Raw genomic sequence first — 72,089 nt, forward strand, 5'->3', positions numbered from 1 at the left:
ATTGAGTTTATTATTTAGGTTGGACGATGTGCTGGTAAAATATGATGTTCAACTTTGCATTTGTAAGAAAAGGGAAGCAAAATATTATACATACATTCACATCCTTCTACTCCTTGCATTTGTAAGGTAGTCCTCAATTTTCTTTGCACCTTCTGTGGCGAAATATGTAAGGAATTCAGGAATACAACAAACCAAACCTTACAGAACAATATCATAATATATGTAATAAAACTTGAGCTACACCACCATAAGTGTAACTAATGCAGTAGGAATGCATCAATTATCATTGCAAGGAAAAAAACCGATACTCACCAAAGATTGTAAAATATATTCCTCGTTGAGTTTAACGATTTTGGATTTTACGTGAGGATTATTCGTAGACAAGATCGAAATAGTGTTTAGTTACATCAAAGATTCATGTAGTGTTTAGTACCCCTATGTCATACCGAATTGCTAAAAAAAACTCTTCGTGCTCCGAATATTAGCAAAAAAAAAAGGTAAAAGATAAAAAGTAATGGCCTATGATGCTTTAAATGGTACGACTTTTGGGGAGTAGTTTTGCTAATAATATTGTGTAGAATGTCCTGTATGATTTTTCCAGTCATACATCTTGTTCATTGCTCTTGGAAAAGCGTCGCAACCAGAAAAAATAAATACCATCGCTCCTCCCTTCGAAATAACATATACCGTTAATATAGGGGTCGTCCTTGAAATGGGATGTAAATGCATCAAAAGATACTTCCACATTATGCCATGAAAGATGACAAAAGTATAAAGTATTTTGATGAGTAATATTCTCGCAAACTTTTCAATTAAAAATCATAATTTGGATCAAAGTAGTAAGTTTCTTACTGGTTATCTTAGATGAGTAATGCAATTTCATTATGGGTGGCATCTTATTGACCACGTGAACCACGTATTGCTTAGAAAGAAGGCAAAATCGTATGTGTTGTTTAAAAAAAGGGAAAATAGCATTTGACCGCCTGTGGTTACAAGCTTTTGCAGATGGCCCCCGTGCGCTCGTAGCACATAACCCCGCTGTGGTTGATGACTCCCTTGTTCCTACACTTTTCCTTTAGTTTTTGCAAATGACCCCCTTGAAGTTCCCTTACAATGGAAATAAAAAGTCAGAGACTCCCTAACTTTTCTAATTACAAAATGGCCCAAGATGGGCGAAAAAAGGAAAGCCTAGAACTAGCAACCCAATATCTAACTAATTTAGGGAAATTAACTAAAGGTCCCCGAATTGGGGTACTAATGCAAAAAACCAGAATGCTTCCACTTGGATCCCACTCTTGAATGAATCTGTTGATAATCAAATAAACCACGCTTACCTGGCAAGTTACCTCTCTTAAACACCATCTTCATTTAAACTTCGAAACTTTACGGAAACGAGGCATTCCGACACGGTCTAGGATTATGCAAGTTCGAATCTGACGAGGGAATTCACTTGCTAAATACCGTTTCATCTCCTTGTGCTCATATGCCAGTTTAGCTAATTCGTCGGCAACACCATTCGCCCCTCTATAAACATGGTGACCAACCCAAAAGTCTTGAAGTACGAATGGCAGATATATTGCAATGAAACTCACATGCAACTGTAAGCCTTGGCAAATATCATATCTACACAAGCTTTGAGTCCGTTTCTAAGATCACTTCCTCGACTCCCAACTCCTGACATATTATCAGCCCATCTAGGATAGCCTGCCTGAGCTTATGCAAAAAGAAGCGATCATTTGCCGTAAAAGTGAGAAAACCCTTGAACCACTTCACCATTAGAGTTGCGAATCAAACACTGGAATAAAACTCTCTATTCGGGTCCCGGGTCGGGTCCCACGAGTAGGCCCGACGGGGTCCTGAAAAGGGGCCCCGAAACCGACCCATACATTGGCAGGTCCGGTTCCGGGTCAACGGGGGCAGGTCGGTGAGTCTAGTCACAACCGCACTGAAAGGTCTACAAAACCGACCCATACATTGGTAGGTCATGTTCCGGGTCAACGGGGGCGGGTCAGTGTATGTAGTCACAACCCCCCAGTGAAAGGTTTACAAGAGAAATGTTCACTTCTACACCTCATGTTTCACATGAAGATGCGATGAGGTTGGTCCTTCCATATTTCCTTCTTAATTCACTAATCACATTTCTTGTGGATACACCACTAAACTCTGTACCAGTCTGCTATGAACATGTACTCAGGGAGTGAATTCTTAACTCTCAATTGAGGATACTTACATGGTAACGAGTATCCACATATGCATTTTAATGTTTCTCCCATTCCTATCACCTCCCATCACCTCAAGATCATTCTACCAAGAACTATGTTGCCGACACTATTGAAGAAGATATTTGATATTTGTGCATTTGACTTCTATGTAATCTTACATTAGTGAGATTTTTTTATTATTATTACTGAATTTAAATTTAAAATCTCCAATTAAGAAAAAATAAAAAATTTAATAAAACGAAAAGAAATAAAATCAGATTTAAGAAAAATAATAATGAGTTTGACATGTTTTGTAGTATTTGACATTTGTGTATTTGACTTCTATGTATTCTTACATTTGTGTGACTTTTTTTATTTATTATTAAATTTTTAATTTTTAAATCTTCAATTTATAAAAAAATAAAAGTAGTTAAAGAAATTAAAATTGGATTTTTTATTATTAACTTTAAAAACTAACACAAATCACCTTTTGGAGTGGCGATTTTTGACTCCAACTAAAATCGCAGAGGCAATTCTAGGTGTCGGATAAAGGCAGAAATCGTCGCTACAAGGTGCGATTTACACCGTTTGTGTTTAAAAAAGAAAAAGAAAGAAAGAAAGAACCAACATTCTTGTAAAACAATGCCAATATTTCACCATATATATATATATATATATATATATATATATATATATATATATATATATATATATATATATATATATATATATATATATATATATATATATATATATATATATATATATATATATATATATATATATAACCCTCAATATTTTGGAATACGATATGGAATAAAATATTACATTCAATTTATGGCCACGCCTGCACTATAACCATATCGTCTGTTGGTGTTTCATCATAACCACGAAAGGCACCGTGTTTGTTCACTGCATAAGTATATGTGTGATGATATCCATCTGCCCATCCATCATCGTACACATCGAAAGCAATTGTCTTTTGGCCCCACGAAAATCGACAAAAGAAAAGAGTATTTCTCCAAAAGCTGTTTTTGAACGACCAATTGAAATCCTGATTGGTATAAAGAAGACGATATCCAAGATCGTCATTTTTAGACGCACAATGAACTGTTATTGCCGGGGTACCTTCTGGCATACGATTAAAAATTTTAATTAGATGCCTCCTCACAGCCGCTTCACCCTCATGACAAAAGTTCAATGATAAAATAATTAAGAAAAATATAGTGATGCTTCGAGGAGACATGATTGAACTAGTGATTTGTAATTGTGTGTGGTTATATTTTTTTTGCCCCCCACCATTTTATAGCCATATATTTGCATGAAATTAGTAAGACAATAAATTAAATATTCTTGATTTCACTTGACTACGATTGTCATTCAACACTATAATTAACAACATAATTTATAGAATCTAATTAACTTAATTTTATATGATACAGACTTTAACAAACTTTAATGGCATTATGATTACAAATACTCAAAATAAGGATGGTTCCTTGAACATGTTTTTTTAATTGAGATTAAATAATTAAATCAATAATATCATGAATTGATAATACTACAGTAGTAATAAGTATAATATTGCTAAATAATATTTAGACCAATACAAAAGATTAGGGTTTTAAAGTATAACTGTATAAAATTAATATTTAAGTTTAATCAATATATTATTTCTAGATATACTAGTAAGTGACACACGTGCATTGCACGTGGTTTATGATTTTTGTTAATTATTTATATATTCATTATTAATTTACTTCATTAAAATTGACTTATATTATAAATGAATATTTAATAAATTAGTGATATGATTTAGTACTATGTTATTGTTGATATCCGATCATATTGATTTTGCTTCATCTTGATGTAGCACAGTGCATAACAAAATCGTCATATTGATTACTAAAAAACTTTTAAAGAGTGTAACAATTATTGTAACAATTATCATTATTCTTCTTTCATCTCCACTTGAGAGGGGGGGGGAGAATTGCTGGGATTTGGGGCAGCGCCCCCGATTTTTTTTTTTTAATTCTTCAAAAAACAAAAAAACTTTGAAAGTCTAGCTAATCTAATATAAGCATATACGACCATTGAAACTCCTTAAATTAAAATAAAATTATGCATTATAAATGGGTATTTTTATTTTTTAGGGGGCAAATGGACTAAAATATATAAATATAAATAAAAAACTAATAAAAAAACTTCAATTTATTTACTTTTCTGGAGGGGCAGCTACCCCATTGGGATGCCTTAGTTACACCATGCTTTCATCTACCATAAACAATAAAAGAATTACCTTTAAATTCCATATTTTAATTTAATAAATAAATTTATTGAGGACAAATTTCACTTTCTCACTTCGTCCTCTGACTTCAAATCACTTTATCCCCTCGTACTCTCAATTGCATCGATTTACCCCGTGGACTTGTACAATTGTCCCAATGTAACCATCTCCGCCAATTTTCACGATTTGACTTTGAATCCGTTAGTCAAGGTCTGAAAATTACAGGAATGGTAAATTATTTGTTCAAGTTCTTTTGTTTTCAGTCTCAATTCAAAACTTTTTGCCTTCAGTTCCTCATTTGCACGTGAAAAGTGTTCAACCATTTGCTGAAGCTCTTCGTTTTTTCTTAAGCTCTAACATCCTTATGTTAATAATACAACCACAACCTCGAGCTTATTCAAACAATGGAGGATTGACCCATTTGAAAAATCACATTAATTCACTCGATAATTGCAGGATAATTGCAAGACGTGCATATTCTCTGTGAAAGCATATTGAACCTTAAAAAACTTCCCATAGCAATTGACTCTAGTTTCACTAAAATTAGAGTATGAGTTTCCGCTACTCCAACTTCTTCTCATGTTACTTGAGCCAATACTTTCTGAGTGTGGTGAACTATTTCTAGCCATACCATTGTTGTGGAAGAAAACAACAAAAAATCGCGAAGAAAGCTACTGGTTTTTTTTCCTAGGGAAAGTCATTCGGGAATTTGGTGGAAGAGGAGAGTGGAAAAACAATGCAAACAATCTAACCAAAGTGAGTGGGGGTTTCTTTAATTTTCAAACCTTGTCAAAACGGCCTCAATGTCAAAATCATGAAAATTGACGGAGAAGGTTGCCTTGGGGCAATTGTACAAGTGTCGAGGGGTGAGGGGTAAATCGACGCAATTAAGAATATGAGGGGGTAAAGTGATTCGAAGTTAGAGTTATGGCGGAAATGAAATTTACCTATTTATATATATTTTATCCTCAGTTAGAAGATATAATGATATTAATAAAATTAAAAATATTTCACAAATTAATTACATTCAATCTAAACTATAGCATTACATGTATCACATCCTCCAAAGTCTTATCAAAATCAAATTAGAAAGCTAAACAAATCTATTTAATTTTAAAATATATAGTATTTAAATATTGAAAGTATTATATAGATACGTATGATAGTGAGTATTAATAAGAAATTATAATATAAAAAATTGCTTTAATTCACCTAAAATAAATGTTAATTAAATTATTTGGTGACAATTATATAAATGTGAAAACATATGTTATTCCTCTAAAAAAAACATATATTATTTATTTACAGAAAAAAGAAAATCTCCAAAAGTTTGTTTCAATAAGAAAAAATATAATTTAAAGTTTAGAGTAGCTTAAGAATTTTGTAAGATACCAAAAAATATATCAAAAATAATTTGTAATATCAAAAATTGTATACCATTTAACTTAACCTTATATGTTTGTTCATACTTATATAGTTATATTTAACACCTCAAATTTTAGGATTGGTTTTTTTATCTAATATAATAAGTTGTGGAATTACAAATTATAGGATTTTGATTATATCTAATATAATAAGTTGTGGAATTAGTTTTTCAATTTTATCTATTTATATTTATGTGAATTATTTTTTTCTTTATTCTCTTCAAATTGAAATTAGATTGAATATTGACAAATTAAACCATATAATAAATACATTATTTGAGTTTGAGCTAAATCATGACTAAAATATAGTCAATAATATCTTATTAGAAAACTCTCTGAATGTACTTTAATATGAATAAATTATGTTTTCAAACTTTAAATTATTTTAGAAGTTATAATAGAAATAAAATATTAAAAAAACACTTTGAATATGAAAAGTAATTAACCTTTAAATGAAATATTAACTAAATTACGTCATTGTCCTTTGATTTCTATAAATTCTAAAATATATGTAGGGATAATTTTGTCCCTATATAAAATGGAAGAAACTTTCCTCACATTCATCCTTTTATATTTAGTATAGATGTATTCTAGCTATTATAATTCAACAACTGAGTACATATATAACTATGTAAATTGGATTAAATAAATTGCTTCAATCATATCATCCATACTCATAAATTAAATAGTTAACTTGATGAGAGAAATTTGTGACGCAAAATCTTGAAATAATTAATATGTGAATCGAAAGAAAATCATATACTATTAATTTCAAAATGTGAGATTATGATTTATCCAAAGAAAATCACATATTGGGCAATTTTGCTATGGATCATCTATATATATATATATATATATATATATATATATATATATATATATATATATATATATATATATATATATATATTCTTGGGCGAATGGTAAAAAAACCCATCACATGAAACTTAAATGTACATTAGTCTATAAAAAAAACATTCTCTCAATTAAATCCATCTCCATGTCTACACTCCATAATATAATTCTTATTAATTCCATCCATTATGCTCTAACTTCTTTAATATTACACATTGACCCCAAATTTAAACAAATATATCACATTAACCCCCAATTTTTTTTTTAGAAAATAATTGTTTTTCTGAAAAAAAAAAAAAAAATCTGGCCAGATTCCGGCGTTGACTCTTTTTTTTTTCCTTTGGAAAAAATATTTTAATTAATATTACCGTCTTAGCTACTAAATTACTGTCTCAGACAATAATATTACTGTTTGGGACAGTAATATTATGAATATTATTTTTCCGAACAGTAATATCATTAATATTATTGTCTAAGACAGTTAAATTACTGTTGGAGACAGTTATTTAGCAGCCAAGGCAGTAATATTAATTAAAATAATTTTTTTAAGAAAACAAATTTCAAAAAAAAAAGTCAATTAACAGTTAGATTTCTGTCTTCGGCACTTAAATAACTGTTGGAGACAGCAATTTAGCGACGAATATCGTAATATTAATTAAAAATATTTTTCTTATGAATAAAAAAGTCAATTAACAGTTCAATCACTGTCTCCGACAGTTAAATAACTGCTGGAGACAGTAATTTAGCAACGAATACAGTATTATTAATTAAAATATATTCAAAAAAACAATTAACAGTTACATTACTGTCTCCGACAGTTAAATAACTGCAGGAGACAGTAATTTAGCAGCAAAGACAGTAATATTAATTAAAATATTTTTGAAGAAAAAAAAAAGGTGAATTAGCAGTTAAATTACTGTCTCCGACAGTTAAATAACTACTGGAGACAGTAATTTAGAAGCCAAGACAATAATATTAATTAAAATATTTTTTTTAAGAAAAAACAAAATTAAAAAAAAAAAAAAAAAAGTCAACGCCGGAGATCCGGCGGTCGACGGCAGTTGACCGGCCGGAAATAATTTCAGGAAAAAAAAATTTCCAAAAAAAAAAAGTCAACGCTGGAGACCGGCTGTCAACGGCGGCGACCGGCGGTCTCCGGTGGTGGCGGTTCAAAATTGGGGTCAAAATTGAAATTATGGTTAAAATTGGTTAATTGATGAAATTGGGCTAAATTGGAGTGTAAATCATGAAATTTGAGTTGAATTGGGTTTCAATGAATTGGGGTAATTTTGGTATATATAAAAGTATTTTCCTTATTTACAAATAAGTTTGAATGAGCTGGATTTATTTGAAAGATAAAAACGATGGATGTCCCTCTTTTAATTAAGTGTCATTTTCATGGGTCTTTTTGTAATTAACCGTTTAATTAGTGAGTATGGATGATTGAAGCAATTTATTTAATTCAATTTACATAGTTATATATGTAGTAAGTTGTTGAATTTTTTTTTCCGATATGTAGTAAGTTGTTGAATTAGAATAGCTAGAATACATGTATCTAGAAATAGTTTATTGATTAAACTTAAATATTAATTTTATACAATTATACTTTAAAACCCTTATCTTTTGTATTGGTCTAAATATTCTTTAGTAATATTATACTTATTAGTTATTACTACTGTAGTATTATCAATTCATGATATTATTGATTTAATTATTTCATCTCAATTAAAAAAACATCTTCAAGGAACCATCCTTATTTTGAGTATTTGTAATCATAATGTCATTAAAATTTGTTAAAATATGTATTATATAAAATTAAGTTAATTAGATTCCATAAATTATGTTGTTAATTATATATAGTGTTGAATGACAATCGTAATCAAGGGAAATCAAGACTCTTAAAATTAGTATTTAATTTATTATCCTACTAATTTCATGCAAATATATGGCTATAAAATGGTGGGGCAAAAAAATATAACCACCCAAAATTAAAAATCACTTGTTCAATCATGTCTCCTCGAAGCATCACTATAATTTTCTTAATTATTTTATCATTGAACTTTTGTCATGAGAGTGAAGCGGCTATGAGGAGGCATCTAATTAAAATTTTTAATCGTATGCCAGAAGGTACCCCGGCATTATCAGTTCATTGTGCGTCTAAAAATGACGATTTTGGATATCGTCTTCTTTATACTGGTCAGGATTTTAATTGGTCGTTTAGAAACAATTTTTGGAGAAATACTCTTTTCTTTTGTCGATTTTGGTGGGGCCAACAGACGATTGCTTTCGATGTGTACAATGATGGATGGGCAGATGGATATCATCACACATATACTTATGCAGTGAACAAACACGGTGTCTTTCGTAATTATGATGAAACACCAACAGACGATATGGTTATAGTGCGGGCGTGGCCATATTGAACGTAATTTTTTATTCCATATATATATGGTGAAATATTGGCATTGTTTTACGAGAATGGTGTGGTTCTTTCTTTCTTTTTCTTTTTTTTATTTAACACAAATGGTGTAAATCGCACCGTGTAGTGATGATTTCTACCTTTATCCGACACCTAGAATTGAAGATTTAAAAACTAAAATTATTAATAATAAATGACAAAATCGACAGAAACTTGTCCAAAAAAAAACTGCGTCAGAAACAAACTAAAATTCGACGAATTCAAACAAAATCATAGCCACCCACCAACAAATATCAACAATTCAATGCTCAACATCAAAAGTTATCTAAACTACATTTTCCACATTCGGCCACTTTGTATGGAATTTCAAAATAATAATAAAAAAATACTTACTTGTACGAGGGATGTGAGTGTTTTGTGCAGGGATGGTGCACAAGATATTTGTCGCGGCGGTTCCAGGCGGTGAGCGGCGTCGACAGTCGTGCTTGCCCATCGGGAGGAGAGGGGTTTTATTTTTATTTTTTTCTTTTCTTTAATAATTTGGTTTTGAACAAAGGAAAATGAGGAGAAAGATTTTTTCTTTTTTTCTTTTTTTTCTTTTTTTCTTGTATAAGTTGCATATTTCAATAGAGGGTATTTTTCTAGTTTTGATACTAGTAAGTACCACGTGCTACACACGTGATTCACGATTTTACACAAAAGATAAAATAAAGGGCGAACGACAAATAAACCCATGACAATGGACTTGAATGCACATATATACAGATAAAAAACAATCTTGCAAATAAACTCATACTCATGTTTTTTGTATAAATTACCCTACATAATATAATTTTGGGTAAATAGCACTTAACCCCTTGTGGTATGGACATTTTACACATGACCCCCTTATGGTGTGAAATTAGATACATAACCTCCTTGTGGTTTTGACATTTCACACATGACCCCCTTATGGTATGAAATTATGCATATAACCCCCTTGAATAGAAAACTGTAAAAGATTAAATTATCCTCGAATCCCTGTCCCCTGTTCAATACTAAAATACCCAAATTCGGCCCGTTTACCTACATAAAGGGACGGTGGACTTTTCATAAGACCGGACAACCTCCAAAAGTTTTTGAATTGACGAAGCCGCTCCAATAGTGATAATCAAGATATCGTCCGCTTACAGCAGGTGTGACAAAGCCAATTCATTCTTGCCGACTTTGTATGATTGAATATCAGAATTACGAACTTTTAGGTTGACGTTAAACGACAAAATTTGTTGTGCCAAAATAAACAAAAGAAGGGATAACGGATCCCCTTGCCGCACTCCACAAGAGGATTTGAAATGGCCCACCAACTCGCCATTTATACAGAATGAATACCACACACTACATACGCATTGATAAAGCAAATCACATGCCGTTTCTACTCTTTATCCAAGTCCTAAATCTTATTTTTTAAGAATTGCGTTACAAAATAAAGAGAAATGATACTTCGAATATTAAAAAGTCTGTGACAACTAAATAAATGAAATCGTTTAAAAGTAATGTATTACTGATTATGTTGGCACCAGATTCTCATGATTGAATATCTCGAAGAATCCGATTGCTTGGTGTTGAAGTTTGTCATTAATTGAATTCCATGTTTTTAATAAGGAAATTATTTAGTTCATATATCCCCGAGATTTTACTGTGTAGGGCTTTATTTATTTCCTTATTATTTGTTTTAGATTAGGAAATATTATAAAAAGATTTATCCTAATCTATGTTAGGTTGTAAAGAATCTTGAAACATTCTATTTCCTTATGATTGATTTCTTGAGGTTCAAGCTAGGTTTAGGAGACTTATTTTCGTGCCTATATAAGTCAGAAGAACCCAACAAAGAGCTTGAAGCTTTAATAAATAAAGTTTGCTGCTTGAAGGCTTTGAAGGGTTCAACTTGTGTTGCAACCCTGTCTGCATGTCAGGTGTTGCAACAGTGCATGTTTCTTCTACCAGGTCATAAAGAAGATTGGCCTTTCGGGAGAAGTGCTTAAAATATCTCGGGAAAGGTTGATTTGTTGTCTAAGGGGGTTTAGCATTGGAGGGAGTTCAAAAGTGCAGATGGAGGAACTGCTGTGAGAACAATAAGTTTGACTTGTGGGCAAGTACGATATATAACATAAAGAGGGAGTGTTTGGTTTTTTTTATTAAGTGCAATTATTGTACACATAATTCTGAAATAATGAAATATTGTTTGCAAGTCCTCTTGGATGTAGGGTACATTTGTGTCTAAACCATATTAAATTCTTATTCTTTATTCAGCTTTTAGTAGTTTCATTATGTATCCACACAAGAATTATGATGCAACATCAAATGTCCTAACAATTATCAGTCTCAATAGAATAAGTAGATTTCTGTAGGCATATAATTAACAATTGACATCAGAGCTGGTCACTAGATATACATAATATCTGATTTTGGGAATCTAAGACCCATGTACGCAAGGAAGGTTGAGAAAGAAGTTTGCCGGAGTCGGTCACCACATTCACCCAATTTCCGCTGCTTTGTTCATGCCCCTAAGATGCGACACTTTGATAGAAGACAAAGATGGTTGAAGAAAAATGACAGTAACTGCTTTTCTATAGTAACTTTTCTCAAGGTTTGTGTTACTAACTTGTGCTAATTGGTTAATGTTGAACATATTTTATGTGATAATATGAGTGCTATGAACTTTTTGGGAAGACATGTTCTATATGTTATGTGTTTTACGCCTGAGTTCAGTGAACTAGTTGAGCAAAAGGTTGTGTGCATAGATTCTATGTCCTGGTCACACATGAAAGTTTGATAGGACATGCTTAGTTGCTACACATCTCAATAATTATGTTATGATCTTTACTGAGGTGGCAACGTACAAGTTGGAGTATACAATACGGGGCAATGTGCTATTTACCATAATTTACTAGACATTTTGGCAATTCGTTAATATAGAGAAAATAGACACTTAATATTTTTCATTAGGAGTTGGGGGTTTATTTATAAGATATTTTCTCGAAATTTTTAAGGGTTAATGACTTTTTAAGGGTTAATGACGTAGACCCCGTAGTTGGAAGAGTGTTTGTGGCTGTTGGCGGAAGAGACGGTGGTTGGTTTCTTCTAGCAAAGGAGTGAAGTGTTCTCAAAATAGAAAATATGATGATAGTTTAGGTATGAGAAATTTGAAGGAGTTTGACCGATTAAAAATAATGTGGGATGTTTTGTTCTATCGTCGCCCTCAATCCTCGCTTCCCTTGCAAAAAAAGCCCTATCATCGCTAGTGAAGGAGAAAACCAACGACGAAAGACGGACGAGAAATTTGTACGCAAGAGGATTTTTACAAAACCAAAACCAGGAATTAGAATCGTCCAAGATCACTTTCCAAAGAAAGATCTCGACAAGAGGAATTCAATAGTGTTTGAATCGTTGAATTCCGATCACCGGATCTACAATTACACCTCCGAGAAGCAAAATCACAGCAACACGCACACATTTTCAGTATTAACCGTGAATTTGGTAGTCAACTATATTGTTCGCAAAGTCAACTATGAAAAATAGGTAGTCAACTATAATATTTTCGATGTCAACTATAAAAAAATTGGTAGTCAGTTACAATTTCTTCATCAGTTAATTATATTATTTCCAGTTCAAGATCGAGATTATAATGTTCCCAAAAGAAATCCCGACAACAAAAACCTCGTCTCCGACGAATAATCATCACATATGGTATTCATATAGTAGAATAAAACTAATGATTCCAACAAAGAGAAAATGAGATGAAGAAAAAAAGAAATAAGCATGGGGAAGGAAGAGAAGAAAGAGATACGTCGAACAACATTGCTAATTTACCTATATATTTTCTTCTTCCAATTATTGGTGCAAGCGTAACAATCTCATTCGGGCACGCACTATATACAACGATTCAAGCAATATAGAAGTAGAGATTTACTCGTATACTAACACGGAAGAATCCCATAGTTCATAAAACAACAACATTGCACCATGCACAAAGAACCGATTGTTCCATGTCGGTCCTACGCACTTACGAGCAACGGTTCACTTGTGCCGCTGTCATCTCCATAAGCCCTCACCTTCCAAATCCTCTCCACTTGTTCAAAGCTCAAGCCTTTTGTCTCGGGCACAAAAACCGCCACGAAAATAAAAGCCAAAACAGCCACCGCAGCAAGTATCAAGAAAGTGGGGCCCGTCCCCACGGCCCCGGCCAATGAGAGAAAACTCTGCGCCACAATCAGATTCGATATCCAATTCACAGTAGCCGACATCCCTCCACAAACTCCTCTATAAGCTTCCGGATAAATCTCCGAATTCACCGTCCAAGGAACGGGCCCCATTCCGGGGGCAAAAAAGGAAATGTAAAGACCCAAACCAATTACTGCGATCCAACCGTATAAAAGCCCGTTTGTTGAATTCGACGGGTCCAGCATAAATGCGACCGCGAGGACTATTAGGGAAATAGTGACACCGAATAAACTACTCAGCGCTAGTTTTTTGCGACCGAAATTATCGATGAGGTATATTCCGAGTATTGTGCCGAGCGCATTCATGAAAGCGACTATTAGTGATAAGAGGAGTGCCAATCTATTGGAATTAAATCCGGCCATTTGGACTATGGTCGGGCTGTAGTACATCACTGTGTTGATTCCTGTGAATTGTTGGAACGCCTGCCAAAATCGGAAAATGAAACATTAAATCGATTGACTCGGTTTTTACAATTGGAGTTCTTAACAAATATTGGTTCATTGTGAAAGGCCATGTAAACATTCTCAGTCGCGTAGTTCTCCTAAATGTTTCTCCCTCCTTCCGATATTAGTTGTCACTTTTGCTTTTTTGCACACAAATTAAGATACTCGATTAATATGCATGCATTGTAACCAAAAAAAAAAAGAAACCCTAGAAAATCGCTAAATTACCCATGTAATTAATTTTCAATTAAAAAACCCATATGTCATCAATTAATTATCGACGTGGATGTTCTTATTCTTGGAAATTATGAAATTTTCAGAAATTTTCCGCTAAGTTTTTGAAATTTTAAAACTTATGTGATTTCCAAAAAAAGTCCGGAATTTTCGAACCTTTTGGAATTGGACTGAATTTTTAGATTCCGAAAATTTTGGAATTGGAATTGATTTTGTACTTCTGATTTTTTTTGGAAATTTTTCGGAAAGGCTAATTCCGATCTGATCCATTCGACTTTCACCCCTAGAAAGGATTTAAAATAAAATGGAGTGTTGATTTAACCTGAATTCCAGCTCCAGCGAAAAAGGCAAGCCGGAGCTCTTTAGACGTAAAGACATCCCAGAAACTAATACGAATCTTTCTTTGGGCCTCTTCCTCAAGAGCAGTAGCAAGCTGATCAATCTCCTCTTCTAACCGACATGGCTCGTAAATCTTTGAAAGCACGACAATGGCTTCTGATTTACGATTCTGTGATAATTTTTAATGAGATATTAAATAAAATATATATAAAAAAAATAATAAAAAAAAAGATAATCAATCCACTAGAAACAAAAAGAATATGAACCTTCATATAAAGCCAACGTGGAGACTCGGGCAAAAAAATCATAAGCACAAATTGAACTATAGCCGGCACCCCGGATACCCCAAGCATCCACCGCCATGTACCCGGAACCTACTTAACCATAAAACATCAAAATCAACATTTAATAACTACAATAGTAATAAGGGCAAATTACGGCCACCCCTGGGTTATGGTCAAATTACGAAAAAACCCCTCCTGTTGTTTGTTTGGGCAATTACAGCTACCCCTCAACTATGTATTATCTTACGAAAAGACCCTCCATAGGACCAGAGGTAAATTTAGGGATGTTAATTTGTTAAAACCGAACCGAAATTTCGGTAGGCCAACATTTCATACCGTTTACCGAACTAAATATACGATTTGGTTCGATAAATAACCAAATTACATAAATTTTATGTAAAAATATTTAAAAGGGGGAGGGGTGGCTGTAATTACCCTAACAAGAGGGGTTTTTTCGTAATTTGGCGATACCTCAGAGGTGGCCGTAATTTGCCCTAAATATAAATAAATAAAAAAGAGAAATAATCTGACCTCAGTAAAAGCAAGGTTGACGAGGTAAGAAACAAATTGACCACCGGTAATCATAAGAACATTAGTGCTGACTAGGCCACCCCTAATTTCCGAAGGGGAAGCCTCGGCAATATACACGGGAGCAGTGACAGATGCTACACCGACACCTAACCCAACTAACAGCCGTCCGAATATAAGAATGTAAGGATTCGGAGCGGCTGCCATAACAATCGATCCGAGCACGAAAACAACATCGGCAGAAAGAGTGGCTTTCTTACGCCCGAAACTGTCATTTATCCAACCCCCTAATGCTGCTCCGATTATCGCACCCACCAAAGCCATGCTCACTATTGTTTCCTGATTAAAAAAAATCCCGAGTCAGAAACGATAATTAAAACGAAAGAATATTATGATCTTGTAAGTGAAGAATTAAAGAATGCAGAATATCCGATTTTGAAACATCTCGAGTTTTCGAGCATTGGTTTAATTTTGTGTACCTGTAGAAAGCTACTTTGATCGACTTCCTCAAAGTCATCCCGGATATAAAGAAGGGCTCCAGATATAACTCCTGTGAACGAATACGAGACTTGAGAACATATCAAAGGCATTTATTGAAAATAAAAATAAATTATTCTTACAAGGGATATCGGTAAACCATAAAAAAGAGTATAATAAACTACACTTCTAACATGTTACGATGACCAAAAAAATAAAAAATTTATTACAGTCATAGGAACATCATAAGCTAATGAAACCTTATTTTGCTAACGATGATCTCGCACGAGGGTAGTACTAGGTTGAGGGTTCTATCGGTTGTCGAGAAATTTATAAGGACAACTTAAAGAAATAAAAATAAAAGCTTTACTCTTATTAAGCTACAATTATTCCAGAAGTGCTTCAAAGAACTGTTTTATTTTACGCGTGTGTTTATTTGGTATAGATTACAAGGTAAAAGAAACAGATAGATGTTTTATCATGCAAGCTGATTTCGTTGCATAATCGAGCAAGCAAAACTCTATTCAATATACTAAAAATCATAATCTCATTAGATGTATATATATATATATATATATATATATATATATATATATATATATATATATATATATATAAGAGACCTATATTTTATTTATCAGTTGCTAGTTTTCGCTATTTCGAGATAACACAGGGGTAGTATTTGCAGTTTACTCAAACAAAAAAACATTTAAAAAAAAAATTATTTATATACATCAGTATTATATTGTCCTCACGGTAGCCGGAATTTGTTTTTTTTTTTCCAGAAATGTGCAAAAGCATCATGTTAACCAAATAAGTAAAAATTAAAATTAAAACCAAGATAACATAGACAGGATATATACAAAATTCTATATGTATATATTCAAATTCCGACACGCCAATTTCACAATAAAAATGAAACATTGCTAATTCTACACGGAAAATATATATTTTCAGCAAATATGAAGAACAAACCAAAAAAATATATATATTGAATATATTCAATGTACGACAAATCAATCATAATTAAACCATAAAGAACATAGCAATTGTTGAAACCGTAAATTATCAATCATGTCCGCACACAATTCAAAAAGATGAAGATGATGTAATAACAAAAACATTGCAGGAATATTTAAGGTTGCAAATATGTAATAAAGGAAAAATAATAATAATTAAAAAAAAAAAAAGAAAAAAAGAATTACCAGTATCATAGCCGAAGAGAAGACCACCAATACCAGCAACAACAGTCAATCCCAACACATAAGAATTGCTGAAATAAGTAATCCTCTTCTCTCCATTACTATTGTAATTACCATTATGCCCTCCCGAATTCCCTGATCTCCTCTCCTCAATCGTCATCTCCTCCCTACTTCTTTAAATCAATTCTCAATTGCCCCCTTTCTTTTTTATTTATGCAGATATTTTACATAAATTCAAACTCAGCCGCAGATACATAAATACATATACATACATATATATACATATAATTAGGTTTTGAGTTTAAATTTACAATATATTTACAAAGGGAGAAAGGAAATGAAAGAAGATGATTGTTTTCTGAGGAGGGCCCAGAAGTTGGGGGTTTTCGGACAAGGAGAAGAATGGGAAAATGGTCAAAAGGACAAAAGGTTTCTCATTTTGGATAAGCCCCTCACTTAATTAATATTTAATTAATTAATTAATTTTTTTTAATTCAAACCTTTCACATACATCCAAAACTAACTTATTTTTTCTGAACCCCTAATTTAAAAACTTCGCCCATTTGTTAAATATTGAATTCATTGTTGATTTATTAAAAAAAAATGAACTTATTATATATAAAAAAGTAGTAGGTCATCATAATTCATACCAACTAGGTATCAAATATAAACTAAGGGGAAATTAGGGCCACCCCTGAGTTATTGCCGAACTACGAAAACCCTCATTTTGTTTGGGTAATTATAACTACCCTGCAACTAATGATTTTATGAAAAGATCCCTCTCGAGGTAAATTTAGGGATGTTAATTCGGTAAAACCGAACCGAAAATTCAATACGCCAAAAATCCATACCGTTTACCGAACTGAATATACGATTTGGTTCGGTAAATAACTGAATTATATAAATTTTATGTAAAAATATTTAAAAGGAGGAGGTGACTATAATTACCAAACAAGAGGAGTTTTTTTCCGTAATTTGGTCATATCTCAACGGTAGCCGTAATTTGCCCTGTAAACTAAATAAATTATCCACTTGTAAAAGTAAATTAATTAACTTTTCTCAAAAAAAATAAAAAAAAAAGTAAAAGAATTAAGAGCATGTTTGGCTAAGCTTATAAGCTCCTAAAAACATCTTATAAGATGTTTAAGAGCTTATAAACTGTTAAAAAAGTGTTTGGTAAAAAAATTAGAAAAGATCTTATTTTTTTCAAACATAAGCTGTTAGGGAGCTTATAAGATATTTTTAAAAAAGTACCTCACCCCACTTTTTTTCTGTAAGATCTTATTTGCTTCTTTACTAAAACACTCAAAATACAAAATTACCCTCAAATACTTGCACCTACTACCCTCAAATACTTTATTATATTACATGAATACTAATAACATTTATATTTTATCAAAACAACATATTCTTGTAATCAATATTAATAATTAGTTAAAATATAATTACCATAATAATTGTAAAAAAAAAATTATTCTCTATTTATATTTTATATGTATAAAAATACATATAAAATAAAATAAATTTGAAAATAAATTAAAATGAAATTATATAAAATAAATTTGGAATTTCCGATTTTCGATCCGATTTGATTTCCGAAATTAATTCCGAAAAATTCCAATTTTTTTCCGAAAATACACCTATAAATAATAAATATTATATAATATTTATTTTGCTAAAAATACACCTATAATTTTTTTTTTAGGATTTTGACATAATGAATTGTTGTTAGAAATTTTATTAGATATTATGTTGTGTTTATTTTTATTTATTTTTTGAACTGAAATTTAGTAGTTATTAGTTTTACTTTTATGACGTGGATGTTCTTATTTTTGAAAAATTATGAACATTTTAGAAAATTTTCGCTAAGTTTTGAAATTTTTAAGCTTATGTGATTTCCGATTTTTTTCCGAAATTCCGAAATTTCCGACCTTTTGGAATTGGAATGAATTTTTAGATTCCGGAAATTTTGGAATTGCAATTGGAATTGATTTTTTACTTCAGAAACTTTTTGGAAATTTTCCGAAAAGGCTAATTCATATCTGATCCATCTGACCTGCACCCCTACCAATGAGTTATGAAATAGGTATTTAAACATTTAACCATCATTTATACACTTAAAAATAATATTTTTTTAACCCCAATGAAGTTATCAATTTAGGGTTCTATTTTGATAATTCACATTATGAGATGTAAATATACTTGCAGGAAATTGAGTTATCAAAAATGTAATTATCTAAATATCCAATTATAAGTTAACATATGATAATTACAAATAAAACCACTTATAAACTTCTAATTGATAATTAATTTTATAACCATTTAGATCAATATTATAATAATATCTCAAATATTAAATAAGTATATAATAACTCAATGTTTAAATTAGTCTAAAGACAAATCTCCTTAAGGGGCAGCTGGCTAAACAAATTGGAATATAAGACGGTCATTGTTAATTTTTTAACACGAGATTTTTTCGACAGTTAGAGATTACACAGTAGCTCTGATAAGTCTTTAAACCGACACAACACGTGATTAAATTTCTATGATATCTTTCTTAATGTATGTGTGGATATGAATGAAGTTGATCTTTTTACCTAATTATTGATTAAAACCTTAATTATTGATTTAAGTTAGATATTTTTTAACAACCAATGGTTGCTGAATGCTGATACTCTATGGAATGAATATTAAAAATTTAAAATGAATGAGATGTGGTCCCCCATATATTTACATTTCTTAAGTCTCAACAATGTTTGATTCTAAATTTCACATTCTACACTATTCGTCCACTTCTAATTTCTAAACAATTTAAACAAAAAAAGAAAAACAAAATTAATGTATAATTTCTTAATTTAATTTTGTTCCAATTTTCAGAATTACGACTTCCGATGCTTTTGAATCGGAATTCGAATTGAATATAAAAGTTTCGAATTTTTTATTTTTGTTGTGAAAATAATTTGGAAATTTCCAAATGTATTTCTTAAAAACTCCTAAAACTTTTGAAATATAAATAATATTAATATATTTTTTTAGTTAAAAAAATAAAATCACTTGCCTATGAAATACTAGTTTCATACACTTCATCAAATAAAATAAAATCAGTAGCCCATTAAATATTAGACTCAGTTTATCAAAAAAAAAAAAAATTTGCCCATAAGAAAATAAAATGCATTTTGACTTTGTTGTTTGATTTCAATTCTAGTCTTCCACACAACCAGATCTGTAGTTCGAGCAATTTTCTAATTTTTCAGTATAATAAGGGCTAACTCCAGTGGAGTAAAAATCTGTTTTAAAGATCAAATATAGAGAATTGTAGAATCTGGAATAAAAAAATTTGATTCCATCGTAAAGGCAACTCCAATGTAAGCAAATCTCGGTCCTCAAATTTTGTTTTGGAGACCCATATGGAGACTCAGTAGAATTTTAGAGTCTTTAAAAAAAAAAATCCACAATGGAGGCCTCTGTAATTTTAAGTCTCTAAATCATATTACAAATTATTTTATATAGTAATTTAATTAGGGCTCAAATTTTATTCATTTACGAGGTTGTAGACAATTAAATTTTATTTGAACAATCTTAATTATTTTTAATAAACATTTCGATCCAAAACATGAAAAATTCTGAAAAGATGTAAAATGTTGAGCTACAACCGTTGGACATGATTTCAATTTATCTCATCCATTAAATTTTTATCTAATCGTCTTATCTAGATCTTTATCATCTTATCTAGATCTTAGTCATATCATATCTCAACGTTACTTCACTAGAGGACCAGCTGTATCGTGATCTGTCCCTAAGTTCCACCGAGGACCGCCCCAAAGGCTAGTGTTCGTGCAGTCCGAAATCTAGTGGGAGGTTTGTGCATTGTAGTAGGGGATTCGATCGCTAGAATAGTCTTGGATGTTCTGTATGTTCTCATAGTTTGTAATCATTAAGTCTTTGGCCAGATCTGACTAAGTGATGATTAGGGAATTCGATTCTCTAAGTCATGCACGTACAGATTACAACACTTAGAACGATCGCACAGTTATTGAACTACTAAGGAGGTCTTGATGAACCAATGCCTCTAGTTTAATCGCCATATGAATCGAAGGGATCGTACTGTACGTTAACTATATCAAAAGGTTCTTGCAGGCACTTCATTTGTATCTAGGGAATCATGACGCGTAGTAGCTAGACGCCAATCTTGATTCGTTGGGTGATTAAGTTGAAAAGAGCTTCATCTTAATTCTAACTCTAGGGACGAGTTTAAACCACAAAGAGTTATGGACCCACGGCTAGCTTACACCTGAACCATTGAGGGTCACACTGCTCGTGCACTCGAGTTCTTTGAATAAACGGTCAAAGATAAAAATGTTTAATCTTTGCATAATTGGAAGTCAATATGATTGAGTCCAACATTCGTAATTTGGAATTATTAATGAGAATAAGAGAAGGAAAAGAACTAGGTGAACATCTTAGTGAACTTTCTAAATTGGGAAGTTTCGAAATTTAGAAGGTCCACTGAATTAGAGTTTCCACTTTTAGAAATTGGAAATCGAGAATTGACATTCGTAATGACGAGGACGTTTCAATGATTCCGAAAATATAATCGTTATAATTTTCCAATCATTGAGTTGTGAGAAACGAGCGAATAAAGACTAACGAACTTAATTTGTTGGGCCCGGTCCAACTTAAGCCCGTTAGGGCTTTTATACAAGACACTATAAATACAATATTTATAGGTCTTGCACAATTACAACACTCACCACAAACCCTAGCCTCTCGTTCCTCACGTCCACGGCCATTCTCCACCGCCGCAGTCGCCGTCGCTGCCGTCCCATCGCCGATTATCTTCGGTAGTTCAATTCGTTTTGATTTATTCTTCCGTTAATTCTAACTTTTGCGTGTCTAGTGCCACGTATTTAGTAGAACTTGGTATACGAGGTGAAATCCGAGAGGAGAAAGACAAATGAGTCAATCTGCCGAATAGCCGCCACGAATCACCGACGCACGCGCCCTCATGCGCTGCCCAAAGACAGCGCGTGAACCTCATGCGCCGCTGTTGATCCGCGCATCGTCCGCCGCTGCTCCTCCCGACTGCACATATTGGTTTCCGTGGCAGTTTGCTTGAATCGGAGAGTTCGCCTCACGCTTCAAGAGGTAACTTTTCGGATCCGTTAAGTATTAGGTTTTAATTTAATTATATTAAATTAAACACTGTATGTTTTCATGAAATTGTTTATGTATGTTTTTGCTTGAACGTTTTCGTGAAATTATTTGTATGAATATTATGATTTATTGCGAGCATGCTATATGTTTTAATTATCGAATTAAATATGCATGTCGTAATTTAAATTTCGCTGGAAGCGTTAAGGTACATAATTAATTGCTTATATCGAGTACGTGTTTATATGAATGAAATCGTTTTTCATATAAAAATTTTATTTTTCGCTGCGTACACGTGCCCGATTCCCAACAAGATTGATATCTGCTTGTGACACTCACATCATATGCAATATCGGGTTTAGTACATAGCATGTCATACATTATGCTTCCTATGGCAGAAGCATATGGTGTCCTTTTCATGTTCTCAATTTCACTAGGTGTCTAGGGACACATGGATTTCGAGAGACGAACCCCATGGGACATTGGCAAGAATCCCTTCTTGGATTTTTCCATACTAAATCGTTTCATAACGATGTCTATGTACAGGGTTTGAGATAAGCCAAGCATCTTTCTTGCTCTATCTCTATAAATACATATTCCCAATACGTAAGATGCTTCTCCCAAATCCTTCATTGAGAAACGTGTGGACAGCCAAGCTTTAGCCTGTTCCAACATTCCTACGTCATTCCCAATGAGTAGAATGTCATCGACATAAAGCACCAAAAATATCACTGCCCTCCCACTAACCTTCTTGTATACACAAGGTTCCTCCGGGTTCTTCTTAAAATCAAACTCTTTCATGTTTGAGTCGAACCTTATGTTCCAACTACGGGATGCTGTTTTCAATCCATAAATGGATCCCTGGAGTTTGCAAACCTTTTGCTCACTTCCAGAAGATATGAAGCCTCCCGGCTGCGCCACGTAAATTTCTTTCTCAATGTCTCCATTAAGGAAAGCGTGCGTCACATCCATTTTCCATATCGTAGTCGTACCACGCAGCTATGGCCAGCAAAATCCTAATGGACTTCAGCATCGCAACCGGTGAAAAGGTTTTCTCATAGTCAACACCTTGCCTTTGAGTATATCCTTTTGCTACCAGTCTAGCTTTATAGGTCGATACCTTTCCATCCACTCCAATTTTCTTATGGGAACTATTCCCTTGGGTAGAACTACCAAGGTCCATACCTTGTTGGAGTACATGGAGTCCATTTCGGAGTTCATGGCATTTGGCCAATGTCCTATGTATGCATCCGATACGGCCTCATTGTATGTTCTTGGATCTCGTCCAAGTTCAATATGACCTTCATCATTTTCGAGGAGGAATAACCTATCAGGTATTTTTCGAACTCTTTCGGGTCTGCGTACTGAAGGTTGAGGAGGTATAGTAGTGCATTGTTGTATTGGCTCTATTACTGGTTCTTGTGCTTGAACTTCACTTTGTTGTTCTTGAACTAGTTCAAGCTCTATCATGTTGCCTTTTCTATCTGATAGAAACACTCTTTCTAGAAAAGGGGAATTTCTCGAAACAAACTTTTTTGCTTCCTTGACATAATAGAATTCGTATCCCATTGAGTCCTCGGGATACCGCACAAAGTAGCATAAGTCGGATCTACTATCCAACTTGTCTCCCATTAGTCGCTTCACATAAGCGGGACAACCCCGTATCTTAATGTGTTTGATGTTGGGTTTCCAGGAATGCCAAAGTTCGTATGGTGTGGATTTAACTGCTTTGGTATTAACTCTATTCAGCAAAGCAGTGCGAAGTGTGTGACCCCACAAGTGTGCCGGTAAGTTGGTGAACCCCATCATAGATCGAACCATGTCTAATAAGGTTCTATTCCGACGTTCGGAAACTCCATTTAGTTGAGGAGTTCCAGGTGGAGTCCATTGAGATTGTATTCCATTCTCTTTTAGATAGTCAATGAACTCGATGCTCAAGTATTCTCCACCACGATCGGATCGTAGTTTCTTAATACTTCGTCTGATTTGTTTCTCTACTTCGTGTCTAAAATCTTTGAACTTTTCAAATGTTTCGGACTTGTACTTCATCAAGTACATGTACCCATACCTAGAGTAATCATCGGTAAAGGTAGCGAAGTAGTTGTAACCACCCTTCGCACTAACACTTAGTGGACCACATACGTCTGTCTGTATGGATCAAATCCAAAAGACCTTCGGCCCGCTCCATTTTCCCTTTGTAGGGTGACTTGGTCATTTTCCCTTTAAGTCATGATTCACAAGTTTGTATTGATTTCACGTCGTCCAAAGTGAACAATCCTTCACTAACAAAATCGTTCATCCTTTCTTAAAGATACATGAACAAATCTAGCGTGCCAAAGTTGCGCGGGGTTTTGATCTATCTCCTTACGTTTTGCTTATATATAACATTAATAGGTATTTCACTTGAATTTAGTTCATATAAGTTGTTTAATAGTCGTCCCTTGCAAATCACATTTTCATTCTTTTGTATAATGCAAATCGAATTTCCAAAAAACAAAAGTAAAACCTTCAATATCCAAAACATGAATAGAAATAAGGTTTCTAATGAGAGACGAAACAAATAAACAATCGTTCAGCACAATAGGAAAACTGGAATCCAAAACATTTAAGTAAATAGTCCCAATGGCTTCAGCAACAACTCTTGTTCCATTCCCCATCCTTAGGTAGGTCTCACCCGCTCTAAGCTTTCTACTTCTTTTCATTAGCTGCAAATCATTACATAGATGTGTTAGAGTAGGTGACCAACAAGCCAACTTGTGGCTGTGGTCTTTCTCTTTTCCTTGTAATAAAACAATCGTTTTTCGTTCGTAATAATAAAATATCTTATTTGGCATTCTATATCTGTTATCCCATGCAAGCAGCATAGATATAGTCCTAACGAGTTACTCTATTACTGTGAGTTGATCTAGTAGAATCGTGAGATAACTCAGCAATGTAACGTAACTGTTAAACCTTGTTCCTAGTCGATGGGTTACGCCAATAATGAGGATACCGGCCTTTCCCTTTTGAGACTAGCACTTAGTGTATGTGTACTGCGTCTCATCAGTCCTCGGTGTTGTGACATCGGCATACTTGAGTGGGTGCTCATACTGGATGAGTTCACTGAACTCCCTCGCCCTAGAAATCTATAAGTGGTTCTCATTCATCGAGTAATAGGTTTCTAAGATATAGTTGTACACCATTAGTCCTTAAGACCCAGACATCACCGTGACTTCACTAGAGGACCGATTGTATCGTGACCTGTCCCTGAGTCCCACCGTGGACCGCTCCAAGGGCCAACGTTCGTGCAATCCGAAATCTAGTGTGAAGTCTGTGCATTGTAGTAGGGGATTCGAGCGCTTGAGTAGTCATGGATGTCCTGTGTGTTCTGACGGTTTATAATCCATGGAATCTCTGGCCAGAGTTGATAGTGGGGTGATTAGGGAAATGTGTTTCCCTAAGTCGCACACGAACGGATTTATAATACCTAGAACGTTCGCACGATTATTGAACTTTATAAGAGGTCTCGGTGAACCAATGCCTCTAGTTCAATCGGGACATGTGCTACGAAGGGATCGTACTGTACGCTAACTATATCATAAGGTTCTTGTAGGCACTTCATTTGTATCTAGGGAATCATGATGCGTAGTTGCTAGACGCCAATCTTGATTCGTTGGGCACCGATTTGATCGGGATTAGGTAAAATGAGTTTTACTCTAATCGGGACTCTTGGGAGGAGTTCGTATAAGAACAATGTGTTGTTCGAATCACAAAGAGTTGTGAGGCCACGGCTAGCATACACCTGAACCATTGAGGGTCACACTTCTCGTGTAATATAGATCCTTGATAACAACAAGCATAGATTAATGTGTTAATCTTTGAACAATTGGATGTCGATATGATTGAATCCAAGATTCGTAATTGTGAATTGCGAATTGGAATAAACGTAGAGAAAGAGAGACATGCGGAATTTAGTGAACTTTCTAAATTGGGAAGTTTCCCGATTTAGCAAGTCCACTGAAGTGGAAGTTTCCAATTTTGGAAATTGGAAAATTCGAAGAGGCACTCGTATCGACGAGGACTTTGAGCTCGTCACAAATATAATTTTGTTATAATTTTGTGGACGATCGTTTATTAGAAACGAGGCCGACGAGGGAATGAGCTTAATGCATCAGTGGGTCAAGCCCAATGACTTAAGCCCACTAGGGTTGAAAACCCTGAGTATAAATAGACCTCAAACAAGAGTTTGAGATCAGATTTTCAGCACCAAACCCTAGCCGCTCAAGCCCTAGCCGCTCAGCCCCCTTCGGCCGTTGCTGCCCCGACGCGCCACCGCCGACCACCGCCGGAAGCACCGCCGGTTTTTTTCTCCTCTTTTTCCTTCGTTTTATTCGTGTTGTTATCTAACTCGTTTACATCTAGTGCTGTAGTTCGAGTGGGTCGAAAATACGAGGTGAAACCTAATTGGAGAGGAGCTGCTGCCCCGACGAATCCACGCACCGCCGCTGCACCGCCGCACGCGCCGCTACGCCGCTCACGCGCCGCCGCTGCTGCTGCCACGCGCCGCTGCTGCTGCTGCCATTCACCGCCGTTCGTCGCTTGCTGGATCAGCTCATTCCAGCCATGAATTGCAGCCCCGAGGATTGGTAATTAGCAGCTTGTACGTGACTCGTTCTAGGATTTCGATTCGTCGAAATCGCACGCTACAAGAGGTAATTAAATCGGAACTTTCGTAATTCGATTCGAATATGTTTGTATGATTATTAATTTGCGAGCATGAGTAATACGTGATTACATGTTTCGATTTTGTGAAATGAAGTATAAGCATGTTTCGTAATTTTCGGTTTTACGCGTTTTTCAATTAAATCGATAATTACCATATGTATGGCGGAAGCGTTAAGGTACGTTGACTATGTGATTAGTTTATGCATGTAATCGAAACTAGTTCGATATAAAATTTTTAAATTCCGCTGCGTATACATGCACGATCCCCAACAGTGGTATCAGAGCCACGGGTTAATCGTTTATTTGTCAACGTGTTTATCGTTTTCGAAAGCATGCTTCGATTTGTTGAATTGTTGAATTATTGGTGTTATCTAATTGGGTGTTTTAATATTAATTAAATATTTTGAATATTTCAGAAAATATTAAAATTTTTGATTTTGAAAAAATTCGATTTTTGCTGCTGTTTTTCAGCTGACCGAACCGGTCCGGTCGGACCGGTCCGACCGGTCCGGTCAGCACAACAAAAAAAAAAAAAAAAATTAATTTGATTTTCTGAAATTAATATTAAAAATTAATTGATTTTTAATTTTTGAAATTATTTATCAATTAAACCCAAATTAGATAATTGATCCATTAATTTAATTTGAATTCAATGAATAGTGTTGGATTAATTATTTAATTTAATTGTTAAATTAGTTTAATTAATGGAACACAAATTAGATGGCAAATAATTAATGGGCTTCATTCTTATTTGAATGATTTATGAATGAAGGAGGTCCGTTAATTATATTTGCAATTTATCGTATTAATTAATTCATTCATGAGATGAATAATTGTGATTAAGTACGATGATGATCGTATGTCTCTCTTAGGATCAATATGCGTTTCCACATACCTAGAGAACATAGTTGTAGGAATCACAAACGATCATAACCTAAAACTTCCGATGAGCTAATAAGATTTAATAAAAACAAAATCCCTCATTCTTAATCAAGAATAATTATCAAGCTATAAAGAAAAACCAAATTGTTGAATTTTTCTTTCCTTCTACCAACAATTAAATTATGTGTAGCCTCTCATGATAGTGCAGTAAGCCGTGTTAGCGGGGAGTGCTATTGTGGGATAAGCTGTAATTTAATTGACATTAGATGGAGATACGGTCATAGATAAAATTATGTTGGATTAATGTGGTCGGCTAGATTAACTAGGGATTGCATTAGTTTGATATAGTTGGATCTATGACATCTCATATTGGTAGGCTAGACTTGACACACGAAGATTTTGATATTCGCTAGATTAACTTAGGTCATTATCAAGTGTGAGGTAAATCGAACTTTAGGGTCACATAGTGATGTGATTGATAGTACTCTACCTTTAGGCTTATGTAATCGGGATAGATTAACTACGGGTTACATTAGCGCTATTGGACCTAAAGCCCATTAAAGAAAAATAAGTTTTCTCGATTGTCTGCTAGAGGGTGGTGGAATTCGATAAAATTAGTGGGAGAACAATTAAAACATAAAAGTCCAAAATTTTAATTGTAACGATTATTACGAACTAAACTCTAATTATTGTCTTCTTAAAATTTTCTCAGCAACAATGTCCAAACATCCCATTTCCTCAATCCTCGACCAAAACAAACTCACCGGTCCAAACTATTTGGATTGGCTTCGCAATCTGAAACTTGTGCTCCAAGTCGAGGAGCGTCTCTATGTACTCAATGAACGTCCCCCCGCTGCTCTTCCTGCGACTGCTACTGCTGACGAGACTGCCACTTTCGAGGCATGGAAGAAGGACGACCTCCATGCGAGGTGCTACATGCTAGCATCCATGGTGCCAGAGCTCGCGAGGAAGTATGAGTCTCACGTGCATGCTTATGATATCAAGCACCATCTTGAAAGCATGTACAGTGAGAATACTAGGGCATCGAGGTACTCAGCTACCAAGGAGTTGATCACCATGAGGCTGCGTGAAGGGGCTTCGGTCCACGAACACGGTCTCAAGATGATCACTCTCCTTGAGAAGTTGGTGAACCTTGATGTCACCCTCCCGGCCGAGCTCTCGGTGGATTTGATCCTACTGTCCCTTCCTAGTTCTTATGAATCGTTCATAGTGAACTTCAACATGAACAAGCTCGATCCACCATTGGATGAGTTGTTGAACATGTTGGTCAGCTATGAGTCCACGATCAAGAAGGAGAAATCAGTTCTCCTAGTTGCTCCTTCTGCAAAGAAAGGTTCTTTCCAGAAGAAAAGGAAAGAAAGGAGTTTCGGCCCGAGCAAGAAACTTGAGAAGGGCGAGTCGAGCGGAGTGAAGAATGACAAGGTCACCAAGCAAGTTGATGACGCTTGCCATCATTGTGGAAAGAAGGGCCATTGGCGACGCAACTGCAAGGCTTACCTCGATCAGAAACGTTCTGAAAAGGGTACGTATTTAGTTGAAGTTAACTTGTCCGTTAAATCTTCTGCTTGGGTATTGGATACTGGTTGTGGCTCACATCTTTGTAATGATTTGGAGCTCATGACAAGAAGTAGGAAGCTTAATGTGGGTGAGACCTACCTAAGAATGGGCAACGGAGCAAGGGTTGCTGCTGAAGCCATTGGGACAATTTATCTTTCTGTTTTGGATTCTAGTTTTTCCATTGTTTTGAACAATTGTTTATTTGTTCCGTCACTTATTCGAAACCTTATTTCTATTCCTGTTTTGGATAATGAAGGTTTTACTTTTGTTTTTGGAAATTCGATTTGCATTATACAAAAGGAACAAAATATGATTTGTAAGGGACAACTTATAAACAACTTATATGAACTGAATCCAAATGAAATACCTATTAACGTTATATCAGCAAAACGAAAAGATATAAGTCTTAACCCCGCACAACTTTGGCACGCTCGACTAGGTCACATTTCCTTGAGAAGGATGGACAAGTTTGTAAGTGAAGGAATGTTCTCCTTGGAGGACGTGAAATCACTTGAAACTTGTGTATCCTGCCTCAAAGGAAAAATGACCAAGACTCCCTTCAAAGGGAAGATGGAACGGGCCGAGGGTCTTTTGGATTTGATCCATTCAGACGTGTGTGGTCCACTAAGCGTTAGTGCTAGGGGTGGTTTTAACTACTTCGTTACCTTTACCGATGATTATTCTAGGTATGGTTTCGTGTACTTAATGAAGTATAAGTCTGAAACTTTTGAAAGGTTCAAAGATTTTAGACACCAAGTAGAAAACCAACTCGGTAGACGTATTAAGAAACTACGATCCGATCGTGGTGGCGAATACTTAAGTACTGAGTTTATAGACTATCTTAAAGAGAATGGGATTCTGTCTCAATGGACTCCTCCTGGAACTCCTCAACTTAATGGAGTTTCCGAACGTCGGAATCGAACACTGTTAGACATGGTTCGATCTATGATGGGGTTCACCGAGCTACCGGCATACCTGTGGGGTCATGCACTCCTAACTGCCGTGTATTTGCTGAATAGGGTTAATACCAAAGCAGTTAAATCCACACCTTACGAACTTTGGCACTCCAAGAAACCCACGTTTAAACATATTAGGATATGGGGTTGTCCCGCTTACGTGAAGCGGCTAGTGGGAGATAAGTTGGATGGAAAATCCGACCTATGCTATTTTGTGGGGTATCCCGAGGATTCCATGGGATACGAATTCTACTATGTTTCCGAGGCTAAGGTGTTCGTCTCGAGAAATGCCGTGTTCCTTGAGAAGGAATTTCTATCGGATAGAAAGGGCAGTGTAGTTGATCTCGAAGAAGTTCGAGAACCACAATCTGAAGTTCAAGCACAACAATCAGATAATGAACCAATTCAACAAACCACTAACATACCTCCTGAACCGTCGCTGCGTAGATCCGAAAGAGTTCGGAGAGCGCCCGATAGGTTATTCCTCGTTGATGAAGTTGACCAAGGATGTGATCCTAGAACTTTCAACGAAGCTGTATCGGATACAGACAAGGGACATTGGCTAAATGCCATGAAATCCGAAATGGACTCTATGTACTCCAACAAGGTATGGACCTTGGTAGATCCACCCGAGGGAATCGTTCCCATAGGCTGCAAGTGGATCTATAAGAAGAAAATTGGAGTAGATGGAAAGGTATCGACCTACAAGGCTAGATTGGTAGCGAAGGGTTATACTCAAAAGCAAGGAGTTGACTATGAGGAAACCTTCTCTCCAGTTGCTATGCTTAAGTCCATTAGGATTTTGCTGGCCATCTCTGCGTGGTATGACTACGAGATATGGCAAATGGATGTGAAGACCGCTTTCCTTAATGGGGACATTGAGGAAGAAATTTACATGGCGCAGCCGGAAGGCTTCATATCTTCTGGAGATGAGCAAAAGGTTTGCAAACTCCAGCGATCCATTTATGGATTGAAACAAGCATCCCGTAGTTGGAACAAAAGGTTCGACACAACTATCAAAGAGTTTGAATTTGTGAAAAACCCGGAGGAACCTTGTGTCTACAAGAAGGTTAGTGGGAGTGCAGTGACTTTTCTTGTACTTTATGTTGATGACATACTACTCATTGGGAATGATGTAGGGATGTTGCAGTCGACTAAAGTATGGTTATCCACACATTTCTCGATGAAGGATTTGGGAGAAGCATCCTACGTATTGGGAATACGGATCTATAGAGATAGATCGAGGAGATTGCTTGGCTTGTCCCAATCCATGTACATAGACACCGTTCTCAAACGGTTTAGCATGGAAGAATCCAAGAAGGGATTCTTGCCAATGTCCCATGGGGTTCGTCTCTCGAAATCCATGCGTCCTCAAACGCAAATGGAAATCGAGGAGATGAAAAGGACACCTTATGCATCCGCTATAGGAAGCATAATGTATGGCATGCTGTGTACACGACCTGATATTGCGTATGCTGTGAGCGTCACAAGTAGATATCAGTCCGACCCCGGCCCAGCCCATTGGAAGGCTGTGAAGGACATTCTCAAGTACTTGCGAAGAACTCGAGATTTGTTTTTGGTCTATGGGGATACCGAGTTGAAAATAGAAGGCTTCACGGATTCTAGTTTTCAATCGGACGTGGATGACTCGAAGTCAAACTCGGGGTATATATTCAAAGTCAACGGGGGTGCCGTGTGTTGGAAGAGTTCCAAACAAAGCACGACGGCTGATTCCACCACCGAGGCTGAATATATTGCAGCATCAGATGCTTCAAAGGAAGGGTCATGGATTAGGAAATTCATCCAAGAGTTGGGTGTATTTCCGAACGCTAGCGATCCAGTACGGCTGTACTGCGATAACAACGGAGCCGTAGCGCAAGCTAAGGAACCAAGAGCTCATCAGAAGTCGAAGCACGTGTTGAGAAAATACCATGTGATCCGAGAGATCATAGAGAGAGGTGAAGTCAAGCTAGACAGAGTCACCTCGGAGGACAATATTGCAGATCCCTTCACCAAGCCATTGTCAGGATCAGTCCACGAGAAACATCGAGAGTCGATGGGACTTAGATTTATGAGTAGTTGGCTTTAGGTCAAGTGGGAGATTGTTAGAGTAGGTGACCAACAAGCCAACTTGTGGCTGTGGTCTTTCTCTTTTCCTTGTAATAAAACAATCGTTTTTCGTTCGTAATAATAAAATATCTTATTTGGCATTCTATATCTGTTATCCCATGCAAGCAGCATAGATATAGTCCTAACGAGTTACTCTATTACTGTGAGTTGATCTAGTAGAATCGTGAGATAACTCAGCAATGTAATGTAACTGTTAAACCTTGTTCCTAGTCGATGGGTTACGCCAATAATGAGAATACCGGCCTTTCCCTTTTGAGACTAGCACTTAGTGTATGTGTACTGCGTCTCATCAGTCCTCGGTGTTGTGACATCGGCATACTTGAGTGGGTGCTCATACTGGATGAGTTCACTGAACTCCCTCGCCCTAGAAATCTATAAGTGGTTCTCATTCATCGAGTAATAGGTTTCTAAGATATAGTTGTACACCATTAGTCCTTAAGACCCAGACATCACCGTGACTTCACTAGAGGACCGATTGTATCGTGACCTGTCCCTGAGTCCCACCGCGGACCGCTCCAAGGGCCAACGTTCGTGCAATCCGAAATCTAGTGTGAAGTCTGTGCATTGTAGTAGGGGATTCGAGCGCTTGAGTAGTCATGGATGTCCTGTGTGTTCTGACGGTTTATAATCCATGGAATCTCTGGCCAGAGTTGATAGTGGGGTGATTAGGGAAATGTGTTTCCCTAAGTCGCACACGAACGGATTTATAATACCTAGAACGTTCGCACGATTATTGAACTTTATAAGAGGTCTCGGTGAACCAATGCCTCTAGTTCAATCGGGACATGTGCTACGAAGGGATCGTACTGTACGCTAACTATATCATAAGGTTCTTGTAGGCACTTCATTTGTATCTAGGGAATCATGATGCGTAGTTGCTAGACGCCAATCTTGATTCGTTGGGCACCGATTTGATCGGGATTAGGTAAAATGAGTTTTACTCTAATCGGGACTCTTGGGAGGAGTTCGTATAAGAACAATGTGTTGTTCGAATCACAAAGAGTTGTGAGCCCACGGCTAGCATACACCTGAACCATTGAGGGTCACACTTCTCGTGTAATATAGATCCTTGATAACAACAAGCATAGATTAATGTGTTAATCTTTGAACAATTGGATGTCGATATGATTGAATCCAAGATTCGTAATTGTGAATTGCGAATTGGAATAAACGTAGAGAAAGAGAGACATGCGGAATTTAGTGAACTTTCTAAATTGGGAAGTTTCCCGATTTAGCAAGTCCACTGAAGTGGAAGTTTCCAATTTTGGAAATTGGAAAATTCGAAGAGGCACTCGTATCGACGAGGACTTTGAGCTCGTCACAAATATAATTTTGTTATAATTTTGTGGACGATCGTTTATTAGAAACGAGGCCGACGAGGGAATGAGCTTAATGCATCAGTGGGTCAAGCCCAATGACTTAAGCCCACTAGGGTTGAAAACCCTAAGTATAAATAGACCTCAAACAAGAGTTTGAGATCAGATTTTCAGCACCAAACCCTAGCCGCTCAAGCCCTAGCCGCTCAGCCCCCTTCGGCCGTTGCTGCCCCGACGCGCCACCGCCGACCACCGCCGGAAACACCGCCGGTTTTTTTCTCCTCTTTTTCCTTCGTTTTATTCGTGTTGTTATCTAACTCGTTTACATCTAGTGTTGTAGTTCGAGTGGGTCGAAAATACGAGGTGAAACCTAATTGGAGAGGAGCTGCTGCCCCGACGAATCCACGCACCGCCGCTGCACCGCCGCACGCGCCGCTACGCCGCTCACGCGCCGCCGCTGCTGCTGCCACGCGCCGCTGCTGCTGCTGCCATTCACCGCCGTTCGTCGCTTGCTGGATCAGCTCATTCCAGCCGTGAATTGCAGCCCCGAGGATTGGTAATTAGCAGCTTGTACGTGACTCGTTCTAGGATTTCGATTCGTCGAAATCGCACGCTACAAGAGGTAATTAAATCGGAACTTTCGTAATTCGATTCGAATATGTTTGTATGATTATTAATTTGCGAGCATGAGTAATACGTGATTACATGTTTCGATTTTGTGAAATGAAGTATAAGCATGTTTCGTAATTTTCGGTTTTACGCGTTTTTCAATTAAATCGATAATTACCATATGTATGGCGGAAGCGTTAAGGTACGTTGACTATGTGATTAGTTTATGCATGTAATCGAAACTAGTTCGATATAAAATTTTTAAATTCCGCTGCGTATACATGCACGATCCCCAACAGTGGTATCAGAGCCACGGGTTAATCGTTTATTTGTCAACGTGTTTATCGTTTTCGAAAGCATGCTTCGATTTGTTGAATTGTTGAATTATTGGTGTTATCTAATTGGGTGTTTTAATATTAATTAAATATTTTGAATATTTCAGAAAATATTAAAATTTTTGATTTTGAAAAAATTCGATTTTTGCTGCTGTTTTTCAGCTGACCGAACCGGTCCGGTCGGACCGGTCCGACCGGTCCGGTCAGCACAACAAAAAAAAAAAAAAATTAATTTGATTTTCTGAAATTAATATTAAAAATTAATTGATTTTTAATTTTTGAAATTATTTATCAATTAAACCCAAATTAGATAATTGGTCCATTAATTTAATTTGAATTCAATGAATAGTGTTGGATTAATTATTTAATTTAATTGTTAAATTAGTTTAATTAATGGAACACAAATTAGATGGCAAATAATTAATGGGCTTCATTCTTATTTGAATGATTTATGAATGAAGGAGGTCCGTTAATTATATTTGCAATTTATCGTATTAATTAATTCATTCATGAGATGAATAATTGTGATTAAGTACGATGATGATCGTATGTCTCTCTTAGGATCAATATGCGTTTCCACATACCTAGAGAACATAGTTGTAGGAATCACAAACGATCATAACCTAAAACTTCCGATGAGCTAATAAGATTTAATAAAAACAAAATCCCTCATTCTTAATCAAGAATAATTATCAAGCTATAAAGAAAAACCAAATTGTTGAATTTTTCTTTCCTTCTACCAACAATTAAATTATGTGTAGCCTCTCATGATAGTGCAGTAAGCCGTGTTAGCGGGGAGTGCTATTGTGGGATAAGCTGTAATTTAATTGACATTAGATGGAGATACGGTCATAGATAAAATTATGTTGGATTAATGTGGTCGGCTAGATTAACTAGGGATTGCATTAGTTTGATATAGTTGGATCTATGACATCTCATATTGGTAGGCTAGACTTGACACACGAAGATTTTGATATTCGCTAGATTAACTTAGGTCATTATCAAGTGTGAGGTAAATCGAACTTTAGGGTCACATAGTGATGTGATTGATAGTACTCTACCTTTAGGCTTATGTAATCGGGATAGATTAACTACGGGTTACATTAGCGCTATTGGACCTAAAGCCCATTAAAGAAAAATAAGTTTTCTCGATTGTCTGCTAGAGGGTGGTGGAATTCGATAAAATTAGTGGGAGAACAATTAAAACATAAAAGTCCAAAATTTTAATTGTAACGATTATTACGAACTAAACTCTAATTATTGTCTTCTTAAAATTTTCTCAGCAACAATGTCCAAACATCCCATTTCCTCAATCCTCGACCAAAACAAACTCACCGGTCCAAACTATTTGGATTGGCTTCGCAATCTGAAACTTGTGCTCCAAGTCGAGGAGCGTCTCTATGTACTCAATGAACGTCCCCCCGCTGCTCTTCCTGCGACTGCTACTGCTGACGAGACTGCCACTTTCGAGGCATGGAAGAAGGACGACCTCCATGCGAGGTGCTACATGCTAGCATCCATGGTGCCAGAGCTCGCGAGGAAGTATGAGTCTCACGTGCATGCTTATGATATCAAGCACCATCTTGAAAGCATGTACAGTGAGAATACTAGGGCATCGAGGTACTCAGCTACCAAGGAGTTGATCACCATGAGGCTGCGTGAAGGGGCTTCGGTCCACGAACACGGTCTCAAGATGATCACTCTCCTTGAGAAGTTGGTGAACCTTGATGTCACCCTCCCGGCCGAGCTCTCGGTGGATTTGATCCTACTGTCCCTTCCTAGTTCTTATGAATCGTTCATAGTGAACTTCAACATGAACAAGCTCGATCCACCATTGGATGAGTTGTTGAACATGTTGGTCAGCTATGAGTCCACGATCAAGAAGGAGAAATCAGTTCTCCTAGTTGCTCCTTCTGCAAAGAAAGGTTCTTTCCAGAAGAAAAGGAAAGAAAGGAGTTTCGGCCCGAGCAAGAAACTTGAGAAGGGCGAGTCGAGCGGAGTGAAGAATGACAAGGTCACCAAGAAAGTTGATGACGCTTGCCATCATTGTGGAAAGAAGGGCCATTGGCGACGCAACTGCAAGGCTTACCTCGATCAGAAACGTTCTGAAAAGGGTACGTATTTAGTTGAAGTTAACTTGTCCGTTAAATCTTCTGCTTGGGTATTGGATACTGGTTGTGGCTCACATCTTTGTAATGATTTGGAGCTCATGACAAGAAGTAGGAAGCTTAATGTGGGTGAGACCTACCTAAGAATGGGCAACGGAGCAAGGGTTGCTGCTGAAGCCATTGGGACAATTTATCTTTCTGTTTTGGATTCTAGTTTTTCCATTGTTTTGAACAATTGTTTATTTGTTCCGTCACTTATTCGAAACCTTATTTCTATTCCTGTTTTGGATAATGAAGGTTTTACTTTTGTTTTTGGAAATTCGATTTGCATTATACAAAAGGAACAAAATATGATTTGTAAGGGACAACTTATAAACAACTTATATGAACTGAATCCAAATGAAATACCTATTAACGTTATATCAGCAAAACGAAAAGATATAAGTCTTAACCCCGCACAACTTTGGCACGCTCGACTAGGTCACATTTCCTTGAGAAGGATGGACAAGTTTGTAAGTGAAGGAATGTTCTCCTTGGAGGACGTGAAATCACTTGAAACTTGTGTATCCTGCCTCAAAGGAAAAATGACCAAGACTCCCTTCAAAGGGAAGATGGAACGGGCCGAGGGTCTTTTGGATTTGATCCATTCAGACGTGTGTGGTCCACTAAGCGTTAGTGCTAGGGGTGGTTTTAACTACTTCGTTACCTTTACCGATGATTATTCTAGGTATGGTTTCGTGTACTTAATGAAGTATAAGTCTGAAACTTTTGAAAGGTTCAAAGATTTTAGACACCAAGTAGAAAACCAACTCGGTAGACGTATTAAGAAACTACGATCCGATCGTGGTGGCGAATACTTAAGTACTGAGTTTATAGACTATCTTAAAGAGAATGGGATTCTGTCTCAATGGACTCCTCCTGGAACTCCTCAACTTAATGGAGTTTCCGAACGTCGGAATCGAACACTGTTAGACATGGTTCGATCTATGATGGGGTTCACCGAGCTACCGGCATACCTGTGGGGTCATGCACTCCTAACTGCCGTGTATTTGCTGAATAGGGTTAATACCAAAGCAGTTAACTCCACACCTTATGAACTTTGGCACTCCAAGAAACCCACGTTTAAACATATTAGGATATGGGGTTGTCCCGCTTACGTGAAGCGGCTAGTGGGAGATAAGTTGGATGGAAAATCCGACCTATGCTATTTTGTGGGGTATCCCGAGGATTCCATGGGATACGAATTCTACTATGTTTCCGAGGCTAAGGTGTTCGTCTCGAGAAATGCCGTGTTCCTTGAGAAGGAATTTCTATCGGATAGAAAGGGCAGTGTAGTTGATCTCGAAGAAGTTCGAGAACCACAATCTGAAGTTCAAGCACAACAATCAGATAATGAACCAATTCAACAAACCACTAACATACCTCCTGAACCGTCGCTGCGTAGATCCGAAAGAGTTCGGAGAGCGCCCGATAGGTTATTCCTCGTTGATGAAGTTGACCAAGGATGTGATCCTAGAACTTTCAACGAAGCTGTATCGGATACAGACAAGGGACATTGGCTAAATGCCATGAAATCCGAAATGGACTCTATGTACTCCAACAAGGTATGGACCTTGGTAGATCCACCCGAGGGAATCGTTCCCATAGGCTGCAAGTGGATCTATAAGAAGAAAATTGGAGTAGATGGAAAGGTATCGACCTACAAGGCTAGATTGGTAGCGAAGGGTTATACTCAAAAGCAAGGAGTTGACTATGAGGAAACCTTCTCTCCAGTTGCTATGCTTAAGTCCATTAGGATTTTGCTGGCCATCTCTGCGTGGTATGACTACGAGATATGGCAAATGGATGTGAAGACCGCTTTCCTTAATGGGGACATTGAGGAAGAAATTTACATGGCGCAGCCGGAAGGCTTCATATCTTCTGGAGATGAGCAAAAGGTTTGCAAACTCCAGCGATCCATTTATGGATTGAAACAAGCATCCCGTAGTTGGAACAAAAGGTTCGACACAACTATCAAAGAGTTTGAATTTGTTAAAAACCCGGAGGAACCTTGTGTCTACAAGAAGGTTAGTGGGAGTGCAGTGACTTTTCTTGTACTTTATGTTGATGACATACTACTCATTGGGAATGATGTAGGGATGTTGCAGTCGACTAAAGTATGGTTATCCACACATTTCTCGATGAAGGATTTGGGAGAAGCATCCTACGTATTGGGAATACGGATCTATAGAGATAGATCGAGGAGATTGCTTGGCTTGTCCCAATCCATGTACATAGACACCGTTCTCAAACGGTTTAGCATGGAAGAATCCAAGAAGGGATTCTTGCCAATGTCCCATGGGGTTCGTCTCTCGAAATCCATGCGTCCTCAAACGCAAATGGAAATCGAGGAGATGAAAAGGACACCTTATGCATCCGCTATGGGAAGCATAATGTATGGCATGCTGTGTACACGACCTGATATTGCGTATGTTGTGAGCGTCACAAGTAGATATCAGTCCGACCCCGGCCCAGCCCATTGGAAGGCTGTGAAGGACATTCTCAAGTACTTGCGAAGAACTCGAGATTTGTTTTTGGTCTATGGGGATACCGAGTTGAAAATAGAAGGCTTCACGGATTCTAGTTTTCAATCGGACGTGGATGACTCGAAGTCAAACTCGGGGTATATATTCAAAGTCAACGGGGGTGCCGTGTGTTGGAAGAGTTCCAAACAAAGCACGACGGCTGATTCCACCACCGAGGCTGAATATATTGCAGCATCAGATGCTTCAAAGGAAGGGTCATGGATTAGGAAATTCATCCAAGAGTTGGGTGTATTTCCGAACGCTAGCGATCCAGTACGGCTGTACTGCGATAACAACGGAGCCGTAGCGCAAGCTAAGGAACCAAGAGCTCATCAGAAGTCGAAGCACGTGTTGAGAAAATACCATGTGATCCGAGAGATCATAGAGAGAGGTGAAGTCAAGCTAGACAGAGTCACCTCGGAGGACAATATTGCAGATCCCTTCACCAAGCCATTGTCAGGATCAGTCCACGAGAAACATCGAGAGTCGATGGGACTTAGATTTATGAGTAGTTGGCTTTAGGTCAAGTGGGAGATTGTTAGAGTAGGTGACCAACAAGCCAACTTGTGGCTGTGGTCTTTCTCTTTTCCTTGTAATAAAACAATCGTTTTTCGTTCGTAATAATAAAATATCTTATTTGGCATTCTATATCTGTTATCCCATGCAAGCAGCATAGATATAGTCCTAACGAGTTACTCTATTACTGTGAGTTGATCTAGTAGAATCGTGAGATAACTCAGCAATGTAATGTAACTGTTAAACCTTGTTCCTAGTCGATGGGTTACGCCAATAATGAGAATACCGGCCTTTCCCTTTTGAGACTAGCACTTAGTGTATGTGTACTGCGTCTCATCAGTCCTCGGTGTTGTGACATCGGCATACTTGAGTGGGTGCTCATACTGGATGAGTTCACTGAACTCCCTCGCCCTAGAAATCTATAAGTGGTTCTCATTCATCGAGTAATAGGTTTCTAAGATATAGTTGTACACCATTAGTCCTTAAGACCCAGACATCACCGTGACTTCACTAGAGGACCGATTGTATCGTGACCTGTCCCTGAGTCCCACCGCGGACCGCTCCAAGGGCCAACGTTCGTGCAATCCGAAATCTAGTGTGAAGTCTGTGCATTGTAGTAGGGGATTCGAGCGCTTGAGTAGTCATGGATGTCCTGTGTGTTCTGACGGTTTATAATCCATGGAATCTCTGGCCAGAGTTGATAGTGGGGTGATTAGGGAAATGTGTTTCCCTAAGTCGCACACGAACGGATTTATAATACCTAGAACGTTCGCACGATTATTGAACTTTATAAGAGGTCTCGGTGAACCAATGCCTCTAGTTCAATCGGGACATGTGCTACGAAGGGATCGTACTGTACGCTAACTATATCATAAGGTTCTTGTAGGCACTTCATTTGTATCTAGGGAATCATGATGCGTAGTTGCTAGACGCCAATCTTGATTCGTTGGGCACCGATTTGATCGGGATTAGGTAAAATGAGTTTTACTCTAATCGGGACTCTTGGGAGGAGTTCGTATAAGAACAATGTGTTGTTCGAATCACAAAGAGTTGTGAGCCCACGGCTAGCATACACCTGAACCATTGAGGGTCACACTTCTCGTGTAATATAGATCCTTGATAACAACAAGCATAGATTAATGTGTTAATCTTTGAACAATTGGATGTCGATATGATTGAATCCAAGATTCGTAATTGTGAATTGCGAATTGGAATAAACGTAGAGAAAGAGAGACATGCGGAATTTAGTGAACTTTCTAAATTGGGAAGTTTCCCGATTTAGCAAGTCCACTGAAGTGGAAGTTTCCAATTTTGGAAATTGGAAAATTCGAAGAGGCACTCGTATCGACGAGGACTTTGAGCTCGTCACAAATATAATTTTGTTATAATTTTGTGGACGATCGTTTATTAGAAACGAGGCTGACGAGGGAATGAGCTTAATGCATCAGTGGGTCAAGCCCAATGACTTAAGCCCACTAGGGTTGAAAACCCTAAGTATAAATAGACCTCAAACAAGAGTTTGAGATCAGATTTTCAGCACCAAACCCTAGCCGCTCAAGCCCTAGCCGCTCAGCCCCCTTCGGCCGTTGCTGCCCCGACGCGCCACCGCCGACCACCGCCGGAAACACCGCCGGTTTTTTTCTCCTCTTTTTCCTTCGTTTTATTCGTGTTGTTATCTAACTCGTTTACATCTAGTGCTGTAGTTCGAGTGGGTCGAAAATACGAGGTGAAACCTAATTGGAGAGGAGCTGCTGCCCCGACGAATCCACGCACCGCCGCTGCACCGCCGCACGCGCCGCTACGCCGCTCACGCGCCGCCGCTGCTGCTGCCATTCACCGCCGTTCGTCGCTTGCTGGATCAGCTCATTCCAGCCGTGAATTGCAGCCCCGAGGATTGGTAATTAGCAGCTTGTACGTGACTCGTTCTAGGATTTCGATTCGTCAAAATCGCACGCTACAAGAGGTAATTAAATCGGAACTTTCGTAATTCGATTCGAATATGTTGTATGATTATTAATTTGCGAGCATGAGTAATACGTGATTACATGTTTCGATTTTGTGAAATGAAGTATAAGCATGTTTCGTAATTTTCGGTTTTACGCGTTTTTCAATTAAATCGATAATTACCATATGTATGGCGGAAGCGTTAAGGTACGTTGAGTATGTGATTAGTTTATGCATGTAATCGAAACTAGTTCGATATAAAATTTTTAAATTCCGCTGCGTATACATGCACGATCCCCAACAAGATGTGAGTCACAGCTCGTATCTAATACCCAAGAAGAAGAATTTACAGACAAATTTACATCAATGAAATATGTACCCTTTTCAGAACGTTTCTGCTTTAGGTAAGCCTTGCAGTTGCGGCGCCAATGCCCTTTCTTTCCATAGTGATGGCAAGCATCATTAGATTGCTTGCTGACCTTCGCTTTAGGGCCCCCACTACCTTCACCCACTTCGAAATTGCTGTTTGTGAAGGGAACTCTTTCCTTTCTCTTCTTTTGGAAAGAACTCTTCTTTTCAGAAGTGGCAACAACTAGAACATATTTCTCTTTCTTGATGGTGGACTCAAAACTAACCAACATGTTCATTAACTCATCCAAGGGAGGATCAAGCTTGTTCACTATCAATGATTCATAGGAACTAGGAAGGGACAGTAGGATCAAATCCAATGAGAGCTCGGCAGGGAGGGTGACGCCAAGGTTCACTAGCTTCTCAAAGAGAGTGATCATCTTGATATTGTGCTCGTGGACCGAAGCCCCTTCGCCCAGTCTCGCAGTGGTCAACCCCTTGGTAGCAGCGTACCTAGACGCCCTAATATTCTCACTATATATGCTATCAAGATGAGCCTTGATGTCGAAAGCATGCAAGTGAGACTCATATATTTCTCGCAAGTGCGGGCTCCATAGATGCTATCATGTAGCACCTAGCATGAGTGTCGTCCTTCTTCCATGCTTCATAAGTTTCTTTTTCAGCATCGGTCGCAGTGTCGGGTATAGTGACAGGAAGTCTCTCATTTAGCACATAGAGACACCCCTCAACAGTGAGCACAAGTTTTAGACTACGTAACCAATCTAGGTAGTTTGGGCCATTGAGTTTTTGGTCGAGGATTGAGATTATGGGATTCTTAGACATGATTATCTGAGAGGTTAGAGAAGAGGATTATTAGAGATTCGTATTAAATGATTTTACAAGTAAATATTTGGAATTTTATTATTTAATTGTTCTCCCACTAATTTTACTGAGTTCCACTTCCATCTAGTAGACAAACGAGAAACCCGATTTTTATTTAATTGGCTTTAGGTCCAATAGACAAATATAACCCGTAGTTAATCTATCCCGATTATATTTGCCCAAAGGTAGATCACAATCAATCATATCATTTATATGATCCTAAAGTAATTTTCCTCACACTTGATAATGACCTAAGTTAATCATGCGAATTCAAAATCTTCGTGTGTCAAGTCTAACCTACCAATCAAAGATGCTCATAGAACTTAATTATACCAAATTAATGTAGTCCCTAGTTAATCTAGCCGACCACGTCAATCCAGCATAACCTTTTCTATGGCTACCTTCATCGTTATGTCAATCGAATTATAGCTTACCTTACTATAGTACTCCCCACTAACACGGCTTACTGCACTATTGCAATGGGCTACACATAATTCAACCATTGGCAGAAGAAAATAAAAATTCAACAGATTGATTTTTCTTTATAGCTTGAAATAATTCTTAATTAACTTAAGAATGAGGGATTTTTGAAAAAAAATTATGTCATCAGAAGGTTTGGAATAGTCGATGTGATTCCTACATTTATGTTCTATAAAGGTATATGCAAAAGCATATTGTCCTAAGAGGAACATATGACCTAACTATATAATTAATTACATTAATTAATTATCGGATTTTCAAAATAATTATAGGACCTGAATTAGCATAAATCAATCAAATATTATTGAGGTACTAATAATTAAGTTGAAGCATAATCAATATTATATATGTGTTCTATTAATTAAAATTAATTTAATAATTTAAATTAATCAGTTAATCTAACACCTGTTTTCTAAAATATATGATTGTTGAATCAATTATCTAATTGTTTTTAATTGAAAATAATTTTCCAAAAATTAAAATCAAGTTGTTTTAAGTTTAATTTTAGAAATCTGAAATAATTCTTTTTTTTTTATTTAGTGAACCGGTCCGATTCAGTCCGGCCCAACTGGCCGAATCAGTGGGTCGGGTCATGCAGACCGAGAACCGGTCTGACCGATCCGAATCCACGTCGATTCGGTCAGTTGGATCGAAAGGAACCATCGAACCGGCCGGTCCGACCGGTTCGATCTGGACAAAATTAAAATCAGCAGTTTTAATTAAATTTTAGATCCGATTTTCCAATTTAAAACAATTTTATAGCTGGAAAACATTCTAAACAATATGTCAAAAATATTATAAACTTTCAGAAAACACCCAATTAAATAAATACAACAATCACAATTTTAATAAATCGAACATGCAATAAAATAAGCAAAATATATTAACACAATTAATTGCGCAACGAGCTCTGATACCACTGTTGGGAATCGGGCACGTGTACGCAACAAAAAATAAAAAAAATTATATAAAAAACAAGTTTAATCATATAAACACGCACTCGATAACAACAATTAATTGCGTACCTTAATGCTTCCAGCGAAATTTAAATTACAACATGCATATTATTAATTCGATAATTAAATCACGTAGCATGCTCGTAGTAAATCACGAATTCATACATAAACAATCACGTATAGTAATTAACGAAAAATCATACTACGAATATCAATATTTAATTTAATCTAATTAAATTAAAACCTAATTTAAAACGGATCCGAAAATTACCTCTCGAAGCGTGAGACGAACTTTCCTATTGATGCAAACTGCCACGGAAACCAATCCGTGCAGTCGGGAGAAGCAACGGCGGCGGACGCACGGATCAGTGGCGGCGCATGAGGGCGTGTGCGACGGTGGTTCGGCGGCGGCGTTTCGGCACATTGACTCCTTTGTCTTCCTCCTCTCGGATTTTACCTCGTATACCGAATTCAACTGATACGTGACACTAAACACGCAAAACTCAGAATAAAACGAAAGAATAATTAAAAGGAAATTACTACCGAAGAGCTATCAGCGCGTGGGCGCCGATTCCGGCGACGGAGCGACGACGACGGCAATGGCGGTGGCGGAGAAGGGGCAGCGGACATGAGGTGCGCGACTAGGGTTAGGGTTGTGCCTTGTGTATGTTGCAAGACCTGTAAATCTTATATTTATAGTGTCTTGTATAAAAGCCCTAACGGGCTTAAGTTGGATCGGGCCCAACAACTTAAGTTCGTTAGTCTTTCTTCGCTCGTTTCTCACAACTCAATGATTGGAAAATTATAACAAGTATATTTCGAAATCATTGAAACATCCTCGTCATTACGAATGCCAATTCTCGATTTCCAATTTCTAATTTCTAAAACTGGAAACCCTAATTCAGTGGACCTTCTAAATTTGGAAACTTCCCAATTTAGAAAGTTCACAAAGATGTTCGCCTAGTTCTTTCCTTTTCTTATTCTCATCCATAATTTCAAATTACAAATGTTGGACTCAATCATACTGACTTCCAATTATGCAAAGATTAAACATTTTTATCGTTGACCGTTTATTCAAAGAACTCGAGTGCACGAGCAGTGTGACCCTCGATGGTTCAGGTGTAAGGTAGCCGTGGTCCACAACTCTTTGTGGTTTAAACTCGTCCCTAGAGTTACAATTAAGATGAAGCTCGTTTCAACTTAATCACCCAACGAATCAAGATTGGCGTCTAGCAACTACACGTCATGATTTCCTAGATACAAATGAAGTGCCTGCAAGAACCTTTTGATATAGTTAACGTACAATACGATCCCTTAGATTTATATGTCCCGATTGAACTAGAGGCATTGGTTCATTGACACCTCCTTAGTAGTTCAATAACTGTGCGATCGTTCTAAGTGTTGTAATCGGTACGTGCATGACTTAGAGAATCGAATTCCCTCATCATCACTTAGCCAGCTCTGCCAGAGACTTAAAGATTACAAACTATGAGAACACACATGACATCCAAGACTATTCTCGCGATCGAATTACCGACTACGATGCACAGACCTCCCACTAGATGTCGGACTGCATGAACACTGGCCCTTGGGGCGGTTCTCGGTGGAACTCAGGGACAGGTCACGACACAGCGTGTCCTCTAGTGGAGTCACGGTGATGTCTAGGTCTTAAGAACTAATGGTGTACAACTATATCATAAAGATCTCTACTCGAGTATTGAGAACCACTTAGAGATTTCTAGGATGAGGGAGTTCAGTGAACTCGTCAACTTACAAGCACCCACTTATGCATGCCGATATCACAATACCGTTTACTGATGAGACGCAGTACACATACACTAAGTGCTAGTCTCTTAATGGGAAAGGCCAATATCCTCATTGGTGGCGTAACCTTTCGACTAGGAACACGATTTAACAGTTATAATACTTAAGTAAATATCTCACGATCCTAAAAGATCAATTATAAGTAATTGTAATAACAGTAAGGACTATATCTATGTTTGTACAAGGGACAAAAATATAGAATGCCAAAGTGTTTTACCATTAATACGAAAAAGGATTACTTATTACAAGAATAAATGGAATGATCACAACAACAAGTTCGCTTGTTGATCACCTACTCTAACAAATATTACTGTCAACCACAACAATATTGTTGTTTAAACCAGGGCGAAAAGATGTTAAAGAAAAAAAAATTAAAAAAAAAATTAAAAAAGTCAACGCTAGAAATCGGCAGAATAATTAGGAAGAAAAAAAAATCTAAAAAGTCAACGCCGGAAACCAGCGGAAAAATCAGAAAGAAAGAAAGGAAAAAAAAAAAGTCAACGGTTGCGACGGACGAAATTGTCCATAAAATTGTGTTTTGGGTCAAAATTGAATAATTTGTGAAATTTGGGGTCAAATTGAGGTTGGATTAAATTAAAAGATGAAATTGAAGCATAGTAAAATGCGAAGGGCTACTTTAGTCTTTTATAAACGTCTCGACAATGTGTGGACCTTTTTGTAAAAGAGTTTTTTGTCTGTACCCATTTGTGAATAATTATCTATTGATGGGCTTATTTGTAAAGTGCCCTTATTTAAAAGGATACATTACAAATAAGACCAATATAGGATACTTATTTATAAAAGGGGTTCTCACAAAAATATTTTTTACAAAAAAGTACGGACATTATCTAGAGGTGTGTAAAAGAATAAAAAACCCCTTCACATTTTAATATGCTCTAATTTCATCCTTAAATTCAATTTAATCTCAATTTGAACCCAAATATCACAAATTGTTCAATTTTGACAAAAAAAATCAATTTTGAGTACAACACCGGAAACCTGGCGGTCAACCGGTTGACCTACCAGGAAAAAAATTCAGAAAAAAAAATTCAAAAAAAAAAAGAAAAATCAACGCCGGAGACCGAGTGGTGGCGGGTCAAATTAGGATCAAAATTGGTTAATTGGTGAAATTGGACTATTGCGGTGTAAATCATGAAATTGGAGTTGAATTGGGTTTCAAGGCATTGGGGGTAATTTTGGTACATATAAAAAGGTTTTCCTTATTTGCAAATAAGTTTGAATGAGCTGAAAATATTTGAAATACAAAAAAATTGGATGTCCTTTTTTTAATTAAATGTCCTTGCCATGAGCCTCTTTAAAATTAACCCGATTAATAATATCTAATCAAAATATTTTGTACGGAACTGCAGATTGGAAAAGTAGTTTTTAATTTCAGTAATAACTGAAAAAATAAGGGGTTTTTGTGATAAAGTCCCCAACCAAGCATGTTTATTATTCTAGGTTTAGGGGACATATCTCTTTCACCAATAAGTCCATCACTTTAATATTTATTATAAATAAAGGAAACACTCATGTATATCCCAATATTACCCTCAACCATTTATTCCTAATTCTTAATTGTAACCCCAATTTAATCAATTTTGTCCACAAAAATCAGATTTTTACCACAAAAATTCAATTTTGACTTTTTTTGGAGCATATTTTAATATGCTCCAATTTCATCATTTAACTTAATTTAATCTCAATTTGACCCAAAATTTCACAAATTATTCAATTTTGACCCAAAAAATTTTTTCACAAACATTTTTTTTTTCAAAAAAAAAATTTTTGCCGCCGGATTCCGGCGTTGACTTTTTTTTTTTTTTCTTCCGGATTTTTTCGCCGGTTTCAATTTTGACTTTTTTTTGGAGCATATTTTAATATGCTCCAATTTCATCCTTTAACTTAATTTAATCTCAATTTCACCCCAAAATTCACAAATTATTCAATTTTGACCCAAAACGTTTTTTTTTTCAAAAAAAAAATTTTTGCCGCCGGATTCCGGCGTTGACTTTTTTTTTTTTTTTCTTCCGGATTTTTTCGCCGGTTTCCGGCGTTGACTTTTTTTTTTTGCTTTTTCCTTTTTTTTTTTTTTTTCTTTTCTTCCGGATTTTTTCGCCGGTTTCCGGCGGTCTCCGGCGTTGACTTTTTTATGTGTTTTTTTAAGTTTTTTTTTTTTACTTGGTTTGTTTTGTTTTTCCACGTCCGCCGTTAAACGTTAACCGTAATTGTGCTGTCACTGACAGTAAATTAACGTAATTATACTGTCAATGATAGTTAATTGACGTAATTGTACTGCCGTTGACATTACTTTTATGTAATTGTGCTGCCGTTGACAGTAAATTAATGTAATATTATTATTTTTTATTTTTTATTGTTTTTTTTTTATTTTGTTTGATTTGTTGACAAGTCAACGTAATTATATTACTGTCGTTGACAGTAAAATAACTGTAAACACAATAATATTACTGTCAACAACATCAATATTATTCTTTTTTTGGGGTTTTGTTTTGTTTGAGTTATTCACGGAGTAACGTAATAATATTACTGTCTATTATTGTAATATTACTGTAAACACAATAATATTACTGTGGTTGACGGTAATATTACTGTTGTTATAGTAATATTGCTGTCAACCACATCAATATTATTATTTTGTTTGGATTTTTTGTTTGTTTGAGTTATTAACGGAGTAACGTAATAATATTACTGTCTATTATTGTAATATTACTGTGGTTGACGGTAATATTACTGTTGCTATAGTAATATTACTGTCACTCACAGTAATATTAATTCTTTTGGTTTTTTTATTATGTTTACATTTGTTGAACGGTCAATATAGTAATATTACTTTATTACACAATAATAATGAGTTTTGTTGTGTTAATATTAATGTGCTAGAGATTAATATAGCAATATTACCGTGTTAAACTATAGTTTAGTTAATTTTACTGTGTTTAACAGTAAGATAGTTAATATTACTGTCGATCACAGCAATATTGATGTTTAAACGGAAAAAAAAAAGTTACAGAAAAAAAAAAGAAAAAAAAAATAAAATTTAAAAGTCAACGCCGGAGACCGGCGTTGACCGCCGGTCAACACCGGAATCCGGCAAAAAAATCCGGAAGAAAGAAAAAAAAAAAGTTGAAAAAGTCAACGCCGGAATCCGGCGGGAAAAAAAAAGTTTTTGAAAAAAAAAAATTTTTGATAAAAAAAAGTTTTGGGTCAAAATTGAATAATTTGTGAAATTTGGGGTCAAATTGAAGTTAAATTAAGTTACGGATGAAATTGGAACATATTAAAGTATGAGGGGTTATTTTGGTCTTTTACTAAAATCTGGACCATGTGTGGACTTATTGGTAAAAGAGTTTTTTGTCTTGATCTCTTTATAAATAAGTACCCATTGATGGGCTTATTTGTAAAGTCCCCAAAAAATAAAAGGAAGAAAATATATATTTTTTGGTTTTCAAGCTGTAAATACTAAATAGTAATTTGAAGGTGTCGGTGGAGTGGAACGCAAGTTGGCGGGTCACTCCAATAGCCTTTCAATTCTATTATTTTTGTTTGTTCCAAATCCAGCCTGTTTCCACTTAAACATCGAACACCTTTCCACACATCAAACTTCATCTCCACCGTCAACTACGAGTCGGTCAGATCTCACGATCATTAATTCATAATAATATGCTGTCCTTTCTACTAAATCATTTAGTTATTTCACCCTAATTCGAGCTTTGTTTTTTAATCAATTTGTTAATGTCATTAAAGTTCAACAATTCAATTTTAGACTTCCGATTTGAGAATAATGAAATAAATTTCAAAGTATATTTTGAAAATTAGATACAATATACTATTGTATTTATGTATTTATTTTCCAATTTTGATCAACTTATCTCTATAATGAGATTTGGACTACCAATCTACCATTCCCTGTAAACATGATGTTAAAGAATATACGTAGCACGAACACGAAAACGGTGATATGTGAATATTGAAAATTGGATACGGGACAACGGCATGTTCCGAAAAAAAGGGAATACGATAATCTCGGAGAAACGTGTAAATATTAAAAATATAAGCGAATATTATAAATATGCTATATAAATATATACAAGTTTTTGTTTATATATAATTTTTTTTTCTATATTTTCGTACAAATATATTCTAAACGAACTATCAATTTTCAGTTGATCACTAAATTATGAAAAAAGTAAAGTAAGCAGCAAAAAAGTTTGAAAAAATTGCTATTCAAGCATGTTTCTAACTTTTTAGAAATTGCAAAATAGCCCATAATGTGTTCAGCAAGTGTCTTCGAGTTTTCGATACGAAATGTTTCCGAAACGCAAAAACGTTAAAGAAATTGAAGTTTTGGTACAACATAGTAAAGAACTCATTGGTTAAGTTAAATGTTATTTAATCATTAATCAATGAACCAAACAAAAAAGGGAAAAAAGAAAAGAAAAAAACAAACAAATAAATAAAGGAGAGAGAGACCGAGAGAAAGAAGCATTATAATAATAATAATAATAATAATAATAATCGTGAAAGAGAGAGCTGATCTAACACCAATCGTCGGTGACTGTGAAAACCCCCTTTGCTTGATTCTCATTACCAAAAACAAATAATACACAAAATTGATTTTCATTTCATTTCATTCATTCATCTTTCTTTCAGGAGGAAATTTAGGAGAGAGAAAGAGGAGAGAGAGAGAGAATACCTCAGAACAACGTCTCCACTGAGAGTAAGTAAGTAAAGCAACTTTCTCTTTCTACAATCTATCTATTCATTCACTGTGTGTGTGAATTGGCTCTTCCGTTTGGTGTGTTTGTTGCGTGCTACAGAAGAATGGAGACGAACAGCAGCAGAAGCTACCTGAAGATGGGTACAGCGATAACAATGGCGGTAATCGCAATCTGCGGCGTGTGTTTGGTGGACGCAGATTCGAAGGAGATAATCGTGAAGACGGTGAACGGGAAGAAGGTATGCGACCAAGGGTGGGAGTGCAAGGGTTTCTCGGAGTACTGCTGCAACCAGACGATTTCAGATCTGTTCCAGACCTACAATTTCGAGAATCTCTTCCCCAACAGGAATTCTCCGGTGGCCCACGCCGTCGATTTCTGGACTTACAGGTCTTTCATCACCGCCGCCTCGATTTACGAGCCGCTTGGATTCGGCACCACCGGCGGCCCCGATATGCAGATGAAGGAAGTCGCCGCTTTCCTTGGCCACGTCGGCTGCAAAACCTCCTGTCAGTCTCTATCTCTCTCTCTAGAATTCTCTCTCTAGAACTCTCTCTCTCTTCAATTTTTTTTTTTAAATTAATAATAATTCCGATAAGTTTTTATTTTGTCCAATTGAGTTACCTAAATTAGTTAGATTAAATTGAGAGACAGCTTTAATTTATCCAATTGACTTATGAACACAGATTTGGGAAATTAGAATTTGGTTGATGAGATTAATAAATAGAAAAACAACTAATTATTCATAAATTCATCAACTATATATCCATCCCTTGGAAATTCTAAAGATAATTCCGGCGAGACAAACAGTACTTTTAAACAGTGATTGAATGTTAAGTTGATTTTCTTATCACCTGGTGGATGAATTCGTGGGGATTATACTTTTTTTTAGTATGCGACGCTAATTATGTTTGTTGTTCGCGTTAAAAACTATACAAAGTTTGTGGTTTATCATTAAATTATATCCTCAACAAGCACTAATAGAAAAATGGCTTTTTACTACGACCATTTAGCAAAATGTACCAAATTCGTAGTAAAAAGACTTTTGCTACACATTTGCCCCGTAGCATATACAGGCGTGACAAAAACCTTGCTACGGTAAATGGCCGTAGCAAATACTGTTTTGCTACGGTTAATCCTAGCATTTACTACGAGTCTACGGCTCCAAGAGTGTCTCGTAGTAAAAGGTACCTTTTGTTATGGTTTTTACCATAGCAAAAGAATTCGTAGTGAAAAGTCATTTTTCTACTAGTCTGAAGTAAGAACTTGTTGTTTTGTACTGAATATCTTTGTTCGTATGCCGGCATTATCAATAACATATATTTTGAAATACATGGCGTAACCTTTTCCACTTCTTGTTAACCTTTCACTCGAATGAATACCAAAACATTGAATCGCTAAGAGATCTAAAGCCGTTAGGAATATGTGTTTTGTTATGAGTTTATAATAAAATGAACAATGTTTTACATACCTATGATTGCAGGTGGTTACGGAGTGGCGACAGGTGGACCACTAGCATGGGGTCTATGTTTCAACAGAGAAATGAGTCCAAGCCAAAGTTATTGTGACGAGTCTTACGCATCTGATTATCCATGTTCTCCCGGTGCTGATTATTATGGTCGTGGTGCTATTCCAATTTTCTGGTATCACTTCTTTCCTTTATTCTTAATTTCCGTTTCCTTATTCTACTCAATAATATTGCATTTGTTCCACAATATCTGTCTCTTTTAAGAAATTTTTTTGTTCCATATTATCTGTCACTTCACAATTCCGATGCTAATGCTGCATTAATTACATATTTTTCAGTTATACCCTTATTAACTCTCCAACACTCTTTCTGCATTAATTAGTAAACAAGGGTATTTTGGTCTATCTATATTTATTTTTCTAAAATCAAGACATATTTATTGAGATTCTTAAGACTCGTTGTGCCAAGGTGAAAAACTACACATATTTAGGAACGGAGGGAGTAGTAATTATGTGCGGTAAAATTCACTGCAGGAACTATAATTACGGAAGATTAGCCGACACACTTAAACTAGATTTGTTGAACCATCCGGAATACGTCGAACAAAACGCGACAATAGCCTTCCAGGCTGCGATTTGGTCGTGGATGACGCCGCTGAAAAAGGGACAGCCTTCATCGCACGATGCCTTTGTCGGGAACTGGAAACCGACAAAGAACGATACGTTGTCCAACAGGGTGCCTGGATTTGGGATCACGATGAACATTATGTACGGTGATTCCGTTTGTGGTCAGGGTAATATCGATGCGATGAACAACATCATATCTCACTACCAGTACTATATGGATTTATTGGGTCTTAACCGCGAGAAGGCCGGACCCCACGAAGCGCTCACTTGCGGCGAACAGATCGTTTTCAATCCTTCTACCAAATCGTCGTCCTCTTGAAAATGAAAAAGGAACTGTGTAATAAGAGGAGCGCTGTCCTTTGTTGTGCTGTGCTATACTATATATACCCTCTTTCTATAAGTGTGTGATTATCATTTGAATTTGTTCTTTTGTTACGTGTGAATTGGTATTTGCCATTTATAGGTATTGAGAATTTATGTTGTTTATGTTGTTAGTGTATTATGGAGTTGTAATATTTCATTCTTGAATCTACTTTATAAGGCCGCGGACACACTACATTTTATTAATTTGCTATTTATATGTATTCTTCATTTTTTGTTGTGTATTTTTTTTAGTACTTGGGAGCATGGTAATATATCAACATATATCTCCGTATCGTTTATCGTATCGTAAAATATTTGACTAAATGCTAAAAATTGTACGAAACGTATGACACATAATAATGATATGATAAACATGTAAAACCAATATTTTAATGTTAAACCATTCAGTCAAAATAGATCCAAAATTCAAGTTTCAAACATAAAAAAGTCATAGTTTTTAGAAAGGCTAGTGTCAGTTTTTTGTGGCTTTGCCTTAATTAAAAGAAAGAAAAAAAAAAAAAAAAAAAAAAAAAAAAAGAAAGAAGAAACATTATTGTTATAAAAAAAATGTGCGGAAAATCACACAAATCACCAAAAAATATGCTAAAAATCAAATAAATCACCCCTAAACATGCTGAAGACCACACAAATCATCCTCAAAACAAATATCTTAATTATCGTATCGTATCGCGATATCAAGCAATACTTAGCGGTATTTGATTACAATCGATAAATATACCTAGCAATGTTTCCATAGAATCCGTACCTTATCACGATACATATCGCAGTATACCGCGATATTGACTACACTGTTAGAGAGCTTGGTTTCTTGTTTATAGTTTCACTATTTGTGCTGCTGATCCCAGATGTTTTGCCAATGTAATTTAACAGAAAACTAATTACAATTATATATTTTTGCTTGATAAATACAAATGAATGACGAGACATACGGCGAAGATGAAGAGGATCGTTGGAAAATTATTCTTGAAATTCTCCGTTTCGCGTATATAGTGCACGCACGAATTAAAATATCGAAAACTGAATAAACTTTACAAGTGTCCTCAATGAGATGTGAAAAGGATATAGTTTCAATAGCCTTCAATAAATCATACAACTAAAATTTGATGCTTCATTCATACAACCCCATTTTGAAAACTTCACTGCAGCAGCATATTCCTCACTTCAGAAATTTTAACTGTAATTTTAACTACGATACTTCAAGTATAAACTATTTTTCAACACACTCCAACTGCCCAAAATATCTACCAGATATCGTCACGAGAATATTCAGAACAACAACTTCATCATCCACTTGTGTTTTGCCAGCTCGCAAACTAGCACACTTTCGGAGTAGAGAGCGTAAGGCTGCACTAGTATCTGCGTCGAGGGGGCAATCTACTGCGACGCAGAGAGCAAACAGCCATAAACCGTCGTCGTGTGATAACGTGCTCACGTTTTCTATTGCCCTTATTCGTCTTTTCAGCATTGATGTTCGAGCAGCAGATTCCATTTTCAGAATTGTCGAGAGGGTAGGGAGGTCATTTGTCGAACTCGAATTTTCAGGGGAGTGTTGAGTGACTTTAGCATCACTTGTTTCGGAAGATGCTAAGCTAACAAATTTATCAAAGCTGTTATTGCTTTCGATCATTTGATTCAAAATTTCTCCGTCTTCAATAGACTCCGGTTTGATTGAAGAGTTTCCACTGGGACCCTCAAGATCGAGCCTCGCAAAAGCCTGAAAATATATAAAGCAGAACCTCGATGCATCAATAACCTCACTTACATAATAATATATAAAATATATATATATATATATATATATATATATATATATATATATATATATATATATATATATATATATATATATATATATATATATATATATATATATATATATATATATATATATATATTCATGTCCGTGGCAACGTGTTTCTACAATAAAAAACCTTGAAATGCAAAAGACGTGCAAAGCATAGTGCTGAATCTTCGTTTTAGGTGCTAAGATATACTACGAAACAGATAAACTGGCAAACATATCTGGTTCTGCACAAGTTCCTTTATTTCGTATGATTATCTTAAAATTATAAATACACTTTAATTCAGTGTTACGCCATTAAAAAATATTGAAAAAGAAAAATGTACAAACATGCAGAAACCCTTCCTGAATGCGAAATCGATAAGTTTGTAGATACAAAATTTTACACAATGAAAATACTTCACTTCTTATGAGAGAAGATTGTGAATAAATAAAACTGTCATCTGCACTATTTATTTATAGTTTGCTGTTTATATCGTAACTTTTATTTCTGACATCCAACATATTTTAATTAAATTTATAATTCAATAAGTAAATGAAAGAATATTTCAAGGAAAAATAAACCGTAATAAGTAATAATTAATTATTTTTTTGTTAAAGAAGCAGAAAAATGATAAATATCATCACTATCAATAAAAGAAAACATTTCTAGCCAGGTGGCAAAGCAAACTGTAAGAACTTTTCATGCAAAGATAGTTTAGCAAACTGTAAGAACTTTTCATGTCCTATTCATAAGACGGAATCTCGGCAAAATATTCCAAAGGCAGTGAGTTTGAGAGTTAAAGTGTAAAAAACCATATATTTCAGATGACCAAGTGTAAAAAAAGAAGAAAATAATTAGTCAAAATTGTAAAAAAAAAAAAAATCCATTTAAAGATAATAGGTAGTTATGGTTACCATAACTCGAAAGTCGAAACAGCTCTGTCAGGAAGACATGTGAATAAAACACAACTATCATCTGATCATAATATACTCATCACAGGATCATCCACATACATCTTATACCGAAAATCCGAAAACCCAAAACCGAAACCGAAACCTGAAACCAAAACCGAAAACCGAAAACCAAAACCCGAAAACCCGAACCCAAAAACCGAAACCGATCAAACTTCATTAAAGGGTGAGTTGTGGTTTTTGGGTTTAAATGCTGTAAATCTCAATACAGTATGTTTGTATTTCAAACTCGACCACTAAATAATACTAAAAACTCTAGAAAAAATGCATATAGAGCTATCATTTTGTGCAAATGGGGATACCTTTCAAAATATATTAAAGCAAAATACAAAAAAGAGGGAGATGAACAAATTATACTTACAAGTCTCAGCTCAGAAAAATCGGCAAGAAAGCTGTCCTCCCACTGTTTGAGTGGCAATAAACTCTGTGGGCACTGCATAATACCAGGAATTTGAGGCATATATGTACTCTGTTCTTTTCTTTTGTTTATCTTGGCAACTGTTACCTTGGGAATTCTAGCAGTCTCCCACCTGCAAAAAATCGGTAACGCACGTTATGCATTATTATATATCCATGATATTTATGTTTGCAGTTAGAATTTAGTTAGTTGATTAAGAACCCGTTTAAATTAAAGGAAGTGTATACCATTATACATTCTAGGACGAAATATCCGAGACTACCTACAAAGATATCAGTGAAACCCTAAGGACCTGAAATCAAAATTTTCATCAAGCAAGATTCAATACTTCCCGACTCATTAATTCAAGGAATGAAATCCAATTTAGTTAATATAATATTTCTGGCAATCTCGTATACATCATTAAAGAGACAGCCTCTACGCTCTACCACTTCGACTAATTCTCTACATGAAAAGGCATTGTGTTCATGACCGACTTAGTGATTTATACAGCAGATCTAGTCAAACATCTTTCTTCAAGTTAGTGGTTTCGTTTTTTCAAATGTAATTAAAAGAAAATAATACCTTACACGTCTGAGATATTCAAGTCCATCTTGTGGAGGTCCAGAGTCGAAATCGGGTTCCCCTGTAACCATAAATACAGGCCTCTGAATACTGCCGTAATCATCATCACTATCATCATCTTCTTGGCTGCACTCTTCTTCCTCCACAATTGAGGAAGAATCTGACGCATCCAAATTTTTTAAGTGATCTTCCACAACTTGTGGGAAGTCCTCACCTGAAAAAAGGTGTTCGAAATTACTTTAATCCCTCTCGAATTGCGAAAAAAAAAAAAAAACTAAAACAAACAAATGCACATAAAAATAGTTGATCATACATTCAGGAAAACCGAAATTCCATCACTGTAGCAATAACTACCCAATAATAGTTTAATCAACTAAATCTGCTAAAAATTATGTTCAATAAGGTGTCGATCAAAGGAATGCAATAGCTATTCAATAATTCACATCCAAGATCTGATTTCTAACTTGGAGTTAAACACGTCGAAAATAATTATGTATGATTTGAGGCACTACGAGAATCCTAAGATCTGTAGTAACAAAAATCCAATGATATTTTGGGTATTTCACAAACAAGGTTCTCACAATTCCTATAGGCCATTCATTCTTCAGTGCACAAAAATATTCAGATGGATTCCTTTTCCCGTAGCAGCAATGACACCTGTGCACAGACAAAAAATAACCCATCAAATCGACACAATTGGGGTAAGACGTCTAAAGAGGCAAAAACAATACGATATCAAGTCTCCTTCCCTAAAAAGTCGATGAATCTCTATAATATGAATAAGCTGTTCTCTTATTCCTTGTATTAGCTAGTAAGCGTGATACTGAAAGTCGTCAACTTAGATATGATTGGTTTCGTGATGCCAGATCTATTCCCTCAGTATACACACAAAAAAAAAAAAAAAAAAAGATCATCAAACAGAAATAAAAAAATTCAAGAATTTGTTAAAACCTTCCATCACACAGTCCCAATTAAATATGCTAAACATCTTTCCAACAACATTTGCACAGCAAAAACAAACATTCGTTTTGAAAAGAAAAAAAAAATAACAGAACACTTGACTTGGATCAACGAAAGGACAATAATACACATAGATAACAAGAAAACGAATACGCACAAAGAAAATCCACGAAAGAAACGAAATTCAAATTTTCGTCCATTGCAGACATTACAGAATATAGACGAAGAAGGAATCTTGATCATAACAACATTCTAAAGACAGCAAACAATAAAACAAAGTGCAGAAAACTAAAGTAGAAAAGCATAACAATACCAGGTTTCGCAGATTTCCGAAACTTGAGCCTAGGATCAAAGTCGATGTCCGGGACACTTTTATTGAAGTCGACAAGTTCATCGTACTGCTTCGCGACCAACGGACCGAGCCCACAGTAAACTTCAACCCACCTCTTCTTTTGCTCTTCTATCTCCTCAAACCTCAGAGACTCCATCATCTCTCTCGAGTACTGATGCCCCTTCTTTTCCTTCTTTTCAATGGAGGAGTAACTGTTCAAAATTTCATTGTTGTTTCTCCTACCCCTTCCTCCCCTTCGTCTAGGCTTCTTCTCTTTGGTTTCTTGCAACTTCCTATTTACAAGGGGAGAAGGCTCAGCAACAATTTTCTCAGTGGGGCATTTCTCCGAACACTTGACCTGCACTCGTTCTTGTTCCTCGGTAGATGTTTGTTCCTCAATCTGAACCTGCACTTGTTCTTGCTTCTCGGTAGATGTTTGTTCTTGAATTTGTGGGATTATAATCATCTCTGAGACGGCGTTGTATTGATCAGATTCTTGGTAGGTGTGTTCTTGCCAAGGAGCGAAGACGCGGAGATTGCCGTTGTTTTCAGATTGTGGTTTCCCGTCAAATGGCGGTTCAACAGTTGTCTCAACAAGGCTCCGTTGGAGTTCGGCGGCGCCACCGTCACTAGATTCTAGTGAGTTTGCCATCAGAGAGAGAGAGAAGGGGGGCAACGACTATTCTCGAATACTAACAGGTCGAATAAATAAATAAGGGGTTTGCTATCTAAACCCCCTCTCAAATAAGGGGTTTGCTATCTAAACCCCCGGCATGCAAAATAATTCATTTTCTTTTCTTTTCCAAATCTTATCCAAACACCTTCTCAAATACTCTCAACTTTTAATTCTTGAAATTTTCAAATTCAATATTTTTTCGACCAATATCAGTTACAGCACAAGTAGTTACAACACAAGTAGTATCGGCTACCTAAGGTAATATCTGTATGTCTACGACACCACATGCAATTGACACACTCATCCGGTGAAAACTACTCGAAGGTTCTTTTACTTACCGTCTAATTATCAAAATAGCTCTGTCGAGTCAATCTCAATAATCACGGATAAAGCACATAAATTGATCAGGTTCATGCACTAACAATCATAACAAGTAGAAGAAATAATCATAAAATCATAATTGCATAATCTCAAGAAAACGGGTTCACCATCCCCACATAGGGTTCCAACAAAATCCTAGATTAAAAACTTAGCTACTCATGTTCTCTTCGAAAAACATAATAAAAGTAATAAAAGTCATAGATTAATAAAAGATAGGTGAAAGAAGAATTGTGATGAAGATTTGTCAATTCTCCGTCTTCGTTTCTTCGTTCTCTCGCTCCTCTTCCTCTAAGATTGTGTTCAAAGGTCTCCACTTTTGATTCGTGCTTGGTTTGCTCTTAAATAGATGCCCCAACTTGGTAGAAGATTTTAGGTTTCCTTGTGTGATTAAAAATCCCAAAATTGTCTCCAGCGTGTTTTCACACGGCCGCGTGAGAATCAGTGCAATTCTCACACGGTCGCGCGAGAATCGTCGAAACTTACTGTCCAAATTCTGCAATCGGCGCGGCCGCGCCAAAAATAGGCTAAATTTGGCACGGCCGCACCGTCCAATTTTCAGCATATTTTTGTTTTCTTCCGTTTTTGACCTTTTTTGGCTCGTTTCGTCCCTAGAACTCCTAAATCGTCAAGTTGTACCTAAAATACAATAAACCACTCATTAAGCATCATTAAATCAATAAAAGTATACAAAAATCCTCGTAAGAAAGTATACATTGAGTGTAAAATATAAACTCAACAATGGATGACAACGGCTTCGATTTTGAGGTGAAAATACACGTTTTTTGTTCATTTCCAACGTTTTTAAACATTTCGTGTTAACACACGAAATATATCCTTCTATTTCGTGTAATACTATACGAAATGTGTCTTAAAATCGTTTGTTGTTTGTTTCGTAGAAAAACATACGAAATTAAAGCTTACATTTCGTAGTAAAACCTACGAAATGGAAGCTCTTATTTCATATGTTTTTACACGAAATTGTAGCTTACATTTCGTGTTATTTCATACGAAATCCTTTAAATATTGTATTTTAATTTCAAATATTTATGCAGGAACTAAGAGAACAATCTTAGGATAATAGTCACTTCTTTGAACGTGGTATTGTGTGTGATAGTAGAGAAGCGTTAATTATGTAGGCAAAATACACAGCAAATAGTCATAATCATCGACTGACTAATCATTGTAAATCAGAAAAATATCATGTTTTAACGTGTGCAAGATATCAATCTGGACGACACGTACTATTGAAGAAACGTTTTTGTCTGTTCAGGTTAATTGGCAAAAAATCAACGGAGGATGGATTATGGCGATTGTGTGTGAGTAATGGTAATCATAACCATCTGCCGTGCATTTGAAAGTTTAACTTATGTTTAAATTTGTATTTGTTTTAATTTTGCATTTTAATGTTTAATATATGTTTTGGAATATTTAAATTTGTAGCGTTGTGTTTTGCATTTTTATGTTTAACCTATGTTTTTGGAATGATTAAATTTGTAAGGTTTTTTTGTAAGGTTGTTTTGGAATGTTTAAATGTGTACTTTAATTGCTTCAGTTGTACATAGTTTCTAAATTCAAATCATAAAACTAGTGAATTAAAATACAAAACAACAAACTAGTAAATTAAATAGTTCGTAATAATAATAAACAAAATTAGTAAAATGATTAGTTCCTAATAATAATAAAAACAAATTATTAAATTAAATAGTTCCTCTCAATAATAAAAATGCATAGTCCTAATAATAATAAAAATAAACTTTAAAATTAAATAGTTCATAAAAATACATAACTGGCAAAAAAAATCGATAAACTACCGCTTCGCTCTCCTCGGCGGCTGCACCTCATGATCGTTGTCGTCGTCGTCGTTGTCCTGGTCGATGCCAATATATTGGGCGGCGGGCTGCATAATATCTCCAAGGTCGGCACGTAGATCGGCAAACTGCTGCATCCAGTCCTGTCAAGTGCTCCTGGTGATCGGGTACAATGGACGTACTATCTGGTAATAAGCCGGCTGATCTGGTGGCCTCACATTCTCTCGATGCAGTGGAGCCGGGCCTACGTCGGAGTTGTTGATCTTCAGATGAGTCCGATCGGTGTGCCACTCCATGTAGTGCTCGTCGACTTCCCCCCGTTGTCGTGCCGTCTTGTATACGTTGGCACGAATGGAATGAGCCTGGACCATGTCCCACATACCACCCGGAAATGGGTAGTTGACTTTGTATGATGTACCTCCTTTGGGACTGCGTGAACATGGCTCCATCGATGGAATCAAGCCGCGCGGAATATCCTGAACCCATCCGAACTGTCGGACGCAACGATCAGGCATATACGGCTCTACGACCCACATGTACTGGATCGTGCCATGATACAACGTACGAGGGATACTCTCGTGTATATCCCGACCATATGGTAGCCACTCGACCTAAACAGAAAACAATATAAATACATAAATCAAAAAAATCATATTTAAACAAACTACAAACATAAGCCGAAAAACTCATATTTAAACAAACTGCTATTACATAAAATCGAAAAATTTCATATTTAAAAAAAATATAAACACATAAATCGAAAAATTCATATTTAAAAAAAACATAAATACATAAATATAAATACATAAATATAAAAAACTTACATCATCCGCTGTCATATTGTCGAGTAAACCTCGAATATGCTCGAGTGTGCCCGCTTTTGGCGGCGCGTTCCACCTCTTGCATCGAGGCTGAAACTCGCGGTACCGCTCGCTCTCCTCCGGCGGCTGGAATCTCGGGAAATACTCGTATATCCGGCATTGCAATATTTTATTTAAAGATATTTAGGGAAATAAAAAATAGAGAATATATAAATTTAAAAACACTATGAACAAAATAAGTACAAAAATATATTAAAATTTACCTGAAGAAGGTTGGTGCAACCCGCCAAGCTCCTCGACTGTGCTCGGCTGCATATACCCAGCTCCCTGTATAGATTGGCCAAACAGGCTGAACCCCACGAATACGCGCCGACCTGATCAAGCACTGAATCCTCGAGCACGTGCATATACCATGGCTTCACCCGATCACATTTCTTGTCGGGGAATAAAATCGATCCGAGGAGAAACACCAGAATATCTGAACTCGGCGTCTCATGGGCGTGTCGGGCATCAACAACTGTCCCTGTATCATCCTCCATGTGGGGCCCCCATGCTTCCATGACTCGTCAATCTCCTCAAAATCGAGGTTTAAGACCACGGACAACAAATACACGCAGTTTGTCCGCTCGATGACCTCGTCATACCTAGGCGCGACCACCCGTCCCTCCACATTGGCACCTAGAATCATCTGGACATCGGGGAGAGTGATAGTCATCTCTCCGCACGGCATATGGAAGCTGTTCGTCTCCGACTGCCACCGCTCCACGAATGCAAACAACAACGGAGCATCTAGGCGCGGTAAATAACATCGGGCTAGGGGATACAAACCGGTCATCCGCAGAAAATGCTTGTCTACAGATACATCTATGTCTTCTAGGGCAGCTGCTATCTTCTCGTAGTTGAAATGGTTCATAGAGTTGATACGGGACTCCACTCGTCCAACCGGACATTCCTGCAATCATTTATTTAGAAAATATATTAATTAATCAACTATAAAAATATGTTAATATAAGATACAAAAATTATAATATTAAAATTAAAACAAGTAATTAACTTACTTCTCCCCTCCAAATATATGCCGCTACGTGCGACTTGAAACTCGGAGACGGATCCCGCGGGCCACCGGGAAATAGACCGTCTAGCACATCCGGATTGACTCGAGTATGACTTCGACCACCACGACCTCCACGGCCCCATGCTCGACCTCCACGACCTCCACGAGCTACAACCTCAGTCTCGTGAACGGGGTCCACAGCATCCTCCTCCTTCTCCTCCATAGCACGAGAAGACCCAACATCGGGATGTGCAACCGATGATCTGGCTTCACCAGCTCTCGCAGCCTTTTGCCTACTTCGTGTAGACATAGTCATGCGCTCGCGGTCTTGATGCCCAGCCTCTTCACGAACTGCTCGCATAATTGCCTTTGATTTGCCTTTGCCTGCCATCTGTTAAATAAGATATTATTAACGTCAGTCTAAATAATAATAATAAATAAAACAAATCTTTAAAAAAAATTGAAATTTTGCAGTAATTTCGTGGAAAAATACACGAAAGTAATGCTTACATTTCGTGTTTTTGTTCACGAAATACAAGCATTAATTTCGTGTATTTGTTCACAAAATTACTGAAAAATGCCCGAAACACATCGTTTTCGTGCAAAATCTTACGAAATAAAAGCTTACATTTCGTGCGATTTCTCACGAAATTAAAGCAGTTGTTTCGTAAGATTTTGCAGGAAACGTAAGAGAAACAAACAATCATGCTAATTTCGTGGAAAAAATCACGAAATTAGCCCTTTAATTTCGTGATTTTTTCACGAAACGCAGATTTTTTTCCGAAAAAGTTTCGAAGTGCTTCGAAATACTGAAAACGTATAGATTTTCGACGAAATTTGTTAATACACTACTATAAAGAATTGGATTAACGATTTCGAGTTCGAGTTTTACCTTAAATCGTTGTTGAATTGCTCGTTTAATCCGCAGGAATTCGAAGGACCTTGGATAGGGTTTGAGAGGATTTTGAATTTTTTGAAGAAAAGTTACAAATGAAATAATTTCGCACTCCAAGCCGGTAAAAGTTGTTATATGAATAGCATTTCAGATAAATAGTAGTGGTAATATGTATTAAAAATAAAGTGTAAATAGCACTTAACCCCTGTAGTTCCACTAGTGTGCACATCACCCATCTCTAGTATCAATTTAGTGACTTAACCCCTATGTGGTTGTCATTTGGTGCGGTTAACTAATAAATTAACCGAAAATGTTAAATGTCTGGAGTACCCTCTTATTTTTCTATTATTTGCAGGTCAAAATCATGATAAATACCCTTACATTTATTGTTTATAAATAAATGTAAATACAATATTATTTAATTATAGGGAAAATGGCAAAGAGGACATGACAATGGACTTAAATGCACATTGCTCCAACAAAAAAAAACAGTCTTTCAAATAAACTCATTCCCATGTCTTTAGTCTAAAATACCCTAGATAATATAATTTTTATAAATTCCATCCATTACACTGTAACTTCCTCAATATTACACATTGACCCCAGATTTAAACAAATATATCACATTAACCCCCATTTTAGTAATTTTTTGAAAAAAATATTTTTTTTTCCAAACAATAATATTATTGGTGGTTTGCAACCAGAGTTTAATCCATTCATTACCTCGTATAATTTTGCGTCGCAAGACAAAGATCTGACCATTGAAGAATTCAACTATGAGCTCCTTAGTTATGAAGGATAGATTGATTCTCAGTGTGTGCATTTGGCCTCAAACTCCAACCACTTTGCTCTTACAGCCACTAAACCAAGGTCGAACTTTACGCACATGAAGAAACCTTCCATTCAGCGAACTCGACCTCCTTCAAATTCACGGAGTGCTAGTACCTTCAATCCTGTTCAGACCACACAAGCAACAAGACAAATCAGGGTCCATCTGCCTTTGGTAATCGGCCAACTTGTCAAATATGTTCCAAGGTTGGCCATTCAGCTCTTGATTGCTACCACAGGTTTGATATTTCATACCAAGGTCGACATCCTCCGGCAGAACTTACAGCAATGGTGGCTGAATCAAATGCAAATGCCCATATAACATCCGAAGCGGACAATCTCTCCCATCAGTAACCTTTCACCGGACAAGACACTGGGACTGTAGGTGATGGTTCTGGTTTATTAATTAAAAGCATTGATTCAACATCTTTACAAATTGGACAAACCAAATTCAACCTCAAAAATATTCTCCATTGTCCTCATGCTTCAACCAATTTATTATCCATAAATAATTTTTTCTTGGATAACAATTGTTATTTTGTACTAACTGGTGTTGACTTCACTGTGAAGGAGAATCAAACCGGGCAAACGTTACTCCACTAACGGATGAAATTGGTTTATATCCTATTGCTGGAAATATGTGTCTTCAAAATAAATTGTTGTGTCTAACGGCTACCATATGAGTTTCTACCTCGATGGATCATTGGCACTCTAGGCTAGGCCACCCATCTAAATTTATTTTAGATTCTTTAGTTCGTTCAAACTCTTTATCCTTATCTAGTTCTTCTCGTAAGTTATGATTTTATCCTTCGTGTCAATTGGGAAAGGAAAAACAATTACCTTTTCATGAGTCATCTCGTCAATCTGTTGCACCTCTGTCATTAGTTCACTCGGATGTGCGGACTTCACCAATTTCATCTGTTAGTGGTTGTCGTTATTATATTCTTTTTGTTGACGATTTTTCAAGATTCAGTTGGATATATCCTCTTTATCATAAATCAGATGTTTTTGCTACATTCATAAAATTTAAATCTCTTGTTGAGAATTATTTTTCGTGTTCCATTAAACAATTACACTCCGACAATGGTGGATAATATTTATCCAATCAATTCAAAGATTTTTTTTTTATCGAAACATGGCATTTTTCATAGGCTTACATGTCCTCATACTTCTCAACAAAATGGAATTGCCGAACGGAAACATCGTCACATACAAGAAACAGGCATAACATTATTGTCACAATCGGGATTAGAGACACGATATTGGGTTGATGCCTTCCAATCTGCAGTGTATTTAATCAATAGATTACCAACGAAAGTCATAGGACAAATGTCTCCGTTTCATGTGTTGTTTAATAAAACACAAAATTATTCAGAGTTACGTGTCTTTGGTTGTTCTTCGTTTCCACTCTTAAGACCATATCAGCCACATAAGCTTACTTTTCGCAGCAAAAAATGTGTTTTCATAGGATACTCTAGTAATCACAAAGTCTATTGTTGCTTAGATTTACTACTTGTAATACTTTTGAAAACTGTCCAGTAACTCCCTTTAGATTCGATCTCTCATAATTCCAATATTGAGCATCAAACGCATTCTGCTCCCTCTCAGCCAGCAAGTTCGTCCCAAACACACCCACTTACCACTGATCCAATAATATCCATCTTGCCCCCTGCACCGATTCACAATCATCCAGAACCTATAAATCAACCCGTCTCTTCAATTGTGACTCAATCCAAAACAGGCCGCAATAAACCCACACACTTTCCCGATTATAAGGTTTATTATTCTACTAGACACCCTTTGTATGTGTTGTCCAGTGTTTTGAATGAACAGGAACCAACTTGCTTTACACAATCAGTGTATAATCCCATGTGGAGGGCGGCTATGGGACATGAATTTGATGCTTTAATGGAAAATGGTACATGGAATTTGTGTCCTCGACCTCGTAATAAGCCCATGGTTCGCAATAAATGGGTCTACAAAGTTAAGAGAAAATAAGATGGCAGTGTGGAGAGATTCAAAGCAAGACTTGTGGCGAAAGGATTCAATCAACGAAGTGGAGTAGACTATTATGATACGTTTTCACCGGTAATAAAACCGACTACTATACGATTGGTTTTGTCACTGGCAGTTACATTTAATTGGCCTATTCGGAAATTGGACGTCTCAAACGCCTTCCTTCATGGTATTCTAGATGATGAAGTATACATGGAGAAACCACAGGGGTTTATTGACGAATCCGAACCAAGTTTTGTTTGCAGACTACACAAGTCATTGTATGGCCTCAAACAAGCTCCATAGGCGTGTTAGAGTAGGTGACCAACAAGCCAACATGTGGCTGTGGTCTTTCGTATTTATTATTGTAATAAACGAACCTTTATTCGTATTAATGATAAAACACCTTGGCATTCTATATCTTTGTCCCTTTGTCACAAGCATAGATATAGTCCTTACAGTTATTACAAGTACTAGTAATTGATCGTTAGGATCGTGAGATATTTACTTAAGTATTATAACTGTTAAACGTGTTCCTAGTCGAAGGGTTACGCCACGAATGAGGATATCGGCCTTTCCCATTAAGACTAGCACTTAGTGTATGTGTACTGCATCTCATCAGTAAACGGTATTGTGATATCGGCATGCATAAGTGGGTGCTCGTAAGTTGACGAGTTCACTGAACTCCCTCACCCTAGAAATCTCTAAGTGGTTCCCAATAATCGAGTAGAGATATCTATGGTATAGTTGTACACCATTAGTCCTTATGACCTAGACATCACCGTGACTTCACTAGAGGACCAGCTGTATCGTGACCTGTCCCTGAGTTCCACCGAGGACCATCCCAAGGGCCAGTGTTCGTGCAGTCCGAAATCTAGTGGGAGGTCTGTGCATTGTAGTCGGGGATTCGATCGCTAGAATAGTCTTGGATGTCCTGTGTGTTCTGAAAGTTTGTAATCATTCTAAGTCTCTGGCCAGAGCTGACTAAGTGATGATTAGAGAATTTGATTCTCTAAGTCATGCACGTGACGATTACAACACTTGGAACGATCGCACGGTCATCGAACATATAAAGAGGTCTCGATGAACCAATGCCTCTAGTTCGATCGGGACATATGAATCGAAGGGACCGTACTGTACGTTAACTATATCTGAAGGTTCTTGCAGGCACTTCATTTGTATCTAGGGAATCATGACGCGTAGTTGCTAGACGCCAATCTTGATTCGTTGGGTGATTAAGGTGAAACGAGCTTCATCTTAATCGTAACTCGAAGGGGACGAGTTTTGACCACAAAGGGTTGTGGGCCCACGGCTAGCTTACACCTGAACCATCGAGGGTCACACTGCTCGTGCACATGAGATCTTTGAATAAACGGTCAGAGATAAAATAGTTTATCTTTGCATGATTGGAAGTCAATATGATTGAGTCCAACATTCGTAATTTGGAATTATGAATGAGAATAAGAAAAGGAAAAGAATAGGCGAACGTGTTAGTGAACTTTCTAAATCGGGAAGTTTCCAAATTTAGAAAGTGCACTGAACTAGGGTTTCCACTTTTGGAAAGTTGGAAAATGAGAGATGGCACTCGTAATGACGAGGAAATTATAATGATTCCGAAAATGTAATCGTTTCAATTTTTCGGACATTGAATTGAGAGAGACGAGCGATTAAAGAAACTGACAAGCTTAAGCTGTTGGGCCCGGTCCAACTTAAGCCCGCTAGGGTTTTATGCAAGGGACTATAAATACATGATTTATAGGCCTTGCACAAAAAAAACAACAAACCCTAACCCAAAAGCGGCCGTCCACCTCTCTCTCTCGCTCTCTCTCTCGCGCGGCCACCTCCGCCGTTGACGCCGCCCCGTCGCCGGAATCGGCCATCCCTTGGCCGATCTCTTTCGGTATTCTTTTCTTCTTTCTTTTCTTCCGTTAATTCTAACTACTTCGTGTCTAGTGCCACGTTTTAGTAGATCGAAGTATACGAGGTGAAATCCGAGAGGAGAAAGACTGTAGATCGAAGAATCGAGGAGCAACGCACGAGCCGAAGCCGCACGCTGCCCCACGCGCCGCCCCGGAAGTCCGCGCGTGAAGCTCACGCGCCGCCGTGGTCAATCCGCCGCTGCTGCCGCTGCACTCCATTGCTGCCCCGATTGTACGGATTGGTTTCCGTAGCAATCTCGACGTGCTATACGCTCCTACCTCACGCTTCAAGAGGTAAACGCGCGAAACCCTAGTTTCGATTTGAGTTTTGTTTAAACCTATGTATTCATGTTTGTATCGTATTATTTTATGTGATTATGTGTAATCGATTAAATCGTTGCAAGCATGTTATTTGGTTTAAACACGAGCATGTTAATTGATTTAAATTCGGTTAAATTTATTAGCATGTATGTTGTTTTTAATTTCGCTGGAAGCGCAAAGGTACGCAATTAATTGATTTAAATTATCGGGCATGTTTATGTGCTTTAAAGTTGTTTAAATCGCATAAAATTTTTGTTTTCCGCTGCGTACACGTGCCCGAAACCCAACAGTGGTATCAGAGCTCGTTGCGCAATTAATTGTGTTCGTATTTATATGCTATGATTTTATGCATGTTCGATTTATTAAAGTAGTGATTGTCGTATTATGTAATTGGGAGTTTTCGTAAGTTTAAAATATTTTTGAAATATTGTTTAGAATTTTTCCAGCTTTAAAATTGTTTAAAATTGGAAAATCGGATCTGAAATTGTTTTTAAAATGTCGGTTTTTTAAATGTTCGGATCGAACCGGTCGAACCGGCCGGTTCGATGGTTGTGTGCGATCTAGTTGACCGAATCCACGTGGATTCGGGTCGGTCAGACCGGTTTTCGGTCCGACTGACCCGGCCCACTGATTTGGGTCAGCTGGACCGGGCAGAACCGGACCGCTTCGGTCCGAACCGGTCAGACCGGTTGGGCCGAACCGGTCCACTGAAAATAAAAAAAAAAATAAAAAAAAAAAAAAAAAAAAAAAATTATTTCAGATTTCTAAAATTAAACTTAAAACAAATTGATTTTAATTTTTGGAAAATTATTTTCAATTAATCCCAATTAGATAATTGGATCGACGATCATCTATTTTAGTAAATAGGTGTTAGATTAATTAATTAATTTAAATTGTTAAATTGATTTCAATTAATAGAACACATATATAATATTGATTATAGTTCAACTTAATTAGTAGTACCTCAACATTATTTGAATGATTTATGCTAGTTGAGGTTCTATAATTATTTTGAAAAACTCGATAATTAATTAATGTAATTAATTATGTAATTAGGTCGTATGTTCCTCTTAGGACAATATGCGCTTCCATATACCTTTAGAGAACATAGATGTAGGAATCACATAGACCAATCCAAAACCTTCTGATGAGATAAAACATTTTAATAAAAAGCCCTCATTCTTAATTTAATTAAGAATCATTTCAAGCTATAAAGAAAAACCCAATCTGTTGAGTTATTTCTTTCCTTCTGCCAACGGTTGGATTATGTGTAGCCCTTTACTATAGTGCAGTAAGCCGTGTTAGCGGGGAGTGCTATGGTAGAGTAAGCTGTAATTCAATTGACATAATGATGAAGGTAGCCGTAGAAAGGGGTTATGTTGAATTAACGTGGTCGGCTAGATTAACTAGGGACTGCATTAGTTTGGCATAATCAAATTCTATGAGCATCTTTGATTGGTAGGTTAGACTTGACACACGACGATTTTGATATTCGCGAGATTAACTTAGGTCATTATCAAGTGTGAGGAAAATTAATTTAGGGTCATATTGTGGATATGATTGATTGTGATCTACCTTTGGGCAAATATAATCGGGCTAGATTAACTACGGGTTATATTTGTCTATTGGACCTAAAGCCCATTAAGAAAAATCAGTTTTCTCGTTTGTCTACTAGAGGGAAGTGGAACTCGATAAAATTAGTGGGAGAACAATTAAATAACACAAGTCCAAACATTTAATTGTAACAATCATTTAACGCGAATCTCTAATAATCCTCTTCTCTATATGTCTCAGATAATCATGTCTAAGAATCCCATAATGTCAATCCTCGACAATAAACTCAATGGCCCTAATTACCTAGATTGGTTGCGTAGTCTTAAGCTTGTGCTAACTGTTGAGGGGCGTCTCTATGTTTTGAACGAGAGGCTTCCCGCCACTATACCTGCCACAACGACTGATGCTGAAAAGGAAACTTATGAAGTTTGGAAGAAAGATGACACCCATGCTAGGTGCTATATGATAGCCGCCATGGAGCCCGCGCTTGCGAGGAAATATGAGTCTCACTTGCATGCTTTCGATATAAAGGCTCATCTCGATAGCATGTATAGTGAGAATATTAGGGCATCGAGGTACGCTGCTACAAAGGAGTTGATCACAGCGAGACTGCGCGAAGGGACTTCGGTCCACGAGCACTGTCTCAAAATGATCACTCTCCTTGAAAAGCTAGTGAATCTTGATGTCACCCTCCCGGCCGAGCTCTCGTTGGATTTGATCCTGTTGTCTCTTCCTAGTTCCTATGAATCGTTCATAGTGAACTTCAACATGAACAAACTAGATCCTCCCTTGGATGAGTTAATGAACATGTTGGTCAGCTTCGAGTCCACCATTAAGAAAGAGAAGTCTGTTCTCGTTGCTGCTACTTCTGGAAAGAAGAGTTCTTTCCAAAAGAAGAGAAAGGAAATAGTTCTTTTCCCAAACAGCAAGTTCGAAGTGGGTGAAGGTAGTGGGGGCCCCAAAGCAAAGGTTAGCAAACAAGTTGATGATGCTTGCCATCACTGTGGAAAGAAAGGACATTGGCGCCGCAACTGCAAGGCTTACCTGAAGCAGAAAGGTTCTGAAAAGGGTACGTATTTCATTGACGTAAATTTGTCTGTCAACTCTTCTTCTTGGGTATTGGATACGGGCTGTGGCTCACATTTGTGCAATGATTTGCAGCTAATGACAAGAAGTCGAAGACTTAGAGCGGGTGAGACCTACCTAAGGATGGGGAATGGAGCAAGAGTTGCTGCTGAAGCCATTGGCACAATTTACTTAAATGTTTTGGATTCTAGTTTTCCTATTGTTTTGAACGATTGTTTATTTGTTCCGTCGCTCATTAGAAACCTTATTTCTATTCCTGTATTAGATATTGAA

General features: G+C 36.6%; 3 protein-coding genes across 3 annotated transcripts; 1 reads left to right on the forward strand and 2 right to left on the reverse strand.

The window, feature by feature from the left end:
* Positions 1–13,009: 13,009 nt before the first annotated feature.
* INT1 (inositol transporter 1) lies at positions 13,010–17,521 on the reverse strand. The gene is made up of 6 exons (XM_088820931.1): positions 16,957–17,521; positions 15,754–15,824; positions 15,278–15,613; positions 14,729–14,836; positions 14,446–14,631; positions 13,010–13,868 (listed from the first exon to the last, which is right to left on the reverse strand). Exons 1-6 carry the CDS (start codon positions 17,111–17,113, stop codon positions 13,221–13,223), a joined length of 1,506 nt encoding a protein of 501 aa, XP_088677057.1. The 5' UTR covers positions 17,114–17,521; the 3' UTR covers positions 13,010–13,220.
* Positions 17,522–50,687: 33,166 nt separating this feature from the next.
* Positions 50,688–53,657, forward strand: LOC105964864 (chitinase-like protein 1). Its single transcript, XM_012989385.2, has 4 exons — positions 50,688–50,974; positions 51,075–51,481; positions 52,456–52,615; positions 52,974–53,657. The coding sequence occupies exons 2-4, from the start codon at positions 51,079–51,081 to the stop codon at positions 53,383–53,385; spliced, it is 975 nt and encodes a 324-aa protein (XP_012844839.2). The 5' UTR covers positions 50,688–50,974; positions 51,075–51,078; the 3' UTR covers positions 53,386–53,657.
* A 741-nt stretch (positions 53,658–54,398) lies between these two features.
* On the reverse strand, positions 54,399–59,191 carry LOC105964856 (uncharacterized). Its single transcript, XM_012989370.2, has 4 exons — positions 58,461–59,191; positions 57,188–57,401; positions 56,567–56,735; positions 54,399–55,164 (listed from the first exon to the last, which is right to left on the reverse strand). The coding sequence occupies exons 1-4, from the start codon at positions 59,128–59,130 to the stop codon at positions 54,658–54,660; spliced, it is 1,560 nt and encodes a 519-aa protein (XP_012844824.2). The 5' UTR covers positions 59,131–59,191; the 3' UTR covers positions 54,399–54,657.
* Between the last annotated feature and the right edge of the window lie 12,898 nt (positions 59,192–72,089).

Source organism: Erythranthe guttata, chromosome 7 (assembly GCF_056151865.1).
Source record: "Erythranthe guttata isolate IM_541 chromosome 7, IM_541, whole genome shotgun sequence".
Lineage (NCBI taxonomy): Eukaryota > Viridiplantae > Streptophyta > Magnoliopsida > Lamiales > Phrymaceae > Erythranthe > Erythranthe guttata.

Bases quoted from the DNA above. Each gene is read 5' to 3' on its own strand.
- INT1 (XM_088820931.1), bottom strand. From the start codon at position 17,113: ATGACGATTGAGGAGAGGAGATCAGGGAATTCGGGAGGGCATAATGGT. The intron at 14,837-15,277 runs GTCAGATTATTT...ATGGTTAAGTAG, and splicing joins TCAACCTTGCTTTTACTGAG to GTTCCGGGTACATGGCGGTG. The intron at 14,632-14,728 runs GTTCATATTCTT...AAATTATCACAG, and splicing joins CACGTTGGCTTTATATGAAG to AATCGTAAATCAGAAGCCAT.
- LOC105964864 (XM_012989385.2), top strand. From the start codon at position 51,079: ATGGAGACGAACAGCAGCAGAAGCTACCTGAAGATGGGTACAGCGATA. The intron at 51,482-52,455 runs GTCAGTCTCTAT...CTATGATTGCAG, and splicing joins CGTCGGCTGCAAAACCTCCT to GTGGTTACGGAGTGGCGACA. The intron at 52,616-52,973 runs GTATCACTTCTT...AATTCACTGCAG, and splicing joins GGTGCTATTCCAATTTTCTG to GAACTATAATTACGGAAGAT.
- LOC105964856 (XM_012989370.2), bottom strand. From the start codon at position 59,130: ATGGCAAACTCACTAGAATCTAGTGACGGTGGCGCCGCCGAACTCCAA. The intron at 57,402-58,460 runs GTATTGTTATGC...ACCTTTTTTCAG, and splicing joins TCGGAAATCTGCGAAACCTG to GTGAGGACTTCCCACAAGTT. The intron at 56,736-57,187 runs GTATTATTTTCT...GATTTTTTGCAG, and splicing joins GAATATCTCAGACGTGTAAG to GTGGGAGACTGCTAGAATTC.